Here is a 72089-nt window from a genome sequence, read left to right as displayed (position 1 = left end):
AAGCACTGTGATTCAATATCCACAAATGATAGTTGTGTCGTCAGTGGCATATCTTCTAGCCTATGGTTTCTAGGTACAGAGAGGTCTAGTTAAGATAGTAATGAAGAGTTAGAAATGACATGATGTCTCGCTTGAGGTTCCAGAATAACATAAGGAAATATGTGGTGCTATCAAGTTAAAGGAAAGTTGCGAGTAGTATAAACAGATATGTGTAGGTCGCAAGCTAAAGTATGACAAAGCGACAAGTTTTTAGGTACACGGGAGTAAGGATAAGAAAAGGTAAGTGAAAAGGTGACGAGAATAGGTAAGCCCTCGAGATTAAACACATCAAAATAATAGAGCTGATGGTTTTCGTAAGTTATAAAAAAAACTTAGTACACCTTGAATGAATTTGGAGGAGTTTAAGACTAGGAGCATTTAGATAAAAGGGAATATTGCCCTGGTAGTAGAATAAGGGTGTAATTGTGATAAATATTAAGAGGATGACATTTAGGCTTTCGATTGAGTAATTATTCAAAGAGAAGGGATTTCATGATTGCATAAGATTAGAATACCCCCATAAGATAAATCATGTTGGTATGCGATGGAATATGGTTATTGAAGTATAGAATCATCCCTACGTGGATCAGGCAAATAACTTTAGTGGTCCCCATATGAGACGTGAGCCCTAGTGACAATGTATTACATAAGAGGTTTCAAGTTATCAGTGGTAGATTATAGATCAACATTAAGGTAAATCAATAATAGGCGAGAAAAAGTTCCAAAGTATGAGATGAGATTAGGCCGTCATTCTTAAGATGAACAGTAATGAGGAAGAACTAAAGGACTTAGATTTATACATATAGGATAAGCAGCGAGAGAGAAACCTGGAGTTGGTAGCAAACCTCGGTATTAATAAACCGAAGTAAGTGTTATGGTATTGTATAACCTAACTAGATATAGTAAAGCCATAAAGATAGATATAAAAGGGTATGAAATAAGATATAGCAACAGTCATAAGTTCAACAAAGTCCCGAGCGAAGTACTTCAGTACACCTATAGATGCCAAGAGGGACAGCTTGTCATAGTTTTATATATGTTCACAAAGTGAGGCCTAGAGATTGGATAATAGCTAGAGGAAAAAGCAGAGAAGAGTCGCATAATAGGGATAGAGTCGTACATGCTGCACAACACAAGGTAGCAACAGTAACGAGATTGGAAGAATTCCGACCACAGGTCGTGGTGTGAGAAAGGGCCTAAAGGGGGGAATGCCCTGGGCTTTGGATTTAGTCACAAACTAGTTGCCTAGATGTCAAGGACAGTACTAAGGTATTCATAAGAGATGTAGGTTATGGGACTGATAAGTGCATTAGTCAACATTTGAGTACGAATGTTCCAAAGTGGGGAATGATGTACACCCCAAATTTTCGTATGTGAGAGTACGTCGTAAGTCAATTGATATAAGCTCATAAATGAGATCATCTTTGAAAAGTACATAAAGTAAGATAACCATGTTAACTTGGAGGTTACAAATATTTAAGATCATGAACTGCAAGTACCAAGAGGGTTGAAAGACATTGAAGCTAAACGAATTCAAGAAAATAAGTTTCATTGAAAGTCGACAAGCTGGGGATGTTATAACATGTACTTTTGGGGTGAGACTAGGATGCTCAAAATGATAAGAAGGTTATGTTATGAGTTATGTTAGTCGTATGATAGTCGTGTGTTGTTTTGAAGTCAAGCTAGTTGTGGTGTAAAAGTTGGCAAAGGTAATCACAAGTTACATTCATAAATGTGCTGGAATTTAGGTCAAATGTATCTGAGCTTATCTCTCAATATACTTGAAATTACACAATGATCCACCTAACAAATTGAAGATCTACGAGTGCAGTTTCTAACGCATTAAATATTTGGTCAATACGATATTGGAGTAGAGAGATATTTGTGTTTTTGCGAGACCGCGGAGACTACATAGGTGACAAGTAGGTGTGTCACCTACTCGCAGAAATGAAAGGACAAAACATGTCTACAAAGGAGCTAGCTTGGGTCGGCCAAAGAGCCTTTTTAAGGGCTGATTTCCTTCAGATATTACACTTATAATATAGAAAAAAAAATCAGAAGTACACGCCAGCAAAATTCTCCCAAAAATTCAACACAAAACCCTAAATGATTTTCTCTTCTTTTCAAGTTCTAATTGGAGAAAAATCTAAGGATTGAAGAACCAAGATAGGAGCTGAGATATTCACCAAATAAGGTAAGTATACTGCACTCTTTCATTCATTTTTTCTATTGTAAAAGTATTGAATTTGTTCAACAATTAAAAGAACTCATGGGACGGTGATCGGAAGCGTGAGTTCGATTTGTTCAACTTGTAATGGACTGTTTTGTGGGTTGTTTCATGTTGCTGTTGGGTTGTCTCTTTTGCTATGATTTTTGTGGAGTTTTGAAGGATAAAGGGTGTATAGAAATACCATATAATGTCAGCATGGTTGACTGGTCGTTCGTCATTACATTTTCGAATTATTTGACACTACTAGGGTTGTCGTTTTGTGTATGAACTGATTTGGGTGTGTGGGTTGTTTTGTGGTATTTTTGATGGATATAAGATTGGAAAATGATGTATACATGTTGTTATTATTATGTTCTTGTTGTTGGTGGTGTTATCGAATTGGGATGAAGTAAAGATTATAGGGGAGATGGTGCCCGTTTTATTACAAGATAAGTTTGTCGTTCGTTGTGCGATAGCCGTACCTTCCGAAACTTAATGATAGTGTTATTATAATTATTGTAGATTAAGGTACAGTGAGACGGGTTCAATATGGTTATTGGACAGATTATGATGAGGTATGTTAAGGCTAAACCTTTCCTTCATTTTGGCATGATCTCGTAACTTCATGTGTTTGATAACGAGGCATAAAGAGAAGTTCTTATTCCTGAATTTATGTACATTATCCTAGTCTCATAAGCTACAGTATTCTCCCTTATCGGGACTTAATATTAAGTTTAGTATTGTTTTCTTTCAACCAAGAGAGCAAAGAGTCTATATATATATACAGTATTACAGTATTTTCACCATCATCGAGCTATAATCGTCGGGCAGGCCCCAATTGGGCAACCTCTGATCAGATGGTAAGTTATATACCGAGCCTACTATGGCCGAACGCCTATGAGAAAGCCCAGAATAGCCGAGATATAGAGCCCAGTATGGCCGAGTGCCTATGAGCGAGCCTATTATGGTAGAGCAATTACACATCCTTATAAGGCCGGACAACTATTTTACTTACTATATTGAGAGAGATGAGTCAGTATCAGCAGGTAAGCATACTTTCAAATTATATTTGACTCCCAAGTAATTTTAGTTATTATATTCAGTTATTTTGTTTCCTTATATACTCGGTACATTATTTCATACTAACGTCTCTTTTGCTAGAGACACTGTATTTCATGCCTGCTGGTTCTGATAGACCGCTTGATAGACCTTCCCAGTAGACAAAGTCAAGCATTAGCTTGGTTGGTAAGCTCCACTTCCTCAGAGTTACCAGGTCTATACCTTGGAGTCCATTTTATATATACAGGTTTGGTGGGTAGATCAAGGCCCTGTCCCGACCATAATACAGTTCAGTTATCCCTAGAGGCTTGTAGATGAATCTTGTATATTTTTTATATCAGTATTATGGCTTTACCAGCCTATATAGATGTTTAGTTTGGTATTGCTGGTTGTAGACATTATTTTGAGATGATTCAGAATATGGCCTCATCAGCCTAAGTTGAGGGTTACCCCTCTCAAGCTAACAATTACAGAGTGGTACGCTCGGGCAGAGTATGGCATCAGGTGCCGACCACGCTTCTTCAGGTTTGGGGCTTGACAGTGAGGGGATAAAGGTAGATCCAAAGAAGATTGAGGTAGTTCAAAATTGGTCCAAAATGACTTCAGCTGTAGAGATTCAGAGCTTTATGGGTTTTACAAGTTATTATCGCCGTTTTGTAGAGGGTTTCTCGTCCATTGCTGCACCTTTGACTAGATTGACCTAGAAGGGTGCTCTTTTTAGATGGTCTGAGGAGTGTAAGGTGAGCTTTCAGAAGCTCAAAAATGCATTGACTACAGCCCCAGTGGTTGAGTTGCCTACAAGTTCGGGATCATACACCATATATTGTGATGTGTTGCGTATTGGGCTTGATGCAATGTTGATGCAGAACGGTAGGGTGATTGCCTCCGGGTCTCGTCAGTTAAAGGTTCAGGAGAAGAATTACCTTGTGCGTGACTTAGAGTTGGCAGCTATTATTCACGCATTAAAATTTGGAGGCATTATATGTATGTTGTTCATTGTGAGGTCTATACCAACCATCGGAGTCTCCAGCACTTGTTCAAGCAGAAGGATCTTAATTTGCAGCAGCAGAGATGGTTAGAGGTACTGAAAGATTATTCTATCACCATATTATATCATATGATAAAGGCCAATGTGGTGGTCGATACATTAAGTAGGAAGGCAAAGAGTATGGGCAGTTTGGCATATTTACTTATAGTAAAGAGGCCATCAGCCATGGATGTTCAGGACTTGGCCAATCAGTTTGTGATATTGGATGATTTGGAGATCATCCATGTTCTTTCTTATGTTGTGTCACAGCCATCGTTGTTGGAGCATATCAGGGCTCATCATTTTGATGATCTTCACTTGTTGGTGTTGAAGGATACAGTGCAGCGGGGTGGTACCGAGGAGGTTGTGATTGGTGATGATGATGTTATACAGCTTCAAGGCCGGATTTGTATTCCAAATGTGGATGGGTTGAGAGATTTGATACTCGAGTAGGCTCACACTTCGCCCTATTCCATTCACCCAAGTGTCACGAAGATGTACTATGACTTGAAACAACACTTTGGTGGCAGAGAATGAAGAAAGATTTCATTGCCTATGTCTCTCGGTGTTTGAATTGTCAAAAGGTGAAGTATGAGCATCAGAAACCAGGAGGTTGATTCAGATATTGGAGATAGTAGAGTGGAAGTAGGAGCACATCACTATAGATTTTGTTGTAGGCTTATCACAAAACTTAAGGAAATATGATGCAGTCTGGGTTATTGTAGAATGGTTGACTAAGTCCGCACACTTCATTCTGGTGGTGACTTCCTATTTCTCACTGAGGCATGCAGTTCAAATCATAGTTTTGGAGAGCAGCGCAATGAGATTTGGGCACTCGGGTTGAGTTGAGTTCAACATTCCACCCTCAGACAAATGGGAAATCTGAGCGCACTATTCAGATCTTGGAGGATATATTACGTGCTTGTGTTGTGGATTTCGGAGGTTCATGTTATCAGTTTCTTCCGTTAGCAGAGTTCGCCTGCAATAACAGCTTCCAGTCGAGTAACCAGATGTGAGGCCTTATATGGAGGAGTTATCGCTCTCCAATAGGTTGGTTTGATCCTAGGAGGCTAGGTTGTTGGGCACTGACTAAGTCTGTGATGCCTTAGAGAAGGTGAAGGTGATCCAGGAGCGGCTTCGTACAACACAGTCCAGGCAGAAGAGTTATGCTGATAGGAAGATTCGTGATGGTGCATATATGGTGGGTGAGAAGGCTTTGCTCAGAGTATCGCCCATGAAAGGTGTGATGAGGTTCAAGAAGAAGGGCAAGTTGAGCCCTCGGTATATTGGTCTTTTGAGGTGCTTGAGAGTGCTGGGGAGGTGGCCTATAGATTTGCATTGCCACCTAGCCTATCAGGTGTTCACCCAGTGTTTCATGTTTCTATGCTCCAAAAGTATTATGGTGAAATGTTACATATTTTGGACTTCAGCACAGTACAACTGGACGGGGATTAATTTAGAGTTGACTAAGAGTTGACTTTGTTGATATCGGGTTCGGATTTTAGTTTTGGGATTTGGAGTAGGTCTAATGTGTTATTTGGGACTAGTGTGCAAAACTTGGGATCATTCGAAGTTGGTTTGATATGATTCGTCATTAGTTTTAGAAGTTAGAAGTTCACTAGTTTCATTAGGCTTGAATTGGGATGTGATTCGTGGCTTTGATGTTGTTTGATGTAATTTGAGACTTCGAGTAAGTTCCTGTTGTGTTTTAGGACTTGTTGGTATGTTTGGATGGGGTCCCGAGGGCCCCGGGTGTGATTTAGATGGAGTTTGGGTCATCATTAAACTTAGGAGTTTGGCTGAAGTTTCTGATTCCTAGTGCATTCGCACCTCCGGTGGATTGGTTGTAGGTGCGGGGCCACAGAAGAAAAAGGGTAAGCTTCAGGGGAAGTCCGCAGATGCGGACCTCGGACTGCAGGTGCGGCCAGGTGTGCGCAGGTGCAGAAGTTGAGCTAGGGAGGGGAGTTCGCAGAAGCGGACCAAGTTGCGTAGATGCACGCTCGCAGATGTGAGTTTTATTCCGCAAAAATGGAAGGCCGGATTTTGGAGAGCCGTAGAAGCGGCCAATATTCTGCAGAAGCGGGACCGTGGTTGCAGATTCACTGGCAAAGTTTTATTCGAAGGGTTTCATTATTTTTCTCATTTTGGGAGTTGTAGATCTCGGCTAAGGGTGATTTTTGAGGGGTGTTTTGGCATTCACAAATTTCTTAAGTCCAACAGCTTTAGTCTTATACTTCTTTTCAAGAGCATTCCACAGCTCTCTCGAACTTTTCATGATGCTATAAACATTATACAAGTCATATTCCAAGCAAATCAAAATATAATTATTGCAAAGGAAGTCAGAATGCTTCCATGCCTTTGTGGCCACAAATCGCTCATTGTCAAAAGTTCCTTCTGCCAAGATTGGAACATCCTCACGGATAAATTGCAGCAATCTGAGCATGGTAAGATAAAAGAAATCTTCTATTGCAAGTGCTTAAAGTCTGTGCTAAAAAAAAATTGAGTTATTCTGTCAGTGTCATTGCGGTGCAAATGTTGTGCAACTTGAAGATGCATTAGCCATTGCAGCAGTAGTCATTGTAATAGAATCATTTTGTTATTTCGTATTTATTGTCATTTTTTTGTAAAAAAAAAAAAAATTAACACAACCAGAATTAGTAAATTGGTGAAATTGAAGCATAACTCTCGCACTTTCTCTAACTTGCATTTAGGCTATTATGCCCTAAGTGTTCAATGTAAAGTCTAGTTATGACTCCTACCAAAAATTAGTTCTTATTTCCCACTCTAAACTCTACTTTGTTGAAGAAATTAGGTCCACATAAGAGTTTAATATATTTCTAGACTCGTTGTGGAGGAAGTAAATACCTATCATACAAATGTGTGTGAAGACATGAAAGTTGCTTAAAAGAAAATTTTGATGTTCAATATCTGCATCAAACGAATTCCAAAGGTTTATTCCATTATTTGTCAAAAAGCTGAGATAAAAGAAATATTTTTGCTATATCTTTTGTAACTTTTTGGCATTGAAAAATACAAAATTTGAATACTAGCAACAATGATACTAAACTTGATGCTTTTCATCATAATTAAGGGAAGTTTCCTATATCAGCAAAAAGGAAAAGAAAAGTTTTCAAGGGTATGAACAATCTTAAAGTGTACTAAATAGCTTTGTGATCAAATATATCTAATATTAGACATGGCAAAGCACAATCAATTTTATGTTTCTCGATGTAGACATTATAAATAACATCTCTTGAAGCTATCACTATTACTACTTAACTTTAGTTTCGAGCGTACGGTAGGCCCTAATCTTAGCACCAAATGATGGCTCTATCTTAATCTGTATTTCTAATTCAGGCTATTGCTAGTTGAGAATTCAGACACTACTTGTCATTCTAAGGAAACAAATGTTACTTTACAAACTAGAGGAGGAAGTACCAAAATAACTCAATCACTGTATAATACAAGCTCCTATAACCTAGTCTATCAGTGTCATCCACTCATCCCAAGAACGCCTATTTTATTACTAGCATTATAAAGTATAGCATCCTTCTTTGGATAAATAGCGGCGTTCCAATACTCTATTCACTAAATTAAACAAAGACACTTTGATAATAGCTAATACTCCATCAAAACCACACAACATACACGTTAGTGCATGATAACTAGGATGGTACATATATTATGAGAATAATAATGAAGTTGAGCATATCTAAGGTAATGACTAGGGCACAAACTAAATCTAAAACATAAAATTAGTCAAAATAATACAACAACAGCAACCAAAAAAACTAGTGGAATCCCACGAGTGGAATCTGAGAAGGGTAATGTGTACGCAGACCTTACCTCTAACTTATGAAGGTGGAAAGACTATTTTTGAAAGTCTCCCGACTCAAGAATTACAAAGAATTAAAGTTTGTCAAAATACAAAAAATTAAACTAGAAGGAAAAACAAAAAAGACAAAACCCAAACCTAGGGTTCTGTATTTGCGAAAAATGCTGAAAATTGGCAGAGGCTGACAAGAGGTGAGGTTCCCCTTCCAGATACATAAACAAACCATCTACACCAAAGAAAAACAAAACTCGACGGAAAAATGACATAGATAGATAGATAGAAGTCTGTCAGACAGACAGACAAATAGAGATAAGCCGGATAACCTGGTGATGGTGATCGATCATGGTGAAGGCACTGCCTATGGTCGAACGGTAGTCATCAAGGGTAAAATGCGATAAGTAGAAAGTAAGAAATGAGAAGATTTGGGCGGGTACTTTTATAGGTGAGCTGGAGCGAAAATTTAGAAAAGCTTACAGCGGGAATATAAAATACTAAAAATCAGCTTTCTATTAAAGTAATAGAGTATATTTTTAATGGCTATTTCTTTTAACTGCCAGTAAAAGAGCATCTATTCCAGTCAATTAATTTATTACTAGTCATATTTAAAATTAATTCCAGTTTATTTATTTTGCCATTAATAACATGTGTGGCCGACCAAAAGCGCTATTTTGTCATAAAAGCACTTTTTAAGACAAAAAATATCATTATCATAAATTTATATTTTTTTCAATTATCCTTTATTAATTTCAAAAAAAGTTCCTGTGTTTCTACCATCCTTTTCTTCTCTTTTTTTTTATTCAGTTTATTTTCATTCTCCTTCACCTATTCTTTTTGGAATAGTCTTTCTACTATAAACAAGTCTCTTCTTTTTTTGTTTTGTTAATTCTTCTTTTCTTTGTCTCCTTGTGATTACACGGTAGGTCATCTAGAGTTTTAAACCTTAAATATGTATTTCGGAGCCTCCGATAGCTTCTTTAAGCCTTTCTCGATTTGCATGCGCAGTTCAAATATTTTTCAAAAGGCTTTCATGTTAAAAATTGATAAATATGAAACTTTGCCTTAAAAATTCATTTGAGTCGACTTCGGTCAATATTTTGAGCAAATAGACTCGGATCTATAATTTGACTATCCCTATGGGTCCGTATCGTGATTTCAGACTTGGGTGTATGCCCAGAATCGAATTTAGAGGTCCTTGGCTCAAGTTATCATTTTTTATCGAAAGTTGAAATTTTAAAGGTTTAATGACTTTAATGGTTTGACCAATGTCTGATTTTGTTGATTCCAGATTCGTATTTTGGTTTCGAAATCCGATATAGGTTCATTACTATATTTATGACTTGTCTGTCAAATTTGGTGCAAAACGGAGTTATTTTGACGTGATTCAGACGTCCAGTTGTTAAAATAGCAATTCCAAAGTTTTTTTAAAATTTTCATTTGATTTGGTGTCTGATTCAGAGTTCTAGGTGTTATTTTGGTCATTTAATTGCGTGAGCAAGTTCGTATGGTGTTTTTGAACTTATGCGCATGTTTTGTTTGGAGCCCCGAGGGCTCGTTTGAATTTAGGATAGGCTACGGAGTGGATTGGACTTAGAATTCTTAGCTGGTGCAAACCTATTCTGGTGCAGGCCTCATACCTCGCAATTGCAAGGTCTAGGTTCGCATTTGCGATGAGGCTGTGAAATTGTCACGTTCGTAATTGTGAGCTACTCCCTCGCAATTGTGAAGAGTAGCTGGGCACCATGGGTTTGCATTTGCGAAGAAGTACTGGGGAGGGAAGGGTTCGCAATTTTGATCAATGGGTCGTAATTGTGGAAGTCCCAAGTTCGCAATTGCGAACAAAACCATCGCATTTGCGATGGTAGCAGAGATGGGGGACCTTTGCAATTGTGAAGGATTTCTTGCATTTGCGGGGTTCGCAATTGTCGCAATTGCGACATCTGCGCCTGGACTTAAGCTGGTTTAGATGGGATTTTTCTCATTCTTTCAAATTTTCAAATCTAGGAAACCCTAGAGGCGCTTTTCCTAAGAGCTCTTCTTCCCTAATTCATTGGTAAGTGATTCTAACCTACTTTCTTTCAATCTTCCATTACATTTCATAAGATTTCAACCTAAAATCTAGAATTTTCATGGCGGAAATTGGGGGTTTGAGTAGAACTAGGGATTTTTGTAAAATTTAAATTTAGACCTCAAATTGAGGTCGGATTTCGAAACAAATTATATAACCGGGCTCGGGGTGAATGGGTAAGCAGGTTTTGGTCCGAATTTCGGGTTTGGACCAAGCGAGCCTGGGAGTTGACTTTTGTTGACTTTTTTAATAATGACCTAAATTGAACCTTTTTCATTCGTGGGTAGTTATTAAGGCTTATTTTGAATCGGTTGATTGATAATTTGCTAAATTTGGTTTGTTCGGAGGCTTGTTTGAAAGGCAAAATCGTGGTTGAGCTTGAGTTGATCTTTAGAGCAAGGGGTAAATGTTGTGGTTAACCTTGACTTAAGGGATTAGGATTTGTTTGCCTATTTGCTACTTGTTTAAATGTTGGATACAATGTATATGTGAGGTGACAAGTACTTATGCATTGTTGTTGGGTCAAATCATGCGGGTGGGATATTTTTTCTTTGATCATGATATCCATGATTAGACTAGTTAATTATTAAATTGATCGTTCTTTCTGCATTTATGAGCTATAAGTTGAGATTGGTATTGTGGAACCATTGTTGACATAAGGTCTGTTCTTGCTTATTCTATTTCCCTCTTGTTATATGTTCATTGTTACATGGTAAGGGAGAGTGTTAATGCACGAAGGGTGATGTCGTGTCGTATTTGAGAGTTAATGCACGAAGGGTGATGTCACGACCCCAAATACCCCGGTCGTGATTGAGCCTATCACAATATTAGGCAAGCCAACCCAACAAGTACCACAGTAAATTCTTTTATAAAACCATTTTTCTAAAACTGTTTAAGTCTCAAATTTTCATTAGAAACATACTAAATCACTGAAATGTGCGGAAAACAGTACAAAAATAAACCAACATAGCCCAACAATCTGGTGTCACAAGTCAAGAGCCTCTAAATACAATCCAATCTAACTAACTAATACATAATAAGTCTACAAATGCAGAAAACTAAGATAGGAAGGAGGAAAGCAGGGTTGCGGACGTCATGCAGCTACCTTGCAGTCTCCGGAAAGCTCTGAGAATGCTAGGGACCCTCACTCTACCGCTTGGACACTTGGATCTGCACATACGGTGCAGGGAGTAACGTGGGTACGCCAACTTAGTAAGTAACTAAAGTAAATAAGGTCTGAGTGCAGTGATGAGCAGTTAAAAATCATATATATAAGGGTATTCAACAGAATATCAAGTCAAACTCACCAGTTTAAAAGCCAGTTACTTCGTAAAACTTTAGTTTCAATTGAAATACTTTGAAATTATTTACTTAGCAGTTTTCAATAGAGGCTTGTTACAAAAGAAGAGTGAAATCAGCAACAATGTCATAAATGGGCCCCTCGGGCAAGGTATCACTCATAAATATGGCCTCTCGGGCAAGCCTCGCAGTCACTCGTGACTCAGCTCTCATCACACAGTACTCACACTCAGTACTCCGGCTCAATAATATCTCATAATAGTAATAATCATAATAATTGTTGCGGCGTACAACCCGATCCATAGTTTATAGTTAACTACGCTCACTCGGGATGTACAGACTCTAGAGGGGCTCCTACAGCCCAAGCGTCATATCGCTGCAGTGCGCAGCCCGATCCAATATATATATATATATATATATATATATATATATATATATATATATATATATATATATATATAATATATAGTCGACTACGCTCACTGAGGGTGTACAGACTTCAGAAGGGCTCCTACAGCCCAAGCGTCATATCGTTGCGGCGTGCAACCCGATCCAATACATATCGCTGCGGCGTGCAGCCCGATCCATAACATATATATAATCCTCACCATTAGGTCCTCAACCTCTCTCAGTCATTAACCTCACAACCACTCGGGCATAACAGTGGAAATCAGGGAACTCAGCCAAAACAGTTTTCACATTTTAAGAAGTAGAGTGATAAAAACCAGATTTAAACAATAGACAGGCAAAACATAACTGAGGATATGTGTTCAAAACAAATAGAGTGAGTAAAATAGTTAAAATGCCCCTAAGGGTCTCAACAGGTCGGCACAAGGCCCCAAACATGGCATACAACCCAAAATATAGTATCAATCTCTAAAATACGGAATATCATAAGATTTCAAATCAAATACGCGGCTTAATAGTCGCTATAGGACGGACCAAGTCACAATCTCTACTGGTGCACGCCCACACGCTCATCACCTAGCATGTGTGTCACCTCATTTATCAAAACAATACGAAATACCGGGGTTTCATACCCTCAGGTCCAGATTTACAATGGTTACTTACCTCAAACCGGATGAGATACTACTCTGCAATGCCTTTGACTCTTTCTTCGGCCTCAACTTGCGCCGAATCTACCCAAAATCAGAATCATAACATTAGAATATGCTAAGGGAACGAAGCCCATGCCAAAATAATCAAATTATACCAAAATTTCCGAAATTGGTCCAACCCGACCCCCGGTTCCACGTCTCTAAATTCGATAAAAATTACATCAACGGAATCTTTATCCTCCCACGAGTTCATACATAACAAGAATACTAAAATCCGACCACAAATGGCCCCTCAAATCCCTAGATTATGGTCTCAAGTTTCCAAGCCTTGACTCCCCAATTTTAGGCTTCAATTCCCCCAAATTTCATGTTTAATTACGTAGAAATCACAATAGGATCAAGTATTAAGTCCATAATTCTTACCTCCAAGAAGTTCTCTTTGATTCCCTCTTCAATCTCTCTCAAGAAGCTAAAACACCGAGTTAAAAATGGTGAACTTAGGCCGAAAATCGCAAAAATGGCCTTTTTAAACATTCTACCCAGCTATTAAATTTACTTAATCACGATCGCGGGAAATCCATCGCGATCGCGAAGCACAAACTCCGCTGGCCCAAAATTTACCTTACCCGATCGCGAATATTCCCACACGATCGCGATACACAGCAGCTTACATTCACGCGATCGCAGCTCCAGCTACGCGAACGCGAAGAATAGCCTAGATGCCCCCCCCCCCAAAAAAATCCTCTATGCGATCGCGAGCCTCCTCACACAATCGCGAAGAAGGAATACCTGCAGCAGATCTAAAGCAAAATCTGCAACTTTTTCAAACATGAACTTGATCCGTTAACCACCCGAAACTCACCTGAGGCCCTCGGGACCTCAACCAAACATGCCAACATATACCATAATATCATTTAAACGTGCTCCAACCTTTGGGACTCTCAAAACAACGTCAAAACACCAAATTTACATCGGATTCAAGCCTCAGAATTCCAAAAACTTCCAAATTTTGCTTTCGATCAAAAAGTCTATCAAACCTCGTCCGAATGATCTGAAATTTTGCACACACAACAAAAATGACACAATAGACCAACTCCAACTTCCGGAATTCCATTCCGACCTCTATATCAAAATCTCACCTATCGACCGGAAAACGCTAAAATTCCAATTTTGTCAATTCAAGCCTATATCTACTCCGGACCTCCAAAACACATTCCGATCACGCTACTAAGTCCCAAATCACCTCCCGAAGCTATCTGAACCATCAAAATTCACATCCAATCCCTTTTTCACTTAAGTCAACATCCGGTTGATTTTTTCAATTTAAGCATACTCAAAAGAGACTAAGTGTCTCAAACCTTACCAAAACCTCTCTGAACCTGAACCAACCAGCTCGATAACACATAATACAACTGAACAAGGCAAGAAGAAGCAGAAATGGGGGAAACAGAGAGGTAACTCGTGAAACGACCGGCCGGGTCGTTACAGGTGATGTTGTGTTATATCTATTATTTCATGATAAAATTGAGAGTAAAGGCACGAAGGGTGATGTCGTGCCGTATTTATCATTTTATGGTGAGGTTGAGAGTAAAAGTACGAAGGGTGATGTCGGGCTATTTTTACTCATTATGTATATTTGCTTCATTTGCTGAAGTTTTACTAACTATTCTTATTATCACTCCCTCTTGTAGTTAACATATTTTGTACCCCTTCACATGTCCCCTCTCAATAGTACTAGTTAATTCTTTATTTGTTGTTATGTTGTGTGTATATTTCCATCTATACAGGTTTATTTACGTGGGTGTCATGTCATAGCCTCGTCACTACCTCGTCAAGGTTAGGCTCGACACTTATAGAGTACATTAGGTTGGTTGTACTCATACTACACTCTGCACTTCTTGTGCAGATTTTGGTACGGGTCCTAGTTGTCCGTGAGTCGTATCAACTCGGGTTGGCATTTGGAGGCTCGAGGTAGATCTTCTAGCGTCCGCAGATCTTGAAGTCCCCTTCCTCACTCCCTATTTATTGCTCTTTTTATTCGAGACAGTTGTACTTATTTCGAATCCTATTTGTAGAAACTCTAGAAGCTCATGAACTTGTGACTCTAGATCTAGGTTGTACTTAGATATTATTGGTTTGTATGCCATTTCATACTTCGTTTTAGTTTCATTTCGGCTTAATTGATATTACTCATTTGAATTAATTAAAATTGGCTTAAAGATCCTCTAACAGTTGCTTGCCTAGCAAGTGAAATATTATGCACCATCACAGTCTCGAAGGTAGTAATTTCGGGTCATGACAAGTTGGTATTATAGCACTAGGTTTTCTAGGTCTCACAAGTCACGAGCAGGCTTAGTAGAGACTGGAGGATCGGTACGGAGACGTCTGTACTTATCTTCCAGAAGTTATGGAGTGTAGGAATAATTTCACTTCTATTCTTCTTTGTCGTGCAATTTTATTCTCTTATTGATAATTGAACTTTTCTACTCTTGTTATCTCGAAGATGGCGAGAACACGTACTGCATCTTCAGTTGGACAACAGCCGGAGCCCCAGTGACAGCTCTTACTAGGGGCAAAGGACGAGGCCGAGGTCGCACCAAAGTCGAGGCAGAGGTAGAGCTCAACCTAGAGCTCGAGCAGCAGCACTAACAGTGGATCCTCAGGTGGATTTTGATGAAGAGGTTCCAGCTCAGACTATACCTGTTGGACCAACTCAGGTCCCAAAGGGGATCATCTCCACCCCAGTGCTTCAGGACGCTCTAGTCTGTTTGGTGGGCCTTATGGAAAGTGTGGCCCAGGCCGGTACATTTCATGTGGCACCAATTGTCTCTCAGGATGGGGGAGGATAACAGACTCCCGCTACCCATACTCCATAGAAGATGGCTCCCCAATATTAAACACCAGCAACCCTATCCAGCTGGTGTAGTTCAGTCGATTGTTGTGGCACAAGTTGGATAGGCCTGCCATGTCTTCTGAGGGCTTATTGAGACTGGACAAGTTTACAAAGCTCTTCTTAGTTCACTTCAGTGGTGCACCTTCTGAGGACCTACATGATTATCTTGACCGCTGCCATGAGGTGCTGTGGAACATGGGGATAGTTGAGACCAATGAGGTTGATTTTGCTATGTTTCAGATGACGGGTTCTGCCAAGAGGTGGTAGAAGGATTTTGTATCGACCAGACCAGCTGGGTCGCCTGCTCTTTCTTGGGACCAGTTCTCTCAGCTATTCCTAGAGAAGTTCCTCCTTATCACACTGAGAGAGGATTATCGCAGATAGTTTGAGCGTCTCCAGCGGGGCAGTATGACTGTTACTTAGTAAGAAACCCATTTTTTGGATCTAGGCCGTCATGCTATTCTTCTGTTTCCTACCGATAGAGAGAGAGAGGCTGAGAAGGTTTATTGATGGACCCACTCACCCTATCAGGTTATAGCTAGCCAAGGAGATCGGGGGTGAGATTTCTTTTCAGAAGGCTGCTAATGTCCAGATCGAGATGGTTCTTACACAGGAGAAGGGGGTAGGGGTCTGTTAAGAGGCCTCGTCATTTTGGTGGATTCAGTGGTGTTGCGTCTGGAGGCAAGGGTACTTTTGGTAGAGGCCATCCTCCCAGGCCATTTTATTCAGCACTCTAGGCATCCCACAGTGCTTCAGGTGGTTACTGCCCTCATATTTATCATTTCGACCAGCTAGCCTACAGTGCACCACTAGCTCCTGTTAGTGCACCTCCGCTCCGGAGTTTTTCGAGTAGTTACTCAGGTCGACAGGGTCAGTTACAGGTCAGCTGTCATAACAGCTGAGATCATGTTATACTTGTAGTGATCTGAGGCACATTGCTAGATTTTGCCCTCGAGCACCGGGCAGCTCACAACAGCAAGGTCCTCGTGCCATGGTCCCGGCACCGATTGCTTCACTTCCCGCTCATCTAGATAGAGGTAGGGGTCAAGCTGCTAGAGGTTGAGGTCAGGCCACTATAGGTGGAGGCTAGCCAGCTTGGGCCCGTCCCAGAGACGTAGTTCAAAGTAGAGGGGTTCCGCCTCGATTTTATGTTTTCCTATCTAGACCTGAGGCTGAGTCATCTGATGTTATTATCACATGTATTGTTCTGGCTTGCCATAGAAATGCTTCAGTTCTATTTGATCCAGTCTCTACTTATTCCTACATGTCATCCTATTTTGCTTCATATCTGGTTGTGCCTCATGATTCTTTGACTGCTCCTGTGTATGTGTCCACACATGTGAGAGATTCTATTGTTTTAGATTGTGCCTATCATTCATGTGTGGTTACCATTGGGAGTTTCGAGACTAGCATAGATCTCCTACTTCTCGATATGGTAGATTTTGATGTTATCTTGGGTATGGATTGGTTGTCACCTTATCATGCTATATTGGATTGTTATGCCAAGACGATGACCTTAGCCTTGCCGGGATTGTCTTGATTAGAGTGGAGGGTGACTCCTGGCCATTCTATCAGCAGGGTTATCTCTTATGTGTATCTAGCTTATTTAGCTTATGTCCGCGATTCTAGTGTGGAGGTTCCTTCCATGGATTCAGTACCAGTTGTTCGTGAGTTTCTAGAGGTGTTTCCTGCAGATCTGCCATAGATTCCATTCGACAGAGATATTGACTTTTGTATTGATTTGGCTCCGGGCACTCAGTCCATTTCTATTCCTCCATACCATATGGCCCTATTAGAGTTGAAAGAATTAAAGTAGCAGTTGCAAGATTTACTTTCTAAGGGCTTCATTAGACCTAGTGTCTCGCCCTGGGTGCCCATATGTTGTTTGTGAAAGAGAAAGATGGATCGATGAGGATGTGCATAGATTATCAGTAGTTGAACAAAGTCACCATCAAGAACAAGTATCCATTGCCGAGGATTGATGACTTATTTGGTCAGCTTCAGGGTGCCAAGGTATTTTCGAAAATTGATTTGAGGTCTGGCTACCATTAGTTGAGGATCAGAGCATCCAATGTCCTTAAGTCAACTTTTCGGACGCGGTATGGACATTATGAGTTTCTAATGATGTCATTTAGGCTGACAAATTCCCTAGTAGCATTTATGGATTTGATGAACCGGGTGTTCAAGCCCTATTTAGATTCCTTTGTGATTGTGTTTATTGATGATATCTTGATCTACTTCCGCAGTCGAGAGGAGCACGAGCAACATCTTCGGATTGTACTTCAGACTCTAAGAGATAGCCAGTTATATGCCATGTTTTCAGAGTGCGGGTTTTGGTTGAACTCAGTCGCTTTCTTTGGGCACGTTGTATTGGCAGAAGGCATTCAGGTGGATCTAAAGAAGATTAAGACAGTTTAGAACTGGCCTAGACCCACTTTAGCTATGGAGATCCGGAGTTTCTTGGGTTTGGCGGGATACTACCGTCGGTTCGTGGAGGGGTTTTCATCTATAGTATCCCCATTGACCAGGTTGACCCAGAAGGGTGCCCCATTCAGATGGTTAGACGAGTGTGAGGCAAGCTTTTAGAAGCTCAAGACTGCTTTGACTACAGTGTCAGTGTTGGTGTTGCCCATAGGTTCATGATCTTACACGGTGTATTGTGATGCATCTCATATTGGGCTCGATGCAGTATTGATGTAGGATGGAAGGGTGATTGCATATGTGTCGCGGCAGTTGAAGGTTTATGAGAAGAATTACCTTGTTTATGACTTAGAATCTGCAGCCATTGTTCATGCGCTGAAGATTTGGAATGACTATCTTTATGGCGTATCGTGTGAGGTATTCACGGATCATCGGAGCTTATAATATTTGTTCAATTAAAAGGATCTCAACTTGAGACAGAGGAGGTGGTTGGAGCTATTGAAAGACTATGATATCACCATCTTGTATCATACCCGGAAGGCCAATGTGGTGGTTGATGCCTTGAATAGAAAGGCAGTGAGTATGGGCAGCTTTGCATACATTCCAATCGGTGAGAGACCGCTTGCATCAGATGTTCAGGCTTTGGCCAACCAGCTCATGAGGTTGGATGTTTCAAATCCCAGTCGTGTTCTAGCTTGTACAGTCGCTTGGTCTTCCTTGTTTGATTGCATCAGGGAGCGGCAGTATGATGACCCTCATTTACTTATCCTTAAGGACACAGTGCGGCACAGTGGTGCCAAGCAGGTTACTATTGGAGATGACGGAGTTTTGAGGATGCAGGGTCGTATTTGTCTGTCTAATGTAGATGTACTTCGTGAATTGATTCTTTAGGAGGCCCACAGTTCCCGGTATTCTATTCATCCGAGTGTCGCTAAGATGTACCAGGATTTGCGATAGCATTCACTACCACAAAATGGGGATTTAGCGGTAATAAAAAAGGCCATTAATGGCAATAACAATACCCGCTATATCCTTTACCGGTCATTGATATTTAGCCATTGAAATCGGAGTCGGTAAAGTCTTTAGCGGCGATTGCTACAAACGCTGTAAACGGTATAAATTATTGCCGCTAAAAACTATAAGCTTTAATGACAATTATTTGCAGCAATTATGATGGCTGCTAAACCCAATCCAAAATGGCTAATTATGCTGCTTTAGCGTCCATTTATATAGCCGCTAAAATTAAAATAATTGCCGCTAAAAGTTCATATGTTTAACGGCAATTGTGTTTGTGGCAATTAGAATGGCTATATCATCCCTTCTGAAAGTATCTTAGTATTCCCTTTTAGCGTCCATTTTAATGACTGATATAATCAATTAAATTTCCATTAAAAGTTAACTTAACAACAATTATTTTTCAGCAATTATAATGGCTACAATATCCCTTATGGAAATATCTTAAATTTTCCTTTTATTGTCCATTTCTATAGCCAGTATATCCAATTAAATTAGCGCTAAAAGTCACAAGTTGTAACAACAATAGTTTAGCCACCATTAATAATAGTTACAACATTTGTCCAAAATACGGCCCAAACAACAAAATATATTAATATTAATTCAAAAATATAATATATCTCAGCAAATCTTAACAAACAAAAGTAAGTACTAATCAAAAATATTAATGTCATAATAACTTAAAAAATAAAATTAGATTGTCTGAACTGAATAGCTAATGTCATTAAAAGTAATCTTGACAAATGATAGTCATCAAATAATTTCCGTAACTTTTCATCATATTGAAATCTTCAACCCGGTAAAGTATCGAATATCAGACTGTATGACCTGAAATTATAAATTAACTATGTCAAAAGATAAAATATAATGTGAAAAAATATCTTGAAGACTCGATCACTGTTAGATTCTTTTTCACCCAACTCAACTCACCTAACATTTATAAGCAGAAACAACTGGATTGATTAATAGGCGAGCAAAATAGATGTGCAAATAATGAAGAAATTTTCGTTCTTTGTTATGATAGAGAAGAAACAAAAAATATCAAAAGTAGAGTATTAGCTTGGAGAATGAAAAAGAAGTTTTCTATGCTTTCTATATCTTCTTGGTACAGATTTAGTGAATACATTACCTTATCGAAAAAGGATATTTACCAGAATCCGATATCAAGAAATGCAAATGTTTTGTGCAATTATTGTAGATTCAAACTTACCCAACAAAGACTCAACACACATGCTTCACAAGATGTAGAAAGGTTTCATTAAATCCACCTACACATTTTATAACAGACTATGCATATGTAGTTGGTGTCTGAATTGTCAGTAAGTATGAAGAAGGATATAGTTGCATATGTAGAAGGATGAAGAAGGATATAGTTGCATATGTAGCTTTATGTCTAAATTGTCAGCAAGTAAAGTACGAGCATCAAAGGCCTGGTGATTTGCTTCAAAGGTTAGAGATTCCTGAGTGGAAATGGGAGCATATCACTATGGATTTTGTTGTTGGACTCCCACAGACTCAGAAGAAGTTTGATGCAGTATAGGTCATTGTGGACAAGCTGACCAAGTCAGTGCATTTCATTCCTGTGGCAGTTACCTATTCTTTAGAGCGGTTAGCTGAGATCTGCATCAATAGGTGTGGAATCATTTTAAATTCAAGTACTATATACCACAATAATATTGATTTTTAGTATTTAAATTATTGAACTTTATCCATGTAAATTACATTACAATTTAACATATTTAATTTATTACTCATATAAATGTGCGAGATCGTCCATCTTCACGGTGTGCCCGTGTCTATCATTTTTGATCGAGGTACATAGTTCACCTCACACTTCTGGAGGGTAGTACAATGTGAGTTGGGCACGCAGGTCGAGTTGAGCACATCATTTCATCCTCAGACGGACGGATAGTCTGAGCGCACTATTCAGATATTGGAGGATACGCTCCGCACTTGTGTCATAGATTTTGGGGGTTCTTGGGATCAGTTCTTGCCCATTGCAGAGTTTGCCTACAACAACAGCTACGAGTCAAGCATTCAGATGGCTCCCTATGAGGCATCATACGGGAGGCAATGTCGTTAGCCAGTTGGATAGTTCGAGCTAGGGGAGGCTCGGTTGTTGGGTATAGATTTGGTACAGGATGCCTTGGATAAAGTCAAGATTATTCAGGATCGACTTCGCACAGCTCAGTCTAGGCAGAAGAGTTATGTCGACCATCGGGTTTGTGATATTTCATTCATGGTCGGGGAGAGGGTATGACTCCGGGTTTCACCCAAGAAGGGTGTGATGAGGTTCGGGAAGAAGGGCAAGTTGAGCCCTAGATATATTGGACCTTTTGTGGCTTACAAGCTCGTATTTCCACCTAGTTTATCAGCAGTCCATCCCATATTCCATGTGTCCATGCTCTGGAAGTATCACGGTGATCTGTCCCATGTGTTAGATTTCAGCTCAGTCTAGTTGGACAAGGATTTGACTTATGAGGAGGAGTCGGTGGCTATTCTAGCCCGGCAGGTTCGACAGTTGAGGTCTAAGAGTTATCATTTAGTTCGAGTGCAGTGGAGAGGTCAGACCGTCTAGGCAGATACTTGGGAGTCTGAGTCAGACATGGGAGTAGATATCCACACCTTTTCACCGGTGCAGGTAGGACGAACGGTTGTTTTAGAGGTGGAGGATGTGATGACCCAATAGGTCATCTAGAGTTTTAAACCTTAAATCTTTGTTTCGAATCCTTCGATAATTTCTTTAAGACTTTCTCGATTTGCATGCACAATCCGAGTATTTTTTCGGAAGGCTTTTATGTTAAAAATTGATAAAAATATGAAAGCTTGCCTTAAAAATCTATTTGAGTTGACTTCGGTCAACATTTTACGCAAACAGACCCAGATTCATATTTTGGCAATCCTAGTGGGTTCGTATCATGATTTTGGAATGCCCGAAATCGAATTCGAAGGTCCCTAGCTCGAGTTATCATTTTTTTTGTCGAAATTTGAAAGTTTAAAGGTTTAATGACTTTAAAAGTTTGATTAATGTTTGACTTTGTTGATACAAGGTTCGTATTTTGGTTCCATAATCCGGTATAGGTCCATTACTATATTTATGACTTGTCTGTCAAATTTGGTAAAAGAACAGAGTTAGTTTGACGTGATTCGAACGTCCAGATGTTAAAATAGCAACTTCATTTGATTTGGTGTCCGATTCATAGTTCTAGATATTATTTTTGCAATTTGACCGCGCGAGCAAGTTTGTATGATATTTTTGGACTTATGTGTATATTTGGTTTGAAGTCCCAAGGGCTCGGGTGAGTTTCGAATAGGCTACGGAGTGGATTGGACTTAGAATTCATAGCTGGTGCAAACCTGTTCTGGGGCAGGCCTAAGACCTCGCAACTGCGAGGTTGGGGTTTGTATTTGCGATAAGGCAGTCAATCTGTCATGTTCGCAATTGTGAGCTACTCCTTTGCAATTGCGAAGAGTAGTTGGGCAGCATAGGTTCGCATTTGCTAACAATTAGTTCGCATTTGCGAGGTAGTACTGGAGAGGGAAGGGTTCGCAATTTCGATCAACGGGTCGCAATTGTGAAAGTCCCAAGTTTGCAATAGCCAACAAAACTATCGCATTTGTGATGGGAGCAGAGACAGGGGACCTTCACAATTGTGAAAGATTTCTCGCATTTGCGGGGTTTGCAATTGTGACATCTGTGCCTGGACTTAAGCTGAGTTAGACGGGATTTTTCTCATTCTTTCAAATTTTCAAACCTAGAAAACCATAGAGGTGATTTTTCCAAGAGCTCTTCTTCCCCAATTCATTGATAAGTGATTTTAACCTACTTTCTTTCAATCTTCCATTACATTTCATAAGATTTCAACCTAAAATCTAGGATTTTCATGGTGGAAATTGGGGGTCTAGGTAGAACTAGAGATTTTTGTAAAATTGGAATTTAGACATCAAATTGAGGTCGGATTTCAAAACATCCATAACTAGGCTAGAGGGTGAATGGACAATCGGTTTTGATCCGAATTTCGGGTTTGGACCAAGCGGGTCGGGGAGTTGACTTTTGTTGACTTTTTCAATAATGACCTAAATTGAACCTTTTTCATTCGTGGGTAGTTCCTAAGGCTTATTTTGAATTGTTGGTTAATAATTTACTAGATTTAGTTATTTCAGAGGCTTGTTTGAAAGGCAAATCTGTGGTTAAGCTTTGAGTTGATCTTTGGAGCAAGGTAATTGTCGTGGTTAACCTTGACTTGATGGATTAGGATGTGATGACCTAAATAGGCTACGGAGTGGATCTTGATGGAACTAAATTCTGTGATCTGAGGCCTTAAAATCTCCTTTTTCCTCACCTCGATTTGCGTGCGCGATCCGGTGTATATCCAGAACGCTTTTATGTGGAAATTTGATGGAAATGTTAATTTGGACTTTAAAATTTAATTTAAGTTGGCTTCGGTCAATATTTTGGGTAAACAGATCTAGACCCATGATTTGACGGTCCCGGAGGGTCCGTAGGAAAATATGGGACTTGGGCGCATGCCCGGAATTGAATTATGAGGTCCCAAGCCCGAGACATGAATTTTTGAAGAAAATTGTTTAACTGAAATTTTAAGAGTTTTTGGAAATTTGAATGCAATTGAATTTGATGGTGTTGGGTCCGTATTTTGGTTCTGGAGCCCGGTACAAGTCTTATATGTGATTTAAGTTGAGCTTGTAAAATTTGGTAAGAAATGGACTTGAAATGACGTGAATCGGACCCTCGGTTGTAAAATTTGAAACTTAAGTGTTCTTGAGATTTTTCTTTGATTTTGATGCTAAATTCGTTGTTAAAGCTGTTAATTTGGAAATTGTTTCGCACGAGTAAGTCCATATGATATTTTTGAGTTAGTATGCTTGTTTGGTTTGGAGCCCCGAGGGCTCGGGTGAGTTTTGGATAAGTGTCGGAAAGTTTTTATACTTAGGAAAAGTTGCAGAAATGTTGTTTCTGATGCACAGACATTCTGTGCTTCACGATCGCGAAAGGGAAATTGGGGCTAGGGTGAACTTGTTCTTTATGAACACGAAGTAAGGGACGCGAACGCGGAGCACTGGGGGTCTGCTCTACGCGAACGCGACCCTTGTCTCGCGAACGCGTAGTGTAAAATGGGGGCTGGTCTGGGATATTGTCGTTCTTCTACGCGAACGCGTACACTTGTCCTCGAACGCGAAGGTCAGGGGGGCCAACTCTTCGCGAACGCGTAGGAGGACTCGCAATCACGTAAGTCCACTTCTGGAAGCTCTTCGCGATCGCGACAGTGTTCTCGCGAACGCGATGAACACTGTCGCCCAACTCTTTTAAACAGTAACAGAAACGGGAATAAACCATTTTCTCACATCTCCTTCCCCAAAATCAGAACCTAGGAAATTTTTGAAGAGTAAAATCAACACCAATCATAGGTATGTGTTCCTAAACCCATCTCCTTCATTTTCCATTAACACCCATTAGATTTCTAGGCCTAAATATTGTTCTTCCATGGTAGAATTTGGGATTTTGGGTAGAGTTAGGGCTTTTTGAATAATTAGAATTTAGACCTCGTTTTGGGGTCGAATTTCGAAACTAATTGCATATTTGGGCTCGTGGGTGAATGGGTAATCGGGTTTTGGTCCGAACCTCGAGTTTCGACCAAGCGGGCTCGGGGCGATTTTTGACTTTTTGGGAAAAATGATAGAAAGCCTATAATTAAACATTGGGTGTGAATTCTTTAGCATTTATTGATGTTGTTAAATTAATTTAGGCTAGATACAAGTAATTTGGAGGCGAATTCTAAAGGAAAAGCGGTGTTTGAGGCTTGAATTGTGTTCGTGGCATCGAGGTAAGTGTTTGGTCTAACCTTAGCTTGAGGGATTAGGAGTTGTGTCTTATTTGCTATGTGTTAATTGTGGAGTACGATGTATAGGCATGTTGACGAGTATCTATACGTCGGTATCAAGCATGCCCATGAGTCTCGTATAGCAATTGTTGTGACTCCGTTGTGATTTATTCATACCTAATATGCTGATTATCATTGTTGGTTCCCTTGTCGGGATGTTGTTGTTATATTCTTGTTCCCTTGCCGGGATGTTAAGGTCAATGATATTGTCTCCCTTGCCAGGATGTTATTGTTATGACTTTGTCTCCCTTTGCAGGACGTTTTGTTTACTATATTGTCTCCCTTGCCGAGATATTGTTGTTGTAATCTTGTGCCCTTGCCGGGATTATTTGTGACTGATATTGACTTGTAAATAGGATCGGGTGGAACGCCGCCACGGTGATATTTGAAATAGGAGTGGGTTGCACGCCTGCAACAAGATATATTAGATGGGAGCGGGTTGCACGCCTACAACGAGATATATGAAATAGGATCGGCTTGCACGCCTGCAACCAGGAAGAAATGAAAGTGAATATTGTGTTTGTTTTCCTTGTTCTTGTTGCCATTTAAATTTTGGCTTCTTTACATTCCTATTTTGACATTCTGTTGTTATCTGGTACTCCCCGCAGCATGTTTCCCCCTCCCATCTTTACTGTGAATATCTGCTTTTATTTTCTGATGTATATGATTTAACTGCACATATTTATTTGGTCGTCTGGTCCTAGCCTCATCACTACTTTGCCGAGGTTAGGCTAGACACTTACCAACACATGGGGTTGGTTGTGCTGATACTACACTCTGCACTATGTGCAGATCCCAGTGCATCAATTTTTGGACCTTAGCTTTGGGGTTGCTGCCTTCAGTCCATTCAGAGATCCGAGGTAGTCTTGTACGCGTCCGCAGGCCTTGGCGTCTCCTTCTATCCTTTTATTCAATTTCTTTTATGTATTTCAGAGACAATGTTGTAATAACTCTTTCGGACCTTTATATGTAGTATTCCTAGATAGTCTGTGAAATTGTGACACCAGTCTTGGGTAGTTTATGTATGGATTGGTATTGGCATCTTTATTAATATATTACGTTTCAGTCTTTCGCTTTTAAATTTCCGCTGTTTATATAATGTTGGCTCTTAATTGTTAAAGTATTAAAAATGGGAATAAGGTAAATAATTCAAATGGTTGGCTTGCCTAGCTTTCACTAGTAGGCGCCATCACGACTCCCGAGAGTGGGAAATCGGGGTTGTGACAAGTTGGTATCATAGATCTAGATTACTTAGGTCTCACAATTCTCAAACAAGCTTAGTAGAGTCTGAGGGATCGGTACGGAGACGTCTGTATTTATCCCCCCGAGGCTACAAAGTTAGGAAAAACTTTACATCTATTCTTTCATGTCGTGCGGTATGGTTTCTCAATGCTAATTGAATTTCTACTCTGTTCTTTTGCAGATTGCAAGAACACGCGCTTTCTCTTCCACTGATCAGCAGCCCGAGCCCTCAGCAGCAGCTCCTACGAGGGGCAGAGGGCAAGGCCGTTCTAGAGGCCGGGGCAGGAGCAGAGCTCAGCCCGGAGCAGCAGCACTAGCGGCGCAGCCTCAGATTGAGTTTGATGATGAGGTTCCGGCCCAGGCAATTCCGGTGGGCCCAGATCAGGTCCCAGAGGGGTTCATTGCTACCCCAATACTCTAGGATGCTATGGTCCGTCTAGTGGGCCTTATGGAGAGTGTCACCCGGGCAGGCTTGCTTCCTGTAGCACCAGCTGTCTCTCAGGCTGGGGGAGGAGCCCAGACTCTTGCTACTCGCACTCCAGAGCAGATGGCTCCCTATTTCAGAGCCCAGCAGCTCAGCCAGTTGGAGCAGTTCAGCCGGGTGTGATAGCTCAAACCGGTGATGGAGCAGTTATGTCTGCTGATGCCTTGTAGAGATTGGACAGGTTTACCAAGCTCTTCACTACCACTTTCAGTGGTGCATCTTCTGAGGATCCCCAGGATTATTTAGACAATTGTCATGAGGTTCTCAGGAACATGGGGATAGTGGAGACTAATGGGGTCGACTTTGCTACTTTTCTCTTATCTAGATCCGCGAGACTTGGTGGAGAGATTATTGTGTGGCTAGGCCAGTTGGGTCACCAGTTTTGACTTGGGATCAGTTTTATCAGCTGTTTTTGGAGAAGTTTCTTCCTGTCACTTAGAGGGAGATCTATTGGAGGCAGTTTGAGCATCTCTATCAGGGTTCTATGATTGTTACTCAGTACGAGACCAGATTTATTGACTTGGCCCGACATGCTCTTCTTATACTTCCCACTGAGAGAGAGAGTTAGAAGGTTCATTGAGGGACTCATTCAGCCTATTCGATTGCAGATGGCTAAGGAGACGGGGAGTGAGATTTCTTTTCAGGAGGCGACACTTGTGGCCAGGAGTGTTGAGATGGTTCTATTACAGTGGAGTGGTCAGGGGTCTAACAAGAGGCCTCGTCATTCAGGCAGGTTCAGTGGTGCCTCATCTGGAGGTAGGGATTCTTTTGGTAGGGGCCATCCTCCCAGGCCGTTTCAGTTGGCACTTTAGGTTTCTGAACGGTGCTTCAGGTGGTTGTGGTTCTCACATACAATATTTTGATCAGCAGTCCTATAGTGCACGGCTAGCTCCTATCAGTACACCTTCGCTTCAGAGTTTTCAAGGTCGTCATCCCCAGCAGCCGAGGGCTTATTTTACTTGTGGCGACACGAGGCATATTGCTAGATTTTTCCCTCGAGCACCGAGCAATTCTCAGCACCAGGGTTCCCGTGCCATGGTTCAGGCACCAAGTGTTCCACAACCCGCTCAGCCAGCTAGAGGTGGAGGTAGAGGTGCTAGAGGTGTTAGAGGTGGAGCTCAGGCCACTAGATGTGGAGGCCATCCAGTAGGAGGCCGTCCCAAAGATGTAGTTCAAAGTGGTGGAGCCCAGCCCCGATGTTATTCTCTTCCAGCCAGGCCTGAGGCTGAGGCTTCCGATGCAGTTATCACAGGTACTGTTCTGGTTTGTAGTAGAGATGCTTCATCTCTATTTGATCTAGGGTCTACATACTCCTATGTGCCATCTTATTTTGCACCATATCTGGTCATGCCTAGTGATTCTTTGAATGCTCATATGTATGTGTCTATAACGGTGGGTGATTCTATTATGGTAGATCGTGTCCATCGTTCATATATAATTGTGATTGGGGGTCTTGAGACTCGTGTAGATTTGTTACTTCTGGATATGGTTGATTTTGATGTCATATTGAGGATGGACTAGTTATCACCTTACCATACTATCTTGGACTATCATGCCAAGACACCTTAGCCTTGCCAGGTTTGCCTCGTTTAGAGTGGAGAGGGACTCCTGGTCATTCTACCTGTAGAGTTATCTTATATATGAAGGCTCGGTGTATGGTAGAGAAGGGGTGTTTGGCCTATTTGGCATATGTTCATGATTCTAGTGCTGAGGTTCCTCCTATGGATTCTGTGCCTGTTGTTCATGAGTTTCCTGAGGTATTTCCTTCAGACCTGCCGGGTATGCCACCCGACAGGGATATTGATTTTTGCATTGATTTGGCTCTGGGCATTCAGCCCATTTCTATTCCGACGTATCGTATGGCCCCGCCTGAGTTGAAAGAATTGAAGGAGCAGTTGCAAGACTTGCTTGATATAGGCTTTATTAGACCTAGTTTCTCGCCTTGGGGTGCACTGGTGTTTTTTGTTAAGAAGAAGGACAGATCGATGAGGATGTGTATAGATTATCGGCAGTTGAACAAGGTTACAATCAAGAATAAGTATCCATTGCCGAGGATTGATGATTTTTTTATCAGCTTCAGGGTGCCAAGGTATTGCCGAAGATTGACTTGAGATCTGGCTACCATCAGTTGAGGATTAGGGCATCCGATATCCCTAAGACAGCTTTTGCACTCGGTACGGGCATTATGAGTTCTTGGTGATGTCATTTGTGTTGACGAATTCCCCAGTAGCTTTTATGGATTTGATGAACCGAGTGTTCAGGTCTTACTTGGATTCGTTCGTGATAGTCTTCATTGATGATATTTTGATCTATTCTCGTAGCCGGGAGGAGCACGAGCAGCATGAGTTCTGGTTGAGTTTAGTTGCATTCTTGGGTTATGTTGTTTCAGTAGAGGGTATTCAGGTAGATCCGAAGAAGATAGAGACAGTCAAGAACTAGCCTTGACCAATATTAGCTACGGAGATGCAAAGTTTCTTAGGTTTGGCAGGCTATTATCGTCAGTTTGTGGAAGGGTTTTCATCTATTGCAGCGTCGATGACCAGGTTGACCCAGAAGGGTGCCCAGTTCAAATGGTCGGACGAGTGTGAGACGAGCTTTTAGAAGCTCAAGACAACTTTGACTACGGCTCCAGTGTTGGTTTTGCCCATAGGTTCAGGGCCATATACAGTTTATTGTGATGCATCTTGTATTGGACTTGGTCCGGTGTTGATGTAGGATAGCAAGGTCATTGCTTATGCTTCGCGTTAGTTGAAGATTTATGAGAAGAACTGTCCGGTTCATGATTTGGAGTTAGCAGCCATTATTCATGCGTTGAAGATTTGGAGGCATTATTTGCATGGCGTGGCATGTGAGGTGTTCACGGATCACAAGAGTCTTCAGTATTTGTTCAAGCAGAAGGAGCTAAATTTGAGGCAGAGAAGGTGGTTAGAGCTATTGAAAGACTATGATATCACCATCTTATACCATCCGAGAAAGGCCAATGTGGTGGCCGATGCTTTGAGTGGGAAGTCAGCCAATATGGGCGGTCTTGCGTATATTCTGATCGGTGAGAGACCGCTTGCTTTGGATGTTCAGGCCATAGCCAATCAGTTCGTGAGGTTGGATGTTTCTAAGCCCAGCCGTGTATTAGCTTGCACAGTCGCTCGTTCTTCTTTATTGCAGTGTATCCGAGCTCGGTAGTATGATGATCCTCATTTGTGTGTCCTTAGGGACACGGTGCAGCACGGTGGTGCCAAGAAGGTTACATTAGGAGACAATGGACTTTTGAGGCTGCAGGGTCGAGTTTGTGTGCCTAATGTGGATGGGCTCCGAGAGTTGATTTTAGAGGAGGCTCATAGCTCCTGGTACTCTATTCATCTGGACGCCGCTAAGATGTATCAGGATTTGCGGCAGCATTATTGGTGGAGGAGGATGAAGAAGGATATTGTTACGTTTGTGGCTCGGTGTTTGAACTATCAGCAGGTAAAGTACGAGCATCAGAGACCTGGTGGTTTGTTCCAGAAGATTGAGATTCCTGAGGGAAAGTGGGAGCGTATCACTATGGACTTCGTTTTTGGACTCCCACGGACTTAGAGGAAGTTCGATGCAGTGTGGGTTATTGTTGATAGGCTGACCAAGTCAGCACATTTCATTCATGTGGCAGTCTCTTATTCTTTCGAGAGGTCAGCTGAGATCTATATCCGGGAGATTGTTCGTCTTTATAGTGTGCCCGTATCTATCATTTCGAATTGAGGTACGCAGGTTACCTCACATTTCTGGAGAGCAGTTCAACGGGAGTTGGGCACACGGGTTGAGTTGAGCACAACATTTCATCCTCAGACGGACGGACAGGCCGAGCGCACTATTCAGATTTTGGAGGATATGCTCCGAGCTTGTGTCATTGACTTTGGAGGCTCGTGGGATCAGTTCTTGGCTTTAGCGGAATTTTCCTACAACAATAGCTACCAGTCGAGTATCTAGATGGCTCCTTATGAGGCTTTATATGGTAGGCGTCGGTCGTCGGTTGGATGGTTTGAGCCGGGAGAGGCTCAGTTGTTGGGTACAGATCTAGTACAGGATGCCTTGGACAAGGTCAGGATTATTCAAGATAGGCTTCGTACAGCTCAGTCCAGGCAAAATACTTATGCCGACCGTAAGGTTCGTGATTTTGCATTCATGGTCAGTGAGCGGGTGTTGCTTCGGGTGTCGCCTATGAAGGGCATGATGAGATTTGGGAAGAGGGGCAAGCTTAGCCCTAGGTTCATTGGTCCGTTTGAGATTCTTGATCGAGTGGGGGAGGTGGCTTACAGACTTGTATTGCCGTCGAGTTTATTAGTTGTCCATCCAGTATTTCATATGTCCATGCTTCGAAAGTATCACGGCGATCCATCTCACGTTTTAGATTTCAGCACTGTCCAGTTGGACAATGACTTGTCCTATGAGGAGGAGTCGGTAGTTATTCTAGACTGGCAGGTTCGTCAGTTGAGATCGAAGAGTTTCCCTTCTGTTCGTGTTCAGTGGAGAGGTCCGCCTGCTGAGGCATCGACCTGGGAGTCTGAGTCCGATATGCGGAGCCGTTATCCCCATCTTTTCTCCGACTCAGGTATTTCCTTCTTATGTCTGTTCGAGGACGAACGGTTATTTTAGAGGTGGAGAATGTGATGACCCAAGAGGTCATCACTTGTTTTATCACTAAATTCTGCAATCTGAGGCCTTAAAACCTCCTTTTTCCTTACCTCGATTTGCGTGCATGGTCTAGGCATATATCCGGAACGCTTTTATGTGGAAATTTGATGGAAATGTTAATTTGGCCTTTAAAATTTAATTTAAGTTGACTTCGGTCAATATTTTGGATAGACGGACCTGGACCCATGATATGACGGTCCCGGAGGGTCCGTAGGAAAATATGGGACTTGGGCGTATGCCCGAAATTGAATTCCAAGGTCCCAAGCCCGAGAAATGAATTTTTGAAGAAAATTATTTAACTGAAATTTTAAGAGTTTTTGGAAATTTGAATGCAATTGAATTTGATGGTACCGGGTCCGTATTTTAGTTCCAGAGACCAGTACACTTATATGTGATTTAAGTTGAGCCTCTAAAATTTGGTAAGAAACGGACTTGAAATGACGTGAATCGGACCCTCGGTTGTGAAATTTGAAACTTAAGTGTTCTTAAGATTTTCCTTTGATTTTGATGCTAAATTCGTTGTTAAAGCTGTTAATTTGGTGATTTTAATCGCACGAGTAAGTCCATATGATGTTTTTGAGTTAGTATGCATGTTTGGTTTGGAGCCCCGAAGGCTCGTGTGAGTTTCGGATAGGTGTTGGAAGGTTTTTATACTTAGGAAAAGTTGTAGAAATGTTGTTTTTTATGCACAGACATTCTGTGCTTCGTGATCGCAAAGCCTTTCATGCTATCGCGTGGGGCTGGGGTGAACTTGTTCTATGCGAATGCGAAATAAGCGACGCGAATGCGGAGCACTGGGGTGTTGCTCTACGCGAACGCGACCCTTGTCCCGCGAATGCCTAGTGTAAAATGGGGTCTGGTCTGGGAAGTTGTCGTTCTTCTCGCGAACGCTTACACTTTTCTGCGAACGCGAAGGTCAGGGGGGCCAACTCTCCGCGAACGCGTAGGAGGACTCGCGATCGTGTAAGTCCACTTTTGGCAGCTCTTCGCGATCGCGACAGTATTCTCGTGAATGCGATGAACACTGTCGCCCAGCTCTTTTAAACAGTAACAGAAACGGGAGTAAACTATTTTCTCACATCTCTTTCCCTAAAATCAGAACCTAGGCGATTTTTGAAGAGTAAAATCACCACCAAATCGTAGGTATGTATTCCTAAAACCATTTCCTTCATTTTCCATCAACACCCATTAGATTTCTAGGCCTAAATATTGTTCTTCCATGGTAGAATTTGGGATTTTGGGTAGAGTTGGGGCTTTTTGAATAATTGGAATATTGACCTCGTTTTGGGGTCGGATTTCGAAACTAATTGCATATTTGGGCTCGTGGGTGATCGGGTTTTTGTCCGAACCTCGAGTTTTGACCAAGCGGTCCCGGGGGTTGATTTTTTATTTTTTGGAAAAAATGATAGAAAGCCTATAATTAAATATTGGGTATGAATTGTTTAGCATTTATTGATGTTGTTAAATTAATTTGGGCTAGATACAAGTAATTTGGAGGTGAATTCTAAAGGAAAAGCGGTGTTTGATGCTTGAATTGTGTTCATGGCATCGAGGTAAGTGTTTGGTCTAACCTTAGCTTGAGGGATTAGGAGTTGTGTCTTATTTGCTATGTGTTAATTGTGGAGTACGACGTATAAGCATAGTGACGAGTATCTATACGTCGGATTCAAGCATGCCCCTGAGTCTCGTATAGCAATTGTTGTGACTCCGTTGTGATTTATTCATGCTTAATATGCTGATTATCATTATTGGTTCCGTTGCCGGAATGTTATTGTTATATTCTTGTTCCCTTGCCGGGATGTTATGGTCTATGATATTGTCTCCCTTGCCGAGTGTTATTGTTATGACTTTGTCTCCCTTGCCAAGATGTTATTGTTTACTATATTGTCTCCCTTGCCGAGATATTGTTGTTGTACTCTTGTGCCCTTGCCAGGATTTTTTGTGACTTATATTGACTTGTAAATAGGATCGGGTGGCACACCGCCACGGTGATATTTGAAATAGGAGCGGGTTGCACTCCTGCAACAAGATATATGAAATGGGATCGGGTTGCACGCCTGCAATGAGATATATGAAATGGGATCGGGTTACACGCCTGCAACGAGATATATGAAATGGGATCGGGTTGCACGCCTGCAACGAAATATATGAAAAGGGATCGGGTTGCACACCTGTAACAAGGAAGAAATGAAAGTGAATATTGTGTTTGTTTTCCTTGTTCTTGTTGGCATTTAAATTTTGGATTCTTTACATTCCTATTTTGATATTTTGTTGCTATCTGGTACTCCCCGCAGCATGCTTCTCCCTTCCATCTTTACTGTGAATATTTGTTTTTATTTTCTGTTGTATATGATTTAACTACACAGATTTATTTGGTAGTCTGGTCCTAGCCTCGTCACTACTTCGCCGAGGTTAGGCAAGGCACTTACCAGCACATGGTATTGGTTGTGCTGATACTATACTCTGCACTATGTGCAGATCCCAGTACAACAGCTTTTGGACCTTAGCTTTGGGGTTGCTGCTTTCAGTCCATTCGGAGATCCGAGGTAGTCCTGCAGGTCTTGGCGTCTCCTTCTATCCTTTTATTATATTTCTTTTATGTATTTTAGAGACAGTGTTGTAATAACTCTTTCGAACCTTTATTTGTAGTATTCCTAGACAGTTTGTGAAATTGTGACACTAGTTTTGGGTAGTTTATGTATGGATTGGTATTGGCATCTTTATTAATATATTACGTTTCAGTCTTCCGCTTTTAAATTTTTGCTGTTTATATAATGTTGGCTCTTAATTGTTAAAGTATTAAAAATGGGAATAAGGTAAATAATTCAAATGGTTGGCTTGCCTAGCTTTCACTAGTAGGTTCCATCATGACTACCAAGAGTGAGAAATCCGAGTCGTGACAATTAGGACTTGTTTGCCTATTTGCTACTTGTGTAAATGTTGGATACAATGTGTATGTGAGGTGGAGAGTACTTATGCGTTTTTGTTGGGTCAAAGCATGCGGGTGGGACTTATTTTTTGTAATTTATTTCTTTCTTTAATCTTGATATCCATGCTTAGACTAGTTAAATTGATCGTTCTTTCCGCATTTATGATCTATATGTGATAATTGAGTATTGTTTCCGAAGTTGAGGTTGGTATTATGGAACCATTGTTGATGTAAGGTCTGTTCTTACTTATTCTATCTCCCTATTGTTATATGTTCATTGTTATATGGTAAGAGAGAGTGTTAATGCACGAAGGGTGATGTCGTCCCGTATTTGAGAGTTAGTGCACGAAGGGTGATGTCGTGCTGTATTTGAGAGTTAATGCACGAAGGGTGATGTCGTGTCGTATATATTGTTTCATGACGAAATTGAGAGTAAAAGCACGAAGGGTGATGTCGTGTCGTATTTATCATTTTATGGTGAGGTTGAGAGTAAAAGCACAAAGGGTGATGTCGTGCCATTATTATTGTTTCACGGTGAGATTGAGAGTGAAAGCACGAAGAATGATGTCGTGCAGTTTTTACTCATTATGTATATCTGCTTCATTTGCTGAAGCTTTAATGATTGTTCTTATTATCGCTCCCTGTTGTAATTACCGTATTTTGTACTTCTTCACAAGTTCCCTCCCAATAGTACTTGTTAATTCTTTATTTGTTGTTATGTTATACGTATATTTCTGTCTGTATAGGTTTATTTATGTGGGTGTCCTGTCGTAGCCTTGTCACTACCTCGTCGAGCTTAGGCTCGACACTTATGGAGTACATTGGGTGGGTTATACTCATACTACACTCTGCACTTCTTGTGCAGATTTTGATACTGGTCCTAGTTGTCCGTGAGGTGTATCAGCTCGGGTTGGCATTTGGAGACTCGAGGTAGATGTGCTGGCGTTTGCAGATCTTGAAGCCCCCTTCCTCACTCCCATTTTTTTTCATTCGATATAGTTGTACTTATTTCAAACCCTGTTTGTAAAAACTCTAGAAGCTAGTGAACTTGTGACTCCAGATCCGGTTGTACTTAGATATTATTGGTTTGTATGCCATTTCGTACTCCGTTTCAGTTTTATTTCGGCTTAATTGATTTTACTTATTTGAATTGATTAAAATTGGCTTAAAGATCCTCTAACGTTGGCTTGCCTAGCAAATGAAATATTAAGCGCCATCACGATTCCGAATGTGGGAATTCCGGGTCGTGACACTTCTATTCATAATTTACAAGGTTAATGACCAGATTCAAATGCTCTATTCATAAGATAAGTAATTTTTTCTTCATTTTTAGCATACCAATATTATATGATTTTCAGTTTGTAGTTTTTTTTTTCATATATTATAGTTGAAAAAATATAATACTATCTAGTTTGTTATTTTGCAAGAATATATAGTGTTTTTTAATATTTATTTTGGATGAAATAAAACATAATTGAATTCTTTTACAATAAATATTTAGATTTAATTTTCTCTTTTAAAAAATACTAATTGTAAATTGAATGATACTATCCCTTTTTGTAGTTTGATACTCAAAAGTACTTTTTCGAAGGATTAGTTAAACACAATTTTCTTATCTAATATTGCAAAAAATACTTCTCAAATGAATTGGCCAAACACAAACTATTATTCTCTAAAAATATTTTTTTGAAAAGTACTTTTGAATAAAAGTATTTTTCAAAAAAAAAAAAAAAAAGTTTTTGACGGCTTAACCAAACAGACTCTAAATAATAACCGCAAGAAGTGTTTTTGTAGTACTGTTATAATGTAGTAATGGAAGGAAACGACTAACGTCATCAAATTTTTGTTATTAAAATGATTAATAATTAAAGTCTTAATTAATTGATTAGTAAAAATATTCAATTCAATTCTTTTTTAAGTTCATCGTATAAGTAAATTTAATTTTTAAGTTGACATACTTTTAAAAGAAAACTAGATAGTTGCACTTCAGGTTCAACTAATCTAATTTAAGAGGAGGTGAAAAGATATATATAATCTTATTATTTCACTTATTTATATCAGTATTTGCTAATTAATTAAAAAATAAAGAAGATAATTGAGTATCTTCGATAAGTGGGAGCGAAGGGAAAATCATAATAAAACATAGGGGTGGATGTTCATAAAAACTCGAAAATCGAACTAAATCGACTAAAAACCCGATACTTTTTAGGTTTGGTTTGGTTTTGGTTTTGAATTTTAAAACCGGTCAAATTTGGTTTGGTTTTGGTTTTAATCAAAAAATAATCGAAAAAACCGAACCAAACCAACTATAAAAGTAGGTATTTAAATTTATTATTACACACATATATATGTATATTTTTTATATAAAGTTTCTAAAATTTTATGGTACGTATTAGTCGTTTGTATTTTTAGTCTAGTTCTTTGCCATTATAATAATCTAATTCTTTGCCTTTACATTCTAGTATGATTGGTAGTTTTCTTTTGCTAAGTTCAAAAATTTATTTCATGTTAAAAATAATAAATTTTTAATTGAGTACTTAAATTATTGATCACTATATTTGATTCAATTATCATCAATATCTATCTATCTATAATTAAAAGGGAAGAAAAAGCATTCTCATTGCGCCAAGTGTCATCATCAGAATATGTCACAAGACATTTTAGGACAATCCTCCAAAAACATAGGAGCTATAAAATTATTTGAAAAAAAAACTCCTTCACAATTTCAAATTTCTTTATTTTTCTTCAAAAAATATTTCTTTATTTTTAAAAATTAACTGATTTGAAAACATAGATTTTTTAATCTTTAACTTTACCTAATAAATCTGATTTAAGATATTTTTTAAAAATCTATCTATAATTAAAAGGAGAAGAAAAAGCATTCTCATTGCACCAAGTGTCATCGTCAGAATATGCCACATGACACTTTAGGACAATCCTCCAAAAAAATAGGAGCTATAAAATTATTTGAAAAAAAAAACTCCTTCACAATTTCAAATTTCTTTATTTTCCTTCAAAGCATATTTCTTTATTTTTAAAAATTAACTGGTTTGAAAACATAGATTTTTTAACCTTTAACTTTAGAAAATAAATCTGATTTAAGATATTTTTTAAAAGTTAAAAGTTAAAAATTGAACATTTTAATATATACTTTTTTCTACTCCTTAGCTTTCAACCATGAAGACTGTAATTTCTTTTTAAAAGAGCTTTATTTAATTCAAATTTAAGATTTTTTTTATTTAACTGATTTTAAAACATACATTTTAAAAAAACTAATTGATTCAAAAGTATTTGATCATCTACTTTTGAACCATGAAGACCGTAATTTTTTTAAAAGAAAAGAGCTTTTTTTAATTTAAATTTTATATTTCTTTAATTTTAATAAATTAAATGATATTAAACATAAGTTGTTTATCTTTAACTTTAAAAAGAAAACTAATTTGGATTATTATTTAAGAATTAAAAATTGCACAATTAAGACTCACTTTTCCTAAATTTCCTATGCAAAGATAACAGTCCCTCTAAATTGAAACTCACGAAACATAGGCACGACTGAAACTCACGAAACTGACGGCCAACTTCTATTTCTCCAAACTGACGGCAACTTCTATTTCTCTGAGTCGGTTTCTAATTAATTCAAATCTTCCTACTATCAAAAATTCAAGAAAACATACAGTTTCTGCAAAATATGATTACTTACCGTGATTTATTCAAGGATATACCAATTTCGAAAATGCAATGGAAGTTGAAAGTTGTTCGTACGTGGGAAGTACATATCATTACAATTTAGACGTTACTTTCTCGATTGAATTGGTTCTACAAGATGAAAAAGTATTAAAAATTTGTTAGTCTTATAATTCGTTTTGCTAACTATGTTTTTTAATTTGCATATGTGCGTATTCATGGGATAATCAGTAGCAAAAAACCCGATTGAAGCATTTGAGCACCATACATATATATCCTTAATTATGTTTCCCAGTGATATACTACAACATGCATCACGTTTTGCTTCTCTGTTTTTTAATTTGCAAATCTGATTTTTTTTTTTTGCTCTGCTCTTTGTATATTTTTTAATTTCTATGCACATATTCATGGGCTAATCAGTACCAAAAACCTGGTTGAAGTATTTTTGCACCAAACATACGTATCCTCAAATATGTTTCTCAGTGACATACTATAACATGTATCACATTTTGCTTTCTGCTTTTTAATTTGTAAATTTGGATTTTTTGCTCTGCTCTTCGTATATTTTTTAATTTCTATATGCGTATTCATGGAATAGTTCTTCTTAGAGGCTGTCTCGAACCGTCTCTCCTCCAAGTTTCTCTATCTCTAATGAGTTAGCTAAGGATGTTGTTCAAGTTAAAACAATTGGCGAATTAGTGGAGTCCATACAAGTGAGTGAACTATTTTGTGTTATATTAATTCAAGCGTTCTTTAAAGTTAATGGTTGTTCTATGCACATTTGTTACAATGAAAAGCTAATGAACTTAGTTTGTCAGATTGATACATATGTTATAGAGTCCTAAATATCATGAATATTTTTGTTGTACCAAAAACTATTTAATAATAATTCTCTTTAGATTGTGTACTTTTATTAGCTAATAATATATAATGTGATTAGAAGGTACCAGCCAAACAAATCGGACGTCTCTCTGTTTCCTTCAGTCATATCCTAGATTTCTCCAACAATAAGCTTATTAGGTAGCGTGTGAGCATACATGCTAAAAGTGTTCTCTAAATTGATAAGGTAGTACCTATTGGAGGCAACTAGAGAATAGAAATGATCAGCTTGACTTTTAGAGGATGTTGGAAATAGTATATAACTTAAGAGGGAATAACGAAAGGATAGTATTCTAGCCTTAAAACTTAATGACTTTTTTTATATACAGTGAATAAAATTAAGCTTTTGAATTACCGCTTTATCCATGATTGAATTAATTGAGGAAGTTAGTGTACCTTCTCTGTTGCTGCAATTTTATTGTCATTGAAAGTTGAATTATGTTTGGTTGGACTATAAATGGAAAAGTATTCACCAATCCTATAAATCGCACCATTCCGAAATATTTCTCTGGCATAGCCTATAATAAAATCTCCACGACACATTCCCTGTCAAGCCTTGATGAACTTTTTTCCATCACTATTTCTTAGTCATAATTTTTCCTCCATGAAACATATTTGATAGTTTGAGACAAACATTTAGAGAAATACGTTTCAAGAACTTTATTCACTATTATGAGTTTCTTAGAAGTAGTGTAGGATTTTTCTGATATTCAATTTGGTGGTTATACATTATGACAAATTAAAGCTTAATTTAATTTTTCATTCTTCACTTACAACTAGTTGATTGGCTAATATTTATACACCCTTACTTAATACTACACTAATTACCGCAGGTGTAATATGAATTCACTAAAAAACCTACAAGAACGATTATAATGTATTCCAGTTTAATGATATTGAGAAAGTGAATGTCCTTAACTATGTCATGGTTATTTAAGATGCTTTCAGATACCTAGAAAGAGCTGACAACCTAAACTTGTCATTTCAAGCTCAATAAATTATGTAGAAGATCAATTTAGGCCGAATACTCTTTAACATACCATTGTGAGCACGTGATTTTTGCCTCACAAAAACTACCCCAAAATAAATAAATAAAAAAAAAAAAAAAACGATTTTGCTTAGTGTGTAGTTTTTTTAGAATTTTGTGTGGCATTTATTAATTATTTGTGTTTTGTTCGTAAATGTTTACTTTGTCATAGTAAAATGAAAAAATAAAATAAAAAAACATGTTGCATGCATATATAAGATTTAATTATGCATTTAAGAATTAAAAGGGAAAATCACAAAAAATATGAATTTATTCTATTTTTGTCATTTAAATTATGTCATTGTGTGATTAATGTTTTGTCTATGTGTTAATAGTTGTTAAAAAAGTAATTAATATTTTTGTAAGGTTAAAATTGTTTTATAATTAAAATTAGGAATTTAATAATTAAAATTAGGAAGTGGAAAATAAGTTTTAAATATAAAAATCGGACCTGGACTGAAATCCAGGCCCAAACAAAAAATTAACCCCCCCCCCCACAGCCCAGTCCAAACAACCCCAGGTCCGGTCCAATTCAAAACCAATACCAAACGACGACGTTTGGTCATATTTCATCAAGGGTCGTTGGATCAAATCCATCCAACGGCTAAGATCCCACACCCTTTACCCGGAACCCTCTACCCGACCCATTGCCCCGATCCAACCCTTTCCCTCAACTTAAACCAAACGACATCGTTTGGTTAAGTGAGCTGATCCTGACCGTGTATCTTACTTGATCGGATGGTCAATATCCATCCACCCCATCCTTATATAAGTCCAAATCCCTACCCCGGCCCTCTAACTAAACACCCCCCCTCTCTCCTGTTCATCGTCATCTCCGAAATCACACCCCTAACCCTAGCCGCCTTAACTCTCCATCGCCTGAAACCCGGCGGCAACAACGCCACCGGTCACCACCTGAACACCCTCGACTCCTCACAACCCCCTCTTTACGGATCTGGTGTCAGTTTCCTTCGAATCAGGCCCCAACTTTTCGAATCTTAAATCGAAGGTTGGACTGAAAACCTTATCTTCTCCAATGGCCTCAAATTAACATCACAGCTTCCCCTAACTACCCTCACTACGGATCTGTTAGTAGCATGGTTCGAATCCTCCTGGAACTGCTCGAATCTTCATTTGAAGATTCGAGTGAAACCGGACCCTATCCCAACCTACCTCAAACTCACACCAGTTATCCACCTGACCCCCCACGTGCCTAGAACACCATTGGTTTGATTCGAATATACCTAGAAATGTTTGGATTTGAAATCAAAAAATCTGAAACCCTAAAAATTTCCAGTCATGGAATTTTTCCAATTCAAGTGAGGGATTGAGGTCTAAGAGACTTTAATCGAGGTATTCTCAATTGAGAATACTTCGAATAAAGTCTGTTCAGCCTCAAAAAGGTCCGAATCCAAGTTGAGTCTGAGTCCGTGTAAATTTAAAGATTCAAAGGTATTTTTCCTATTTCTTTTTGTTTCCTACATGTATTGTTGTTTGTTTCAGTAACCTGTGCAATTTTTCATATTTTTGTTTATTTAATGCTGTGATTCTGTCTCATACCCGTCTATTTGATCAAATAAGTGAATTGTTTCTGTTGGTTATGTTTGTTTACAATGTGTGTAATCGACTCGATTAAGTTCGTCGATTAGTTATATTATAAAATCCTGTTTCTGAAAATGCTGATTGAAATAATCTGTTTATCTGTTTATAAATTGATTGTTGGCAAATGTTATAGATAGTCAGTTGACTAATACTCGTCAATTAAATCATCTTTGTTTGTAATTCAATAAGATGCTGTGTGTATGATGATTTCTGAGCATTAAGTTTCAGGGCATTGTCAGTATATTGACAATGCTCCTGTGTTTGTTTGATCTTAATTCAATGTTGAAGTTCTGTTTAAATTGTTATGTTGAATTCAGTGTGATTTTACAAGTGTTGATTAGACGTAATTGTATTATAAGGTTACATTCACAGTTAGGATTCAGTCCAAAACTTAAGAAAAGTGGTTATAAGCTGTTTAAATCAGAAACCAGGTTGATAATTAAGTTTGAACAGATTTTTAAATCTGTTTTGTACTAGATTCTGATTTTTGTATTAAGGGCGGTAATAACAGTAGGATTTCAGGGGTATTTTGGGAATGAAACAGTGAAAGTAATGTGATAATGTTAGTATGCTAATAGTGGATTGTTAATGGCTATAATCTAATAGGATAATAGGAAACCAAAAGAAGTGGAGGGGCTGAAAATAAGGGAAAGGTATCCTTAGTGCTGTTTGAATAAGAAAAAGCAGTTCATTGGCAGATTTTAAGGGAAAATATGCTTTAGATAACAAAAGGGGGTCCGGGCAGCATTAGGGGAGTAACTTATATAAGAGGGGAGTTGGGACTGATTGAAGTGGAAAAGAAAAAAAAGAAGAAATTAAGAGAGGGAGATATACATATACACAGAGAGAGACAGAGAGAAAATCTGGACAGAAATTAATAGAGGAATAGAGACACGGATAGAGAGAAGGACATTAAGAGAGAGAGGAAGAAAACAGAAAAGAAATAGAAAAGAAAGCACACACACACACACACAAAATCTGGAAAAAAAATAGAAAAGAAAGAAGGAAAATCTGAAACAATGTTTCTTGAATCTGTCCGGGTTTGTTTGTCGATATTGTTTGGTTTAAATCTGAAATTCTTCTTAATTTTCTGTTACTGATTGGTCTGGTTTCACGGGACTTGTTGTTTTTTGCTCAAAATCTGCTGCGTTATTGGTGTATTCTGCTGATTTTGTCGCTGCTGTCACTGCTGAAATTTACTTCTTCTACCCTCATTTCCAGGTACATATCTGTAAACTCATGTCATGAAAAGCTTTCAACATGACAAATAAATGAAGTTTGGAATTATAATTCTGTCTTCTATTCATTTAAGTTCATTAGTTTAAACTTCAGCTTTGTTTCATGTTGGTTAATTAGTAGTGAGTTCGACACGATGGCTATAAGTTAATCATCTTCTTTTGAAATTCGTATAAAGCTTTGTAATAATGCTGTCCATTTCGAAATCTCATTAGTATAGTTATATTTGAATTGTAAAAATAGGGAACATGGCAGAAAGTTGGCCATTATTTAAATTTTATGGTATTGTTAGTTAGGTACAGAATAGTATGGAAATATCAAGGAAAAATACATTATTAGTCTATTTTGTTAATTAGTCAGTTGTTGTTTAAAGCTAGATGGTGTTGGTTGCATTTTGTTATATATGGCGTAATAATGGTATGTATAATCAATAGTTGAAAGATGCATTGATACAATCCGTTACGTTCACAATGTTGGAATATGACGAAGGGTGTAGATGTATGTTTACGTTATATGTAATATTATTTTATTAAATCGATTTGTATATTAGTTCTCTTTCTTAATAACAAATGGCCTACTTATCTAGGATTATAATTAGATCATTTTCTATAAATAATACATAAAAATCATGATAACAATTTGCAAAAATTATAGATTTAGTATTTGTAGATGGCTTGTATAAGCAAGAGAGAATTGATTTAATTTTTATCTATCCAAAATTCAATCGTTGTAAGTAAATTGATCGGATAATTGGACCGTTGGACTAAAATTAGTTGCTAAGAAGGTCAAGTTTAGAATATAAAAAATGTAATAAAAATTGGATATACAAATAGTGATCGCTCCAAATAGAATAATGAGTTTTTCTTCGAAAATATTAGTTTTGTTTATCCAATTAATTCTTTTCGAATCTTGCATATAATTCACCCTTTTCTAGGCTAATACCGTATTAACTAATAAAAAAAATGGTAAATTTAGTTGCGTGATACTTCGTTTTCCACACCATTATTTTTAAATAATTTTGAGGTATATATAATTCGTACATTAAAACATGCGATCAACGTCCAAAAGTTTCGAATTCTTTTCAAGAAATTTAAAGGCGTACAAATCAGAGATTTTCCATGACTTTCATATTTAAAATAATTGTTGAAATAAATGATTTGTGGGAAATTTATACTACCATCAAGAATGTTTGTGTGATTAGGGATACGTTCGCGTAACCTGATTATATTTCTGAAAGCAATTCGGATTATGCGTTCGCGCAACTTCGAGCGAACATTTAATAAAAAAGGGGTTTCTTCGGAGAATATAAAGTTGATTTCATTAAACCCGAGAGGTGCAATTCACTATTTTAAGAAAGGCGAATGTTCTTAATTTTTTTTTTCAAACATAATTATTTTTATAATAAATATATTATCAATATTATTGTGTACACGTACGCGTGACACGATTCCTCACGTTAAAAAATATATAATATATAATACGAATATACGTACGCGTGATTCGATTCAAAGAAGGGTCTTTAATTATAAACAATCTAAACAGAAGCAGTAACAAAATCGTGCAATAAAAATGTATTTAGTAAAAATCAAGATAATTAAGCCAAGAATAAAAACAATTAAGCGACCGTGCTAGAACCACGGAATTCGGGAATCCCTAACCCCTTCTCCCGAATTAACAGAATTCCTTACTCAGATTTCTGGTTCGCAGAATAAACAAACCGAGTCATATTCTCCTCGATTCAGGGATTAAAACCGGTGACTTGGGACGCCTTAAACTTCCCAGGTGGCGACTCTGAAACAAACAAATAAATCCCGTTTCGACTGTCCTTTAATTGGAGAAAACTCCTTCGCGCCCCCACGGGCGCGGAAAAAGGAGGTGCGACAACCATGACAGAGTTAAGGACGTTCACTTTCTCATGGAACTCATCCAGGTTCTTCTTCTTTCCTCTTTTTGCATTGTACTTCCATCATTTCTTTCAACATATAAAAAATATGGCTGGTGCATTTGGTACAACCAAAATATTTTTTATTGAAAATTTCTCTACGATAAGTTTTTTTTTCCCAGATATGTTGAATTTTACGTGCAAAGGAAGGGCCATGTCAGATCAGGTGACTTGAACATCAATCCCTATGAGGTATTCCAAGATGTAGGATTAAGGCCATTGGAGAAGACCATTGAGGCGCTGCAATTCAGCTAGCTTGCTTACTTGATTAAAATTGGCAAATCTTTGTTCAGTAAGTTTTCTTTTTTTTCTTCTTGGTCTCATGGCTATTGATGAAAATCAATCTTTCATGTTCTTAGGAGTTTTTCCTTCTTTTTTAAATCGGATGTCTCAAAGAGACCCTGGGGAATTTTTCTTTCAATTAGGTAAAAGAACCAAAAAAGAAATGAGTGGATTTCTTATGTAGTTTTTCAGAATATATTATAGTACTTTTAGTTTATGCAAGTCACGAATAGTTGTCAATGGTTCTCTTAATACTAATTATCACTGGAATTAGACTCTGTTTAAGTTTGTCAATGATGATGTTTATTTTTTCTCGATACAAATCGTCAAAGAATAGTTCACTGTGTTTTCACTAAACCTTAATTCTACACATAATCCATGTGGTTATTGATTTCTCTTCACCCATTTGATATATTGCATGCAACAATTCGACAACTACTCAAAATGAAAACGACAATCTAGGAAATAATGGAGGTGAAACAGCAGTACATATGTTTATCGAACTCTGACATAACATATATATATATATATATATATATATATATATATATATACAATTTGTTTTGTAAGAGGAACTTTTTTCCATCACTGTTTCTCAGTCATAATTTTCCTCCATGAAACATATTTGACCGTTAGAGATAAACACTTAGAGAAATACATTTCAGGGACTTTATTCACCAATATGAGTTTCTTAGAAGTAGAATAGGATTTTTCTAATATTCAATTTGGCGGTTATATATTGTGACAACTTAAAAGTTAATTTAATTCTTTACTTCTCTAACAAACCAGTTGATTAGTTATTGTTTAGATTATGTTGCATAATACTACTCTAATTATCACAAATATCACATGAATTTATTCAAGAAAGCTATAAGTACAACGATTGCAATGTATTTCGGTTTGACGAGAATAAGTATGATGAATCCTTAACTGCAGCTGCCTCTATTGATTATTATTCTATGCATTAATAGTAAACTCATGGCACATCTATGAAGTGCTAGACTGAGCTCCTTATTGGATTTGGCGATTGATCCTCCTCTTCTAAACCAAAAGGATATAGAAACAGATAAATGTTAGCACCATCTTTTTGATTGTTTGAAGTACAAACTTTTTAAGCCTATAATACTACATTTATCAAACTGAGATAAAACATTTGATAGTGTGATTTTTCACCAGAGAAAATATATTTTCTTTTATTTTCTATGGTGAAGGTTCGTACTTTCAAAATATTTACTTGCTTACTCTTTTCTTTTGGGTAGTTGAATACCAGATATGTGCTAAAATGCAATTTGTTAAAATTTAGCCCTATCATAATAAGGACTGAAACAATCAATTGGAAAATCAGAAAAGCTCAAACATTTTTTCCATCGACTGACATGATGCTGCCAGGTTCCGCCGACAATGATACATATATTCCCCACAGTCTCTGTTTCATGTCGATGTAGGTTACAAGCCTAGAAATGGTGTGTTCACCCTTATAGAACTCTTAAATTAATGTCTCAACGTGAGAAACCATAAACAGAAGGCATGTAAATATAGAAATAAGAGCTTACGAACCTTTTATTCAGAGAAATAACATTCTACAAATTAGCCTACAAAACATTAAACTCATCAGTAAGCTCCTTCCTAAGAGCTGGTCTTCCTGCATGAATTATATTTTTGGTATTCAACTACTCTTTCAATTCTTACATAGCTATGACATTATCTTGGTGTGTTATTGGAAAAGCATGTCGATAGATTTGTTGATTCTGAGAACAACTAATATTTTTGTCATGGAACAACTAATATACGTTTTACATTCAGATTTTTTTAGTCATTGTCTTATGATATGTCTGACAAAGGAAAACTGATAATTTATAGTTGAATCAATAAGCAAGATTTCTTAATGAAAAATATTTTATGCAGAAATTTTCTCTACCACGGTTGAAAGTAAACTGCAGCATGGCCCTCAAATGTTTTCTAATCGCTCTCTTCTTTGGAATGATGTGAATACCAGTATCATTCTCACATCTAAGGTATACTGTTCGTCAAATTTGGTTCAAGCGTTTTCAACTTTTGTCGAGTCATAAATGTAGCATTTATTGATCGAGTAAAAAATTATCAACTGTCATGGTATGTGAAAGGTTGAAATAGGTTTGAGCTTTTACATAAAAATTTGAAGTTAATTTGAACCAGTGATTGGCAATTGTCATTTTAAAGTTTTATGTAAACCACTTATTGGCTTAAGGATATGAGGCGATAGTCAAATGAAAGCAGTCGAGGCTCGGAAAGGAGTTGCAACACTAGGCGCGCCACCACAACTGATCAAATTTCTATGGTAACAGTCATTTTTGAATTGCTTTAGGCACTTTTAAGTCAATTGTGATATTTGTAGAAGCCACACTGACCAAGCAAGTTTGTTATGCAAGCACCATGCTTAACTTTAGGATAACTATTTTGACTATATGTTCTTATATTTAAAGGACTTTTCATGATGTTTAGACTTCTTAATTTGACTTTGATATTTCTATTTTCAAATGTCACATAGAAGAGGTACACACCTATTCTCTCTTCTTAGGATTTCCTTTTCCCTGGTCCTTCATTTTTAAAGTAATTCAGTCTACAAACTCATGAATCATAAACTTTAATGGAAACAACATGTCTGAGTAAAATAATAATATATCTTTGCAGACACATCGAAACCACGATCCGCTAGTGCCGTTGGAAAGAGAATTTCTGGAATCACAATATATACCAAAAGAAAGGTCCAGATTCTTTGTAAATTTATACATATATACTTTTGAATATAGTTATGGTATTCTGCTATTATACTTTTCACAGTTTTGCGCGTTCTGACTAAAAAAATCAAATCTTTCTACAGTCACATCGAAATCATGATCCACTTGTGTCGTTGGAAAAAGGATTTCTACAATTACAATATATAAAAAAATTCAGGTCTAGATTATTTGTATATTTAAGCAGAAATTCTTTTAAACTCAATCTGAATTTCTGTCATTATGCTTTTTCCAACTTTGCACGACCATACTAAAAAAATTATATCTCTTTGAAAGGATGTCGAAACCATGATCCACTTATGCCATTAGAAAGAGGATTTATGATACTACAATATATAAAAAAAAATTAAGGTTCGGATTCTTTGTAAATTAATGCAAATATGCTTTTGAATTCAATTATAAATTTCTAGTATTCTACTTTTCACATCTTTGAGCGTTATGACTAAAAAAATCACATCTATCTGCATATATGTTGAATAGCCAATCTGCTTATGCCGTTTGAAAGAGGACTTATAGAACTACAATATATACAATAATCAAGTCCAAATTATTTGAATATATATAAACATATTCTTTTTAACTCAGTTATGAATTTATGTTATTCTACTTTTCACAGTTTTGTGCGTCCTGACTAAAATAATTATATCTCTCTGCAGGCATATCAAAACCACGATCCGCTTGTGCCATTGAAAAGAGAATTCTGGAAATACAATATATACAAAACTTAGGTCCAAATCCTTTATAGATTTATCTCCTTTCTTTGGTAATATTAATCTTTCTTCGTGTGGAATATTTTGTAGTTGTTATGTATTCACTGTGATTGAACTATATTTTATACTTTAGCAGTATCACAATGGTTCACATACCAAGGTCTTTTAATTACTTTCATCAACACTTTTCGCAATCGTTGATGAAGTACCATTTTTTGGTTGAGTTCAATACAACAATTATGAAGGTGAGTTTTGTACCTTTTTCTTAAATAACCAAAGTACCTCAATCAGGCTCACTAGTAAAATATTATTTTGTATAAGGTTACTCATAAATGTGTGAAGATACTATCAATTAATACCATGCCTCGTTATGAGTCATGGAAAAAGAGTTTGGATGCCAATTCAAGTGGTTGGTCAATTAAGTACTAATAGGTTTGTGTATCGAATATTTCATAAAACCATCAAACTCGCCTTTCTACTAATTATTCTCTTTATTGCTTTGATAGGAGTTGCGTGGAAGTTGCCGATATACTACTATCTCTTAACGAGGTTCAAATACATTCTATTTTCTGTGTATCTCAACTCAAAAAACTGTCACTACTCTTGCCTTAATTGTTCATCTGCATATTCTAGATTCGTCAGGTTCACTATGCCCCTTGTTTCAAAGACGGATGAAGCCTTATATAATCCGGTAATATGCATTCATGAAATTTAAATTCAGGTTTCATCACATCCTTATCTAAAGCTAATCTTGCTCACACATATGTCAAGATGGTTGGTGGCACTAATGCAAGTGCCTATTCCATGGGCATGCTTTATCTAGTCGTTGCTATTTGGGAATTCCTTTTTTTTTACTGATTCTTTCTCAAATTACATATACCTATTGCCTGGAATATTAAGCCATAACATGCTCCATGGCACAAGAAAACCGCGATGGCTTATGAAGTGCACGATAAATATCATCAAAGTCAAAGGTACATAAGAACAATAAGTACTCCATATAAAAATTATGAAAAGTTTTTTACATAGCAATTTTAAAGCAGTTATTGTCAATTTTAATGTTAAAGTTTATTTGAACCAGTGATTATCTTCAACATATGAGGCGACAGTTAAATAAAAGCAGTTGAGGCTCTGAAAGCAACGACAACACCAGCCACATCACCAAAATTGGTCAAATCTCTACGGTCACGGTTTTGAATTACTTCAGCCACTTCCAAGTCAAATGATACTTGTGGAAGCCACCCTAATCAAGCACCTTTGCTATGTAAACAACAAACAGAGAAACCAGGAAAAAACAATTCAATGCAATCATGGAGGGTCTATCATTTCAAGTGGTAATTTGACTTATGAATACAAAGAAATGACATGTAAGGTAAGCATGACAACATTTTTCTTAGAAATAACTCAAAAGAATTCATCTATTTGGTTTTTGGTTTAATTCTTTTGAATGTGTTAAATTTTGTCTGCAATATACATCTTTTTCTATTATTTTTTTCTGCTCTTTTTTCCTTTGAGCTAATCCGCGCATTGCGCGGGTACATATACTAGTATCTTGGTAAATGATAGATTTCTCAAAGAGCAATTGGTTTAATAGTGTTACGTTGAAAATGCAGTCGCCGAAATATGCGTTTGGTAGTGTATGTCTCACATATAAGAAAAAATCCGATAAATAATCGAAAAACGACAAAAGCCGAATCGATAAAAACCGATTTAATTGGTTTGGTTTGGTTGTAATATTTTAAAAATCAATTTACTTGGTTTGGTTTCTTTCTAGGAAAAAATCGACCCAAACCGAACCATGAACACCCTAAAGCATATGAGGACATATATAAAATATCCTTTTTTTAAACTAACTAAATAGGATTATTTTTAGGACCTTATATACTTTTTAGTATAATTTTCTTATAACAATAACAACTCAATGAAATGTCACTAACAGGATCTGGGAGGGTAGTGTGTACGCATAACTTATCATTTAGCCCTGACCGAAGGGATAGAGTATAATTTTCTTATAACTCATATAGATATGAAATTTTTAACAGTTATGTGCTCTGAGATAGTAAACTTAAACCCGGAACATATAAATTTCAACAATTAAAACAGAAAGCAAATTTTGAGGGGCAAAAATGGTGGCATTATCGCTGTACAAAGGAAACCTCCACAGAGTACCCGAAGCTCCACGCCGATGGCTTTTGCCAACCCCCAAAATTTCCCTCAAGGACTTCAGAATTCTCCTCCGTCGCCGGTCCCGAGCCCTCTCTCGCCTCCTCACTACCACCACTCCTCCCGACGCCGTCACTGCTGCTGCCACCACCACCACCACCACCTACAACCCTAACCCTAAAACTGAGTCTAATTCCAATCCTCACGATGAGGTTCCTGCTTTGGTCCCAGTAAAGGCCGAGAAGGAAGAGGAGGTTCAAGGAGATAATGGGAAATTGTCGGAGCAATTAATCAATGCGTCTGATGTGGTGGTTGACCCTAAGCTTGAGGTCTTTGAAAACGGCGAGAAATTGGAGGTTCCGGTGAATCCCTCTAGATTCGAGGTATTGAAATTTACATGCAATTATTGATTTTATTTGTTTGTAACGGTATCATCTATGTAATTTTGCTGGTTTTTAGTTAAAAATCGCTTATCTCTTGCACAAAGTGCTCCTCTGCATTTTATTTTTGTTTAGTTAAAAAGGGCTCCTAGCTAAGTCAGGGGTGAAGTCGGTGTATACCTTACACAGCTTTTCCCCATTTTTGCTTATTATCCGAGGGGAGGTTGCAATATGCCACGATGTAAGGATGTATCATGTAGCAGATGATTTGGAAGAGTGTATGCTATATGTGTAGTAGGTTTAAGATTAATATTTTTGAGCTGAAGCTTCATATACCAATGAGAGATGAGGAGGTATATTTGGGTGATGATTGGGATAATTTAATTAGATTCTGGCAAAATTCTCCATCAAGAAATTATTGGTTATTGGAGAAATGGTGAATGTCATATGCTACACGGATATATGGAGATGGGGATATAGTAGGGATGGCTTATTTGTAGTTAAGTCTAATTACGAGAGTTTGTTAGTGAGGCAGGAGTCGACTTCCCATACCTTTCTACTGTGTCCCCTGTGTGCCTAAAATGGCATGTTTCTTCGCGTGAATTGGCAGCAAAGGCAGTAATAGTAACTGCGGAGAACTTTAGGAAGAGGAGGATAACCTATGTTAGTTGGTGCTTCATGTGCAGATGTTTGGGTGAATATGTAGACCATCTCATGACGAGAGAAATAGGAGAGCATTTGAAGGGTTAAGAATGAAGTTGTAAAATTTAAAAATAATCTCGTGTCTAGTTCCTCTTTGGTGCACCATGAGGTTCCTATTGCATAGAAGATTGGATATCTTTTGTAGAGAACCATATTTTGGTATACGTTTCTCTACCTTTTGGTATGTGGCTTGGTATACAGTGGTTTCCCATCATCAATAATATGATTTACTTCATCAACAAAACAAATGGAGAAATGGTAATGAAATTTCCCTATTGAATAAATGCCAGCTGAATAAAGTGATGATGTGTTGAACAGTGGTAATTATGTCGTATACATTTTGAATGAACATCCATCATCAACTGTGCAAAGGCAGAAAAGATCAATAGTTCTGCTAATGATTTCCTTTTTGTCTGCATCCTTGCTTGTAGTCCATTGGCATCTTTGTTCTTCTCTTACTTCTGATTTATGCATTCATTTATCTGTATTTTACATGTAATTTGGCAGTCAATTCTCTTATAAAAAATACAAAATTAATTAGCCTGGATCTCTTTACGTGGCTCGTTGGAGATTATAGTAATTTTTTCATCTTTACGTCTGAGTATGTCCCAACTCCAAATGGGGTTAGCAGAGAGGGACTGAGCAGGGTGGAAGGTGTTGGATATGAAAAAATATATGATTATACATTATGTTTGTGATCAGAGTTAACTATAAATTTGACGCATAATTTTGAATAAGGACCACCTCCAAATTGTTTCCACTGAATTCCATTTCTTAGCTTTTTAAACTTTTTTGATCACTCTCTTTGGCAGACGAGCAACAAAGAGGATACAGCAACTGATAAAGGGAAAAGAAAGAAGGAGATTGAGGACAAATTACAGATTTTGAATACGAAAAAGCACGGTTTGGTACAATTATTAAAACAGGTGATCTTGGTTAAAAACAATCCCTGGGGAAATGGAAACTTTTACATGAGGCCTATATTTTAATTGTTCTGAAAATCTGTCAAATTGTGTATGGACCTAGGATGATTATTATTTGGTCACGATATTTTTTTTTTTTTTTTTTTTTTTTTGCAGATTCTTAATGCAGAAGAGGAGCTAAAGAGAAGGAGCATGCAAGGTATGGCAGTTCGGTCATCACTCCCGCTTCAAGTGGATACTACAAATGACAGTGGATCTATGACTAGACTAAACACACCTAGAATGGGCTCGGATGGAAACCTCATTGGCGAGATGGATGGAGAAGGGGGTGATGATGCTTCCAATCAGAACATGCTTTCTCGGAATTTGCTTCGTATGAGCAGTACATCGCCATCTTCAGAGTCTCAACTCAGGAAGACCCCCTACAATGTGGTAATTGCCCTATCTACTGCTTGAATTATTACCTTTGGCCTTTCTTTTGTGGCACTAACACCAGGAGTGGAAAAAGAGTTCTAATTTTGTTTCTAATTATATTTTTCTGGCAAAAGTTCCAAAAACTTTAAGTAAAGCTGATAGCAAGAAAAGAACATTCATCTGTGCAAGTTATCAGTAGAACACAGTATTACGGCCTAGGATGTTTCTGTTTTCAATCAAAATGTCTCGCATCTACGTTGTGAACTAGTAAATCAGAGGCATGCATTTAAGTCCTATTGGATAAAGTTACTGTTTTTCTAATGGATGTAGGCTATGTCTTAGCTCCACATTGGATTGCTAGCTTAACTATTCTTGGGTGAAAGTTTTTGGTTTTAAGATCTCATCCTGACTCCTAAGTGAGTGAATTGCAACACTTATTTTAATCAAAGTGAATGATTCGCAACAAATTTTGATTGTCACGAGTGAGATTTGCTTTTGGTGGAATGGTCAATCTTTGAGTGATTGTGTTATGTTGATCCCATGTAAATGGTGAGTCGGCTCGGCTTTTGTATTTCCAACTGTCCATACTTTTGGTAATATAGCTTCCTCTATGCTGACGCTATTACTGTTCAAACTCCAGAGTTGACATATCTGCTCTGTTTTCTTTTTTGATAAAGATATCTGCACTGTTTTCTCATTGTTAAATGGTACAAAGTTGGCCGGTCACAATAATAGTACTACTCTAATTAAGATCTCAAGTTATTTTTATTTTCTTTTGCTTCCTAGTACTATGAACCCTGTTAGAAAAGATTTCTAACAGGGGATACTGCAGGGGCTTCTTTAAACCATGTTATGACTTCCTTATCAAAATATTATCCCCTGTTATGACTTGGGTGCTTGTTAGTAGTAACTTGTCTGCATGAATCTAAAGCATTTTACGGCTTTAGTTTTCAGCTAGCACATTTTCTTTTTTTTTGGACTTCCATGTTGGGGTGTTCGTCAGTTTGTACGGTACGGTGTTTAGACATTTCCGTTCGGTATTTTTAGTATTCGGTTTCTTGAAATGCTATACCAATATCATACCTAATTAAATTTGTTATGTTTCAGATTTTCTCCTTTCGGTTTTGGTTTATTCAGTTAGGTAATTTCAATTTGTTCGGCTTGAATATAAACTAGTGCATAGAGTCATAAACTGTAATATTCAAGTACTCGCAAATACAAAGATCAAAATTTTCTAAGCTCACCTGATTGTTCACAGAATCTTTATCCAATATCAGCAGGTTTCAACCCATATAGAGAAAAGAAGTAGATAAACAAATAAATTTGATAATTGAAAATGTCTTGTTACTTGCTGAACTTAGAGAATACAACCAGGACTAATCCAACATATGCAATTGCAATACACGAGTAAGAATTACCTTAAAACCGTAGAAATATTACGCTTAACTGTTTGGCAACCCGAAGAGTAAGAGTCAGAATATGTAGCCTACGTTGTTCCTGCATTTTCGAAAAAAGTACATGGGTTTTACTATCGGTATTTCAGTATTTTTTTTAATAACAAATACCATAACTAATTACCAAATTTTATTTATATACTTAAACCAAATTCCAAAATTTTCGGTTTCGGTAGTGTAATTCAGTATGTTGGTATTATCAAAAGAAAGGGAGAGGAAGAGTCTGTAATGAGGACCAGCACAGATGGAAACAATAAATGCAAGGGGAAAGACAATGTTATTTGTTTCCTCGGAAGTAATAGTCTTTTCGGAGTTCTTTAAGAGGTGCTGTACAACTTCAAATTACCTCCTTTTTTCCTTAAAGGATGATGCGAAATTCTCAATTCCTTTTCTTTGTAAATAATGGAGTTCCAGATCAAGATCAGGCATACTTTTCATGACGAATTGCTTTATGAGGAAGGCTGCTGATGCTACATTAGACATAAGTTGCTTATTTCTGCTTTTGACGAAGAGACCTTTTTTTTTTCCGGCTTATACATAAACCTGCAGATTACCCTAGAAAGTAGAAACTACTGTAGAAGCTGATAATCCACAATAAATAAAATTTTGGGACTCTTTTGTTTATTTTGATACTTGTTATCAGTTGCCTATTTGAGGTCAACTTTTGTGTATTAGGGTAAAATGGTAAGGAAAGGTGATAGCTATAAGAAAAAAGATTAAAAGAAGACGACCTAATTTTCTCATACACCAGTTGGCTGAAGTGTTGGTAAACTGTTTTTTAATCTGATTCACTAAGAGGAAGCTTGGTGTGATTATTTTCCTTCTGCAATAACTCAAAGTTTCAATAGCGCTTGTTACTTGATCAAATTAATGTGCCCAGGTTATCTCATAACTTGAAGAGTATGTAATAGTCCAGATTAAAACATCCATTTCACTTGTTGCTTATTTTCCAGGTTCCTCTCTCTTCACGATCTTTTGGAGTTACTGGTAGTCCTTCAAGGTTTGCACCTCCGGGTCAGCAAGGACAACCTTCAAATCTTCCCCCAATGTCCTTATCTGGAACAAATTTAGTTGCCTCCTCTCCTTCTCCTGCAGCATCAGGCGGTACTTCAGTGTTTAGGGATCGGTTTTCTAGCCCATGAGATTAGAAGTTACGTTGGTTGTTTTTACATGTCAAGGTGCCCTAGCAACTGGGTATTATTCAAACTGGCTACTTATGAAGCTATAAATCATTCTGGCATTCCAAATAGCTCATTACTGGAAAGGTAATAATCACGATGCAGTGTCAAGGTCCGATGCCTTCTAGTTGGAAGAAAATAGTATTGCCATTCCTTTGGTCAGTTCTGCGTGTCCATATGATGCTTATGAAGTTGCCCTGATTAAGGTTAGTGTACTCTGTAGCAAGATGAATTTTCAGTTCTTAAAGGTGTGAAGAAGTGAATAAGCCGTGTACATATCTTTTGCCTTGAAGCGATGTTTTATTTGTCATTGCTGTGCGATTCCCCTCTCAAACAAGGTGACCTCATTCAGATTCCAATGCCTTATCTCAAAGATCCCTTGTTAGGATTTATGAAATGCTGCTGATGAAGTATGTCACTGGTGTGTGATTCTTCCTGAAATTTGGCAGAACATAGTAAATATATGTAACAAAGAGTGAGAGTAGGATCTGACACCACGTGATCTTGAGAAATGGGAACGGGTTCCTGGTTGTACTTGTTGGTAGGACTTTCTTATGGTGTTTTGACTGGTATTTCCCTTGTTTTTCTGTACTTATTCCTAATATTCCAGGAAATATTGGGTCACTTGGCTTAATATATAGGAGTAGAAAGTTTTGCCAAGAGACAGTACGCTGTGATGCAATGTTTGGCCAAGCTTTTAAAATTAGCTTATTTTGAAAAGTACTTTTCTTAAAAGTTTTTTTAAAACGTATTTTTGGTGAGAATTTGTTTGTATTTGGCTAGTTAACTTAAAAAGAACTTTTGAGTAGCAATGTTTGACCAAACCTTTTAAAAAATACTTTTTTCAAAAGTGAAGTTACTATTTATGCTTTTTAAAAACTGTTTTTGTTTTTACTCAAAAAAAACTTTTTCCCCCCTACAAATTTGGTCAAATATTTTTACTTTGAAAAAAAAGAATTTTGGCTAAAAAGAAGCTTGCCCAAAAGAGGCTATAAGAGTGCATGCTTTCTCTATTTATTAAACATAATGGGAATACGAAATGGCCCGTTTTGATGTCTTCATTTGTCATCTATTTCCATGAGCACCATGTCGGTTGAGTTATTCAATCTCGAGTAAGCAGGTCTTACTATGTCCACTTTCTATTTGCTTGAGAACAACTCCATGCTTTTTTATTATTGGTTCTTTCTTCCTTCCTCCTCTTTCTTTTTACTTTTTCAGCTTTTGTTTTTCGCGTCCTTAAGATCTGTCGTTCTATTGTCATATGCCGGTACCCTTAAGTCTTATATGCCGGTACCCTTAAGTCTTAATGGATGGTATTGATATTTGGAATTGGAAGCCACGTGAACATGTTTGGCACAGAAATTCCACCGTTTATAATTTTATTATGAGGGGATCTGTCAATAAACGAAACCAGTTTATGGAACTACAAAGGATTTAGGAGCAGCTAATAGGGAGCAGACTAAGCTAGCAGTTTTGGAATGTAAGGGGGAAAAACAATAAAAAATCCTCAGGAAATTGTGAAGGGACAATAAATCCTCTATTTATTTTTCTTCACATTCACTTCACCATATTAAGTGAATAAAAGTTTATATACAACACGCTTATTATATATTTAGAGATAGTTTGATTTAGTTATGGTGGGATTAGTTATGTGGGGATTAATGATATTAGGAGTTATGCTTCTTTACCTGTAAAATGGTATAACTGAATTTGTTACGTGGTTTATAGATAAGTGAGATTTGATCCAAAAGCGATAAATAAACAAGATTAAAAATAAGACTTAGCGGTTAAAATCAAAGGAAATGACAAGCTTGGCTCTGAGAACAATGCCTCTAGGGACAGAAATATCAATGTATAGAGCAAATAATGTTATTTTATTGAGTTTGAGAATGAAATATAGCATAAGTTTTGCCAAGATTTTCTTGTCTTACAATGGCTGTTCAACCTACTATTTATAGCCAAACCTAGGGAAACAAGATCCTAAGATCAAGTCCTCTTAAATGACAATAAAAGGGTCATTAATGAATATGTAACGGCAGGCCGTGAACGTAAATATTCTCTGCAAAGACTGTCTATTTTAATGCCAGGGAATATTCATCATTGAGTGCTATCTGATGGCAAACATTCGATCTGCTCATGTTGATCACGCTCCCTTCAGGGTCTATTCGATGCCAACTGCAATTGTTGTTCCCGGTACGGGTTGTTACTTGATTTACTTTGTATCTGTCTTCGGTTCCATGTGTCACGCTACTATTCGATCATATAATATAAACCAATTTTACCATATACGGATAGTCTCCTTACTTTCCGATGGCATATCTTTGTGTTATCGGGAAGTTGGTGAATATCCCTTTCTTGGCGGGAAATCTTCTGAAAATTTTCTTAACAGTCTCTGACGCTTGAAAGGACGCACGTCTTCTCGCATTTAATATCCCAAACACGTGTTGCCCCACGATTTAGCAATATTTTCGCCAATTCTCGAGGTAATCATGACCACGATGTGTGCCATGTATATCTTTATTTATACTCATCATTCTAACTCTTTCACTTCCAAAACTTTCATAAGTTCATCATCTTCTTGGCGCTTAACCTCTTTCTGCTCTCATCTTTTCCTGACTTTTTTCAAAAAATTTCTCTATCTTTTTACTACCATGGCTTGTTTTAGTGAGTCTTTCGAAAACTCTGGTCTTCTCTTCGGTGGAGGCCTGAAGAGAAAGAAAGACAAAGAGGTTGATGTTAATGTTGATCCTTCCACGGTGAGCATCGTTATACCCAATCACCTAAGTATCCTCAACGACTTTCAAGTGAAGTTCCCCTCTGCGTCTCCACGGACTTGGGCCGTTAGTAGATACCCCTCCTCCATTTGCCCTTCTAGTATTCCCTTTGTGAAGGAGAACTGCAACTACCCAAACTTTAACATCCTTGCTCCGGATATGATAGAGTGGGTTACCTTAACCAAGGAAGGTTTTACAAATGTCTTATCATGGGCGGACCCTTGGGCGCGCCCCGTGGAGTCCTAGCAAGCCTCCCAACGCCTAGCGCCACGGATGGCCCCGTGGTCTTGGCTGCGCCAAGTGACAAGCGCGCATGTGCTTCTGTCTCCCAACCGATATCCCTCGCCAGCGCCCAGCCGCAGGCATATGCCAACAACGCCGCGCCCGCAGACCGTGATGCCAAAGACAATGTTGCTGACAACGACCTGTTTCTACCTTGCAGAAAACTAAGTCCTTTTCATTGTAAATATATAGTAGTTTTATTTCATGTGCTTCCATTATGTTTCTCTAGCTTAGTTAAGTCTAGTCTTGTAACTTTGATTTATTTTTTTTAAGCACTATTAGGGTGGATCAAGCAATCAAACTTTCTAGCAAGCAAACAATTCTCTGTACTGGTGTCTCTCTCCCCTTGACACCGTGTTGCTTTTCTGTAATAGCTTTCATTAATTCAATCAACCTTTCTTTCATTCTCAATTCTCATTTCTATTCTCTCAATTGCTCTTGACATTGGTTTTCCTATACGACACTGACAATCTCATCTAGCATATGGAGGGGACCTCAATTGGCGGATAGTAACTGCACTGACATCAGTTGCTTAGCTTTATGTCGCCCTTCCAAGGACTCTAAGGAAGGCGTAGCGTAATAGTTGGTATCAGAGCCTAGGCTCGACATCGGACGAGGGAACATATTGCCATTACCACCATTTCTAAACATGGTGAATCATAGGGATCGCATTGCGGCCCTCGAAGAGACGGTTGACGTATTACGACCCATCGTGGATATGGTGCCTGAAATAAGAACCAGCCTAGTGCAAAGGTTGGACGACCTGGACCGCAGAATGCTCCAGACCGAAGTTGACATAGAAAACATCAGTCACAACTCTGATGGAGATCGGCAAATAGCAGCCACAGAGGCAGCCAAAATTTTTGGCAAATTCGAGGCCCTCCAACAAGAACGTGCCGAGGATTTAGCCTACAGGGCACAAGAGGCAAAGAAGGTGACTTCCATGCAACAAACTATAGACAACTTGATAGGCCAGCTCAATGTTGTCAATGCTTCTTTACAAGGCCTGCTTCGAGGAGGCAAAAACCAAATCGGGGGTGTTGTGAACCTCGCCTCCATGGCACAAAAACTGAATATTCCTGAACCAAAGCCATACAATGGATCTCGGAATACCAAAGAAGTGGAAAACATCATCTTCGACATCGAACAATACTTCGATGCCGTGGGGGGCCTGGAAGAAGCTAAGAAGGTAGCAACTGCTGCCATGTATCTTCAGGGTGATGCTAAACTCTGGTGGTGGGTGAAATACGAAGCCATCAGGGCTGGTGAAGATGCTCTCGAGACATGGGCAGAACTGAAGACAGCCATACGCCTACAGTTCTTCCCCGAAAATGTTGAATACAATGCAAGGAGAAAGCTACGGGAGCTCCGCCAGACCAAATCAGTGCGAGACTACGTACGGGAATTCTCCGCGCTCATGCTAAACATATGCGACATGGGGGAAGAAGACAAACTCTTCACCTTCTTAGAAGGGTTGAAACCTTATGCCCGTATAGAGTTGCAAAGACAAAGGGTAGATACCATACCCAAGGCGATCCAAGCAGCTGATTGCCTTGGGGACTATCAAGTGGAGGCTCGAAAGGATAGGCCTCAACCGCCTACCCGAGTGGGATACAAAGGAGGCTAGCCTAGCAATGGTGGCCCTAGCAGAAGTGGGGGAGATCGAAGTGCAACCAAATCTAAGGCTCCCTCCTCAGGCAACAATAGTGCTGCGTCAAACAACAATGATCGGGGGAGAAAACCCCCTTTAGGATGTCGTCATTGCGGCAGACCACATTGGAATAATGAATGTCCACATGCACAGATGAGATGAACGCCCATCAAGCTTTTGATGATGGAACGGATGACGAAATAGACGATGCGGACCAGACTGAACTAGTAGGTGTCTTCAACGCAATTGTTGGCCCAATTTCTGAGGCCTTAGCGGAAACCAGTGCTGGTATCCGTAAGAAGAAGGACCCCTGTCCTAGCACTAAGAAAGGAAAAAGGAAGGCAGATAAGAGGAGTCCTCCCAAACAAGAAAGGACCTTAATGTTCGTCGAGATGAAGGTAACTGGCAAGCCCATTCGGGCGATGGTAGACACGGGTGCTACCCACAACTACTTAGCCTCAACTCATATGGAGTGCCTTGGTCTAATTGTAGGAAAGGGCAGAGGTAGTGTCAAGGCTATCAACTCACCTCCTCAGCCAGTGGGTGGGATAGCTAAAGAGGTACCAGTGAAGCTTGACCCTTACGAAGGAAAATTCAACCTGCGCGTGGTGATCATAGATGACTTCGAGTTGATAGTTGGATCGGAATTCCTGAGGCAAACCAACACCATGCCCGTACCGTATGCTGACATGTTACTGATGATGGGAGCAAACAGGGCCAAGCCATGCATTATCCCATGCATTCCTAGGAAGATGGCCGTTGAGAACATCTCGGCCTTGCAGTTGAAGAAGGGGGTCAAAAGACATGAACCTACGTTCCTGTCAACACTCTGCATTGAAGATATAGAGCGCTCCTCGGGTCCTATTCATGCACCCGTGAAGTAGCTGCTACTGGAGTTTGAAGATGTCATGCCACAGGAAATGCCAAAGTGACTCCCGCCTAGGTGCTCTGTGGACCATGAGATTGAGTTGGTGTCGGGCGCGAAGCCACCCGCCTGGGCGCCTTACAGAATGTCACAACCCGAACTCATCGAGCTTTGGAGACAATTGACAGAAATGCTAGACATATGGATCATCGTGCCCTCCAAGTTCCCATAAGGGTCCCCTGTGCTATTCCAAAAGAAACATGATGGCAGCTTGCGACTCTGTGTGGATTATCGGGATCTAAACAAAATCACTATGAAGAACAAACCCTATTCCGCTAATGGCAGACTTGTTTGATAGACTGGGTGGTGCGACAGTGTTCACCAAGATAGATCTGAAGACAGGTTATTGGCAAGTTCAGATTGCAGAGGGTGATGAATACAAGACGACCTATGTAACAAGATACTGGTCGTATGACTTCCTGGTCATGCCGTTTGGCTTAACTAATGCCCCAGCTACATTTTGCACCCTGATGAACCAAGTTTTTCGAGAGTACATTGACGAATTCGTGGTGGTCTACTTGGATGACATTGAGGTATATAGAAAAACACTGGATGAACACATGGAGAACTTGCGGAAGGTCCTAGCCCAATTGCGAGAGCACGAACTACATGCAAAGCTATCCAAGTGCTCCTTTGCTAAAAAGCAGATTGACTTCCTCGGACATGTCATCGAGGTAGGGCGGATCAAGATGGACTAACAGAAGATTCAGGAAATCACAGATTGGCCGCTGCCTAAGGATATCCACGCCTTAAGGGTGTTCCTTGGCCTATGCAACTACTATCGACGATTTGTGAAAAACTACTCCATCATCGCAATACCATTGATAGAACTCCTCAAGAAGGTCACACCTTGGGATTGGGGACCCAGGCGAGCAGAGGCCTTCAACGCATTAAAAGCGGCTATGTCTAGCAGCCCCGTCTTGGCCCTCCCTTATTTGGCCAAGCCATTCGAAGTCAAATGGATGCATCCGACTATGCCCTCGGCAGAGTCTTGCTAAAAGAAGGTAATCCTGTAGCGTACGAGAGCCGAAAGCTGAAGGATGCAGAGCGGCGCTATGCCGCCTATGAGAAAGAATTATTGGTTGCCTTCCATTGCTTGCGCCTTTGGAGGCACTATCTGCTGGGGACCCCGTTCGTGGCCAAGACAGACAACACAGCTGTTAGCCATTTCATGACCCAGCCAAAGCTGAATGGTCAACAGGACAAGTGGCAGGAACTCCTAGCTGAATTCTACTTCAACCTGGAGTACCGAAGTGGGAAAACCAATCATGTTGCTGATGCGCTTAGTAGGAGAGCTGATCTAGCATCAGTGTGTCTACTCGCCACCCTAAGGGGGAGAGAAATATCCACTACCATCAAGGATAGATACAGGATCTAATCATCAAGGATCCTGCTGCATAGTATTTGGTTGATTTATAGGACGGGGCAAGACTCGCCAGTTCTACATGGAAGATGGTTTCCTGAAAGTGAAAGGGAACCGACTGTATATTCCTAAAGGAGGAGATCTGCGAAGGACTCTTCTGGCGGAATGTCACGATACTCTGTGGGCCGGCCATCCCGGTAAAGAATGCACCATGGCGTTACTTCGCCGTGCAAATTATTGGCCTCAAATGGCCGATGACGTCGCTCAGTATGTGAAGACTTGTCTAGTATGCCAGAAGGACAAATCTGACCGCTTGACACAAGCGGGACTCTTGGAACCACTAGCTGTCCCAAAGAGACCATAGGAAAGCGTCTCCCTAGATTTCATCACTGGATTGCCCAAGCTCGGAGATCTCACAACTATCTTAGTTGTGGTGGATCGGTTTTCCAAGTATGCTACCTTTATAGCAGGCCCACAATATATATCAGCAGAAGATACAGCTCGACTCTTCTTCTCTCATGTCGTCAAATATTGGGGCCTGCCCAAAGACATTGTTAGTGATCGCAATTCTCGCTTCACTAGCAACTTTTGGACCCAACTCTTTAGGTGCCTTGGGTAAGAATTGAGTCACAACTTAAGTTTTCATCCGCAATCTGATGGTCAAACAGAGCGGTTCAATAGTATGTTGGAGGAATATCTCCGCCACTTTGTAACCGGATCGTAGAAGAATTGGGCGAAGCTTCTGGATGCTGCTCAACTGTGTTTCAATTCACAAAAGATCTCTAATAAAAACAAAAGCGCTTTTGAAATTGTTACCGGACAGCAACCGCTACTCCCACACACCGTGAATGCACCAAACATGTCTAAATCTCCTCGAGGTGCTAGCTTCTCAAAAGAATGGACGCGAAATTTAGAGATAGTGTGGAGTTATCTTGTCAAAGCCCAAAAGCGGATAAAGAGACATGCCGATCAAAATCGTCGCTTTGTTGAATACTAAGTAGGAGACAAAGTGATGGTCAAAATCCCAAAGCGGTACTTGTTTGTGAGGGTCCATGACCATCGCCTATTGCAAAAATACATTGGACCCTTGTCCATTGAAAGGTGCATTGGGAAAGTTGCATACTGGGTGGATACCCCAGCTTGGTGGAAAATTCATCATGTCTTCCATGTCAGCCTTCTGAAACCTTTTCGGGAAGACACAGAGGATCCTTCACAAAGCCAGCTCACAATACCCAGTATTCGAGGCCCCAATTCAACCAGGAAAAGGCTTGTTGAAGCTATCCTTGATGATCGAGTGATTCATTCCTCAAGGAAAGATCACCAAGAGTTCTTGGTGAAATGGTAGGGTTGTGATGCAGAGGAGAATACTTGGGAGAGGGGAACAAACCTCAAATCCTATAAGATCATAATTGATGATTATCTTGCAAGTAAGGTGCCGAGGACATCGCCAACTCAGGTAGGGGAGAATGTCATGGGTGGCTTTCCAGCCGTGTGCCATGACCCTTTGGGCGTACCCCTAGCGTCCCAGCAAGCCTCCTAACGTCTAGCGCCACGAATGGCCCCGTGGTCTTGGTTGCGCCAAGTGACAAGCACACATGTGAATCTGTCGCCTCATTGATATCCCTCGCCAGCGCCAGCCGCAAGCTGATGCCAACAACATCGAGCTTGCAGACCGTGATGTCAAAGACAATGTTGCTGACAACTAACTTGTTTCTGCCTTGCAGAAAACTTAGTCCTTTTCATTGTAAATATAGAGTAGTTTTATTTCATGTACTTTAATTATGTTTCTCTAGCTTAGTTAAGTCTAGTCCTGTAACTTTGGTTTATTTTTTTTAGCACTATTAGGGGGGATCAAGCAATCAAACTTTCTAGCAAGTAAACAATTCTCTGTACTGGTGTCTCTCCCCCTCGACACCGCGTTGCTTTTTTGTAATAGCTTTCATTAATGCAATCAAGCTTTCTTTCATTCTGTTCTCTCAATTGCTCTTCACATTGGTTTTCCCGTACGACATTGACAATCTCGTCTAGCGTACGGAGGGGACCTCAGTTGGAGGATAGTAACTACACTGACATCAGTTGCTTAGCCTTACGTCGCCCTTCCAAGGACTCGCAGGAAGGCGCCGCGTAATAGTCTATATGTACACTTCACCTTGGGTCCCTTTTATTTGAGTGGATGGCTCGACCCCGTGATCTTGGAGTTTTGCCATTGGTACCAAGTCTGTTTGGCGCAAGTAGGCCCTTCTATATGGCGAACGGTAGCTTATCTACACCGGCTATGCACGGAGACTGGGAAAATCCTAACCCTGACACACATGATGAACCTCTACTCCCCCAAAATATTTCATTGGGGGAGTAATAAATTTTAGTAAACATGTCCAACATGCCCTTCTCACCCGCGTGGATGATGACAGTGACCACAGATGGATGGAGCAGTTTGTCATCATTTCTACCAGGGATATAATTCCGGCCACAATTCCATCTTTTCCTAAATCATGGAATCGTTCACGTAAGTTTGTAATTTATTCATCTCTTTCCTTCGTAAAACCATTGTTCCCCGTCATTGTTGACCTTTTTGTCTCTTTTGTTTCAGCTAGAAGGTGGACACCACCAAGGGTTCAAGGCCTGGACCAGTGGGTTCAGAAGATTCTGGATATTACAATGCAAGAAACCCGTCGGCAGGGGTGTTCATGGTTTGGTTTGAGTCGATTTTTCCCTAAAAAAACCAAACCAAGTAAGTCGGTTCTTCAAATAGTGGAACCAAACCAAACCAATTAAGTCGATTTTTTATCGCTTCGGTTTTTTTTCCGATTTTTGTCGATTTTTCGGTTATTTATAGGTATTTTCTTAAATATGATACATATACTACCAAACGCATATTTCCACCGCTACATTTTCAACGTAACACTATCAAATCAATTGCTCTTTGAGAAATCTATCATTTACCAAGATATATTGATGATAATTGAATCTAGTGATGAATAATTTAAGTACTCAATTAAATATCGATTATTTTTAACATGAAATAAATTCTTGTACTTAGCAAGAGAAAACTACCAATCAAACTAGAATGTAAAGGCAAAAAATTAGATTATTATAATAGCAAAGAGCTAGACTAAAAATACAAATGACTAATATGTACCATAAAATTTTAAAATTTTTATATAAAAATATACATATATATAGGTATAATAATAAGTTCAAATAGCTACTTTGTAGTCGGTTTGGTTCGGGTTTTTTGGTTATTTTTATTAAAAACAAAATACACCAAATTTGACCGGGTTTTAAAATTCAAAATCAAAACCAAACCAAACCTAAAAAGTATTGATTTTTTGGTCGGTTTGGTTCGATTTTTCGGATTTTTATGAACAACCCTACCCGTCGCTGGAAGGAGATGGGCCCCAAATATGAGTGGAAGGCCAAGAACCATGGTAAATTGAATCCTTTTTTCCTTCTGCCTCCGTATGTACACAAGTAAATTTGCTAACTATATCTTTTGCTTGACTCAAGACTCCCGTAGCGCTCTATCACCTGCCTCGAGGTCGATATTTTGGCTGACTGCGAGGAGGTCGCGAAATTGTTATAAAGTGATCTCGCTTGAAGTGGTGCCCTTGGATATGCTTTCAGTGGGGGTGCTTCTTCTCGGAGTCCCCAGTCAGAGAACAAGCAACCAAGAAGGTAGTGTTCTTCCTTAGCTGGGAATAACAATGAGAAAATAAAGAAGGCCACAACCGAGCCCGCCGTGGCCATAGTGGTCATTGAAGTTATGGGAAGCTAGTGATGAAAGGGCTTCCCTTCAAAGGAGACAAAGATTTTCATTAGCTAATCCGAGTGTTCAACCGGGAGAGCTTAAAACCCTAACTGAAGGTGAGGTCCGAGCACTTTGGGGTGAAATGGAGATAGTAGAGAATGCTGATTTTCGCTTTCCGGCCCTATTACTATTTCTAGTCCCAGAAGGTCGAAACCCGGGCCTCTTCTACCTTCGGTCGATGAGAAACCAATAATCACCACTGCTCTTGTTGCAGTTTCTCCTCAACCTACAACACCAACAACTTCATGCCCCTCTGCACTAGCTATACTTTCGCCACCAGCATCCGCTGCATCTCCTCCACCAGCCACAGATGCCCGAGAGGAGGGTGCTGCTTCTCCTTAGTCTCCAAACCATGGGAATTAGGGGCACAATTACTTGATTTACTTTCTACCTATCTTCGGTTCCACGTGTTACGCTACTATCCGATCATTTAATATAAATCAATTTTACCCTATACAATGGTGAGATTAGTTATCCTGGTATTATTTTTTATTGACTATTTGATATGTTGTGTTAATCCTGGGATTGTCAATTTTACTACTTTATCTTGGAATAAATTATCTTGGGATTACTATTCCATCCTCTAGCAAGTATAAGTTATGTTGGTGCTATTTTAATTCTGGGATAACTTATCTCAAGAGTAATAACCAAACAATAGTTAAGGAGGTACTAAATGTCACGACCTAAAATCCCATCCATAGGGCCGTGATGGCGCCTAACATTCGCTTGCTAGGCAAACCAACATTAGCACAATATTAAAGAAGTTAAACAATTAAAGTCAAATTAATAATAATAAAAAAGAGAAATCTTATAAAATATATAATAGCTCTACAACCATAGATTATTCCCAGAATTTGGTGTCATAAGTACATGAGCCACTAGAATAATGCATATAAAGTCTGAAAAGAAACTCAATAGTGTCTGACACAAGAAAAACATCAATAAAGATAGGAAGGGGACTCTAGGGTATGCGAACGACAAGCAACACTACCTCAAGTCTCATGTTAAAGGGTTCAAACAATCACCTCTGAACGCCGCTGGGACCAACACGGGGATCTACACAAGAAGTACAAAAGTATAGTATGAGTACAACCGACCTCATGTACTTATTAAGTATCGAGCTTAACCTCGATGAGCTAGTGACGAGGCTATGACAAGACACTCACTGTAAACTTGTACGTATAATAAGCAGAAAACAATAACAAGGTAGAGAAAGGAATAACTACATAATAAATGGAATAAGAAAATAAACGACAGAGGGCCCAGAATATCATCACATTATGGTCTCACAACACAATACGGTAGCGGAATATAACAATCAAGAATAGTTGCAATACATCTTGTTTGTTGCGGCGCGCAACCCGATCCCAATATATATCAATAATCATACCGTTGCGGCGTGCAACTCAATCCCAAAATATATTAATAACAATACCGTTGCGGTGTGCAACCCGATCTAATTATATCAATAATAATACTGTTGCGATGTAAAACCCGAACCAAATATATCAATAACTATATTGTTGATGCGCGTAACCCGATCCAATCATATAAATAACAACCAAATTCATCAAGTCTCACAAGGTACATAAAAGAGAATTAAAAGTGCAGAATTTGCCAAGAAAAATACAAGCACGGATAAAGAGGATCATACAATTCGATGTTCACGAACCTGTCTCACACTATATGTCAATAAAGACTTCGACAAATCGTAACACGAGAACAATTAAAGATCACACAATCTGACATAACATAATATAATGAAACAAGAAGCAAGTAAAGGCAGTAAGGCAAGTGAAGACATGAAACAGTAAAAACACTTATCTAATAACATGTGAGCATATAACAAGTAAAGGCGGACGATAAATAAAAGCATGAATAAGTGAAAGCGCGCAACAAATAAGGACATGTAACAAGTGAAGATACGTATATAATAAGTAAAGGCATATATCAAGCAAAAGGGCATAACAAGTAAAAACATGGAATAAATAATTAAAGGCATGGTATAATTAAAGATATAAAATAAAGTAATACACCCCACATGCTTAACCCATAATGACACATATAAATAAGTAAAGGCAGTAAGGCAAGTAAAGACATGAAACAGTAAAAACACTTATCTAATAACATGTGAGCATATAACAAGTAAAGGCGGACGATAAATAAAAGCATGAATAAGTGAAAGTGCGCAACAAATAAGGACATGTAACAAGTGAAGACATGTATATAATAAGTAAAGGCATATATCAAGCAAAAGGGCATAACAAGTAAAAACATGGAATAAATAATTAAAGGCATGGTATAATTAAAGATATAAAATAAAGTAATACACCCCACATGCTTAACCCATAATGACACATATATACTCTCCGCTTTGTATATACGTCGTCCTCATGTATAAATCACGCAGCAAATATACCAATCATGTTCTAATTCCGTCAAATCAAAGTTAACCATGATAATTACCTCTTTTCAGAACAAGATCAACCATCCGACACGGTTTTTTCTTTAGAACAAGCCTCCAAACCACCTAAATTTTATCAAATATTACTCAAATAAGTATAAATAAGCTTTAAAAACTACCCTCGTACGAAAACAGTTAGATTTTTAACATATTTGAAAGAGTCAACAAAAAGTCAACCCAGGCCTATGTGGTCGAAATCCGAAATTAAGACCAAATCTTGATTACCCATTCACTCTCGAGTCCAAATATGATATTTGTTTCGAGATTCGATCTCAATTTAATGTCTAAATCTCAATTTTATAAAATTCCTAATTTTTACCCCAAACCTCTATTTCTAATAAATGAAATTGCAGATATGATAGTGAAAATTCATGGGAAAGTAATGAAAATTGAATGTAATAAGTTAAAGTTACTAACCTTTGATATTGAGAAGAAATTATTCTTCAAAAATTGCCTATGGAATCTAGGTTTCAAAATGGTGTAAAATGAGCTAAGTCCCGAAATCTCAATCTTTTACCCAATTGCAGGTATCACAATTGTGATGTTCGCATATGCGAACAACTATTTGCAAATGTGATCAGTTCTTGAGTTCCTCTAATGTCGCAAATGCGACATAATGATCGTAAATGCGAACACTAGGACCATCACAAATGTGGATTTGGCTTTGCAAAAGTCAAGCTATCCCCTTCTGTTATGCCGCATTTTGCGATGAAAACTTGGCAAATGTAAAGGCTGAACCCACTGCAAATGCAAACTAAGCTTCGCAAAAGCGGAGTTGTTATCCCCTACCCACCATCACAAATGCGAGGCTCACATTTGCGAACAGATCCTCGCAAATGCGAGATCTGCAGTTCAACAACACCAGCAACACAACAGTTATACCAAATCAGTTCGTAACCTATCTGAAACTCACCCGAGCCCCTCGGTCTCCAATCCGAACATTCACCACAAGCATAATAACATCATACAAACTCGCTTACAAACTCTAATCATCAAAATAACATCTAAAATCAAGAATTGATCCTCAAAACTAAAAAAAAAAAATCAAATTTTCAACTTTCTACATAAAGCATCGAAACGGCCTCGGGTCACCCGGGACCCTAACTAAACATGCGTACAAGACCAAAATCATCATACAAACCTACCGGAATCGTCAAAATACTAATTCAAGATTTGCTATGAATGTTGACGGTGGTCAACTCTATCCACTTTCATAGTCAAAAATCACATTTCTTTAAAAATTCACATTTAAACTTTTCGAAAATCGACACGGACCACGCACGCAATTCATAAATCATCAAATAAAGTTATGAAAGGTCTCGAAACACTAAATGGAGAACTAGTACGCAAAATGACCTATCGGATTGTTATATTAAATTTTTTTCCTAAAATTATTTTTGCTTATCCATCATACCAAACGAACCCTTACAAGTTACAGATTTTGCGGGAACACCAATAAAGGGCAAATTTTTGTTCATGTTTGATGGATCACTGCATGACAACAGTAGTACTCCCTCCGTTCCAATTTATGTGAACCTATTTTCTTTTTGGTCCGTTCCAAAAAAATGGCCCCTTTCTAAATTTGGAATTAATTTAGCTTAAACTCCCAATTCTACTCTTAGTGAGAAGCTTTTATAACCACAAAAATACTCTGGACCTTTTTTGACTTGTTTAAGACCACAATTTTTTTTTTAAAAAAAAATCTTGAACTTCGTGCCCAATCAAACAGGTTCACATAAATTGAAGTAGAGGAAGTAATAATTAAGGTTTTGACCGGTGGTTGGTGATATGAATTTACATATTAAGTGTCACACCTCTTTTATCGCCCGCGCCGCCGCAAAGGGGCGCAGAGGGGAGTTTTTCCAATTAAAGGACAATCGAAACGGGATTTTATTTAAAGATTCAGAGTCGCCACTTAGGAGATTTGTGGTGTCCCAAGTCACCGGTTGAATCCCGAATTGAGGAAAATATTGACTCTATATTACAGTCCGCGAACCAGAAATCCGAGTAAGGAATTCTGTTAACCCGGGAGAAGGTGTTAGGCATTCCTGAGTTCCGTGGTTCTAGCACGGTCGCTCAACTGTCATATTCGGCTTGATTATCTGATATAATACAAATACGAACTTATGTGCAAATTTTAACTCTTTACCGCTCTTATTATTATTATTATTATTATTATTATTATTATTATTATTATTATTATTATTATTATTATTATTATTATTATTATTATTATTATTTTACAGAGAATTGCAACGTTGTGAAAATGTATCTCGAACCACGCCACAATCAATGTACCCGTGGTCGTCGACACACTTCGACTCCATTGAGATTTGGATTTGGGTCACATCAATGTACACCGGCGTTTAAGAAAGTAAATTATTAAAGGTGCGCCTAAAGCGACTAGCGCATTGTTATTTTTTTGAGAAGGCCGTGAAATCTTGCTAAAACGGCTCATCCGAAGTCTAATTAATTATTAACCTTTTATTGAGAGCCCCTCAGCTTGCGTTTTATTTGGCGAAGCTCGTCTCATTTATTTTTAAAGGGCAATCCTAAAGTGACTACATTTCTATTAAGTTTGTCTCTAAAAGAAACGAAAAAAGTCTTAATTAATTACATGCTTGACAAGTAGTTATTGGATTACAGTAGATGATAACGGTAATTTACACTCGAACTCGTAAATAATGGAGAAATGTTTCGTGTCTTTATTCTATAAGTGAACTACTAAAGCTGAAATTACAAAATGCATACAAAATTGTCAAGATTATCAAAACAAACTGACCATTCTCCAAATTGATTTAAACTAACATTCCTAAAATTGATTTAAACTATTGGAATTAACGGCTAGGAAATGTTATCAACACGGATTCGAATATTGGCCTATATGCTGCCTAACGGAATCAAACACTGCCTATTTAAAATCTGCCTCAAATACAAAAGAAAGCTAGAGATGAAATATGACAACTAATCCCTTAACTTATTTGTTCATTCTACAAATTACATATTTAACTCCGTGGAATCTGTAATTGACAACTACAAACTATAGTTTGAAAACCAAACAGTTCCAGTTAAATACAAGACTACGTCATGCATTCCAGTTGAGTGATAAAACTAAACTATATAAATACTTGTCACATATCTTATTAAACTATAGATACAACACTAGTTTATCAAACACCCTAGCATTTCATTTCACTTTCACATCTCACAGCCATATCAGTATTGATTCGAAAGTGTACCTGGTATTTCCAATACAAGAAGAGAAAGGTCAGCAAAGTAGTATGTAACACAGTAACAGCAACAATAACCAGCAACAACCAGCAAACGGAACAC

The 72089-nt window shown here is 38.5% G+C and overlaps 2 protein-coding genes across 2 annotated transcripts; both read left to right on the top strand.

Moving 5' to 3' along the window:
• The first annotated feature begins 4289 nt into the window (after positions 1 to 4289).
• LOC138870930 (uncharacterized) lies at positions 4290 to 4787 on the top strand. Its single transcript, XM_070148773.1, has one exon. The coding sequence runs from the start codon at positions 4290 to 4292 to the stop codon at positions 4785 to 4787; it is 498 nt and encodes a 165-aa protein (XP_070004874.1).
• A 45527-nt stretch (positions 4788 to 50314) lies between these two features.
• On the top strand, positions 50315 to 56155 carry LOC104210016 (uncharacterized). Its single transcript, XM_009758807.2, has 4 exons — positions 50315 to 50821; positions 52333 to 52446; positions 52600 to 52875; positions 55265 to 56155. Exons 1-4 carry the CDS (start codon positions 50402 to 50404, stop codon positions 55451 to 55453), a joined length of 999 nt encoding a protein of 332 aa, XP_009757109.1. The 5' UTR covers positions 50315 to 50401; the 3' UTR covers positions 55454 to 56155.
• The last annotated feature ends 15934 nt before the right edge of the window (positions 56156 to 72089 follow it).

This window comes from Nicotiana sylvestris, chromosome 6 (assembly GCF_000393655.2).
Source record: "Nicotiana sylvestris chromosome 6, ASM39365v2, whole genome shotgun sequence".
Lineage (NCBI taxonomy): Eukaryota > Viridiplantae > Streptophyta > Magnoliopsida > Solanales > Solanaceae > Nicotiana > Nicotiana sylvestris.
Note: the sequence above shows the minus strand (reverse complement) of the source record. Positions and strands in the feature narration are given on the sequence as shown.

Excerpts from the sequence above, each read along its gene's own strand:
- LOC138870930 (XM_070148773.1), top strand. The coding sequence starts at position 4,290 with ATGTATGTTGTTCATTGTGAGGTCTATACCAACCATCGGAGTCTCCAG.
- LOC104210016 (XM_009758807.2), top strand. The coding sequence starts at position 50,402 with ATGGTGGCATTATCGCTGTACAAAGGAAACCTCCACAGAGTACCCGAA. Across the intron at positions 50,822-52,332 it reads TGAATCCCTCTAGATTCGAG|ACGAGCAACAAAGAGGATAC; the intron begins GTATTGAAATTT and ends TCTCTTTGGCAG. Across the intron at positions 52,447-52,599 it reads TGGTACAATTATTAAAACAG|ATTCTTAATGCAGAAGAGGA; the intron begins GTGATCTTGGTT and ends TTTTTTTTGCAG.